This window comes from Idiotropiscis lumnitzeri, chromosome 5 (genome assembly GCF_059441095.1).
Source record: "Idiotropiscis lumnitzeri isolate Australia: NSW breed Sydney's pygmy pipehorse chromosome 5, RoL_Ilum_1.0, whole genome shotgun sequence".
NCBI classification, from domain to species: Eukaryota; Metazoa; Chordata; class Actinopteri; order Syngnathiformes; family Syngnathidae; genus Idiotropiscis; species Idiotropiscis lumnitzeri.
Window position 1 is genome coordinate 2,087,060 of NC_142395.1, and position 72,089 is coordinate 2,159,148.

A 72,089-nucleotide genomic window follows, 5' to 3' on the forward strand; every position below is an offset into this window, starting at 1 on the left:
GCTCTCGGAATGGCATGCCCGCGACCGGTTGCCCGGTCGGGGCCGCCACGGGGGTCGGGGCGACAGGGGCTGCCAAGGTGCCCAGATGGGCACCGAGGCTCGTGAGCTGGTGGGTCAGCTGGCCGACCGCATCGCGGAGCGTCGCGAGTTCGGACGCCTGCTGCCCTATCATGCGTCCTTGACTGGCTATAGCTGAAAATACCTTCGCTGAGTCAGCGGGATCCATGGTCGGATTATTCTGTCAGGACCGCTTCCCAGCCGAGGCTGGAAAGCGGTGGAAGGTGGATCCTTAATCGCAGACTCAGGAGGAATTGATTGACAGGATGTTTATTGGAAGCCGTCAAGCAATACACAATAATCACTATGATGCAGTATCTATAAATTTAGTAACCGCAAGGGTTCTATGAGTACAGCCGCCGGAGAGGCGAAACACAAAACGCTGGGAGACCGAGTCACTCCAGGAAAAAATAAGGAATCAACAGAAAACGCTTGCAACGCAAGAAACCGAAAAACAATGCTTACCACGAAAGGGTGAAGACAAAATCCAATTGAGTCGATAAACTTAAAGCGAGCCGAAAAGTAGCTGGTGAAATTCAAAACATGAAAACGCAAACAACAGGACAAGAGCAAATCGCGAGCAGAACAATCTGTGAACAAGAGCATGAGCAATAGCATGAGCAACGTGGGACAATAATCCGACGCGGGTATGTCCGCGTCGGCTGCTTAAGTAGTCCAATGATTAGTGTCTTAATGACATTCAGCTGTGGCGATCGGGAGCGCGTCTCGCTCGTGGCCGCTTCCCGGAGCGGAGCCGCCGGGCCACGCCCACTTGCTGGAGACGCCGCAGACGGATCGTGACAGGAAGAGCGTAGGCGGTTGTGAGCTAATTCAAATTTGGGGTTTTCCATTTTGTATGAGCTGTATGGTTACAATGTGAACTGACATATGTTTATGTGTTCTGTCGACATTGGGCAAACAGCGCTTTAAAAAATCACAGAAGATGAAAGAAAAATTGTGCATAAAGCACATCTAAATAAGTATTTGTAAATAAAAATAATTTCTGAACAGAAAATGACACGATTACGATTGAATAAAGGCTGGAGCCAAGCCATAACCCCAAAGTCAACATAGCACAAGAGGTAATGAACACACACACACACACAGTAAATCAACTTGACAAGTTGATCTCAGGCCAGGGAAAAAGGCATCACAGGAACAAAGGTGCAAACATTGAGTGAGACACGAGCAGACGTCGTGCCTCAACAGGGAGGAGATATGATATGAAATTGTTCCCAAATACAGACTTTTCAACAAAAAAAAAAAAATTTTTGGATACTGTTATTTGTTTGGGTTGCAATATTGTTTGACTATGATTGATATGTTTTCAAAATGGATCAAGTTGTTTCCAACAACACATGCTGATGCTAAAAACGATTGGGAAAAGTGTTGTGTAATCAAATTATCCTGACATTTGGAATTTCAAGAAGTGATTTGAAGTGAAAATGATGCATTTTGTGAATGATGTTGTAACAAGTGGGACAGTTGTTAAAAGATGGACTCAAAGCGTCACTGTGCATACAGTCTGCAGGACTTGTGGAACGCACTAATGGAGAAAAAAAAAAGAGACAATGGCCAGACTGTGTTTCAATCACAGCAATGAGGACAATGCCAGCCGAAGGAAGGACACTATCCCCTATAGACTCTCAGGTTCATCAGAACCACCAACAAAAAACATGTTTGACCGAAAAAGATGCAAAAGACGCAAATACTGGTCAAGTGTTTTTCTGATTCACAGAGAATTCACGTCCGTGTGGGAGACCAACTCTTCTTCAAGGTGTTGAAACGACTTCGTTGGGGGGAAGTGAATGCTGAGATGGCCCTCGCCAGATGATGGCGGTGACCCCGACGCTGCAAAGGTCGCGGGCGTGGCAGCTGGATCCACCAGTTGCAGTACAAGCTTCACCGGTTTCCAGCTAAAGGCCTAGCAACGCGAATCCCTCCCCAAGTCACAATCTCGGACCACACGCACATCAGAACCACACCACCAGCCACAGATACGAATGTTGAAGCCACAGAATAAAAAGATTAGATATGGTTTGGAAATTAATGACGTACATAAAGAAATTTGAGCCTTGATTGAAGAACATAATTGCATTTAAAGTTTTAAAAATGAAACAATTATTGATGTTATGACCACTATGAAGAATTTGAAAGACACAATATATATCGGGATAATTATGGCTTTCATTTTTTGTTATGTGTAGTCTGTTCATGTTGCATTATTTTTATGACAAAAATGATGATTAACTGCATGTTTGTTGCCCAAAAATAACATTACAATCTGATTGATGTTGAGTATGACAAACTCGAACTGGACAATGAAGAACTCGAACTGGACACTGAAACGTAAAAACACATGGACCCTTTTTGCCCCTGCCCACACATACACCACACACGAAGATCCGGGAGGTAAAGACGGCTGTCTCCTCCTACAGCGAGGCAAGGGGCCTGCATCGAGTCCCCCAGAGACAAGCTCTGCGTGGAGACAGTTTTGTTATTTTTCACTAGGCACATTGAAATGTATTTTTATATGTTTTATTCCCTGATGACTCATCTTAAAGCCGTATGGACATGATTTAAATCCGACAAACGGGGGAAATGTGAGAGTATGTAAATAGTTTGTGTATTTTTAATCATGTTTTTTATACACTATTTGTATCAATGATAATTACACACACACTCACAGACACGCACATCATTGCTTCAGCACACATGCGCACACCCACACGCTTGTTTGGGTTTCACTTTCCATAGGTTTCGTTTTTCTCTGAATAAAGTCCAGAGGGATGGGCGAAGAAGTCAGTGAGAGTGCGGGAGAGTGAACTGGCAAGACGTCTACTTCACTTCCTAGCTTCTCCTCCCATCCGCGATGGAGAAAAGACAACCCTTCCCTGGTTATTCCTCTGGTTCTCTGCATTTAATTCAGTCTAATGAAGGCGTCAGGACCTTTTAAACCTGACATTTATCCATCCAGAATCAGAATCAGAATCAGAAATCCCTTTATTGTCATTGTACTCAAGTGTGCAACGAGATTAGAGAGCTGAGAAAGTGTTTCTCAGTCTATTGGTCCTTGATTTGATGCACCTGTAGCGCCTGCCAGAGGGCATCAGGTCGAACAGGTGTGAGTTTGGGTGGGTATTGTCTTTCTCTACCGCTTCTCCTCACTAAGGTCGCGGGGGGTGCTGGACCCTATCCCAGCTATCGTTGGGCAGTAGGCGGTGTACATGAACATGCAAACTCCACACAGGATGGCTGGAGCCGGGATTGAACCCACGGCCGATGCTATCTCTCACTGTGAGACCATCGTGCTAACCAGTCGGGCCACCATGCCGCCCTCCTTGTTTATTTAATTTCCTTAAATAAGAAAATAGTTCGTGAGTAAACTCATAAAGATGCACTTTATTAACCTAAGTCAATGTATGGCATATCTTCCAAATTATGTCAGTAATTGGCAAAAACCTTTTCACTTGTTTTCAAAACAAAAATCTTTCACACATTGTATTACGCTGCTGATTAGATGTTTAGGTCAGAAAATGCTGTTGCCAGATTAGACACCTGATCTATAAATTTTTTCTTGCTAAATTATTTTACTGTGTTTAGAGTATATTTCTCACCTAGAATGTGAGCAAATGTGTCATGGTCTGTGTTTGTTGTTTTTGAATTAGTATTTAGTTTAATGTTTTTCCTTGTCTTGTACTCAATCTGATGGTGTTTACCTGTGCTTGTCGTCTCACTCCCTCCTGTGAACCACTCAGCCCCCTCAAACCTTTTGTGTCTTGTCCAGGTGTAGCGAACCCAGCCAGACAATGGTGACGCGTACTGATGTTCCACAAAGCTTTTTATTCCTTTTGTAGCCTTGATTCCATTGTGGAAACACCGTAAGAGCTTGTCCCCATTCCAGCCAGGTGCTTGCAGCCTTGAAAGGATTCCGTTAGTCAATTCCTTGATCAGCGATTGCAAAACGGTTAAACTTTTCCTTTCCTTTTCCTTTCACTGATTCCTCTGGAAACGCCCCCTTAAATAGCGTAATGTTAATCTATACTTCCTGAACATAGCGGAAGTGCACCAAATTAAAAGCATATAGCGTCCAAATTATAACTTCAAAATAAAGTATCACAAACAAATGCACTTGTGAGTTCGTTACACTCCCACCAAATCATTAGTAAATAATGGAAGGGTATTTGGTTTACATTAGGTACGAATGATTTCTGACTGTAAATAGAATTTCCCTAATGAGATAACTTGGGCAAGAGCAAAATACTTTCAGTTATCGAGTGAGTCTAATCAGCTTCTAAAAGCAGGACTAGCTTCTGAACTGAGCGCTCTACTTCGGACAACTTGTGGAGGCGCTCCCCTTCCTTTCCGAGCTCCTTGTCTCCAAGGCAGACCTTAACTCTCCTTCCAAGCCCATCTTTGTTAATAGTAGTTTCAGATACTTTGCTCAATCTCCACTGATTCCAGAGTGCATCTCCTTTTTTTCCTTCTTTGTCTCTCTTTCTTCTTCTTCTTCCTTTTTCTCATGTAGAACGACACTGCCCTGTCGATTCCCGGAGTCCAGAAACCGTTGAAGCTAATTTCCTTATTTGTAAGACCTTTGCCTTGATGGTTTGTCTTTTCGTGGAAATGACCAATAATCATCTTCGTAATGTGATGATCTCTTGGGATGATTGTCGGGTGCTTGATGTAGTTCAGAAGAGAAGAGTTACACCCCCTTCCTCCCACCCTGAGGACTCCATCCTTATCAGGGAATGGATCAAGAGAGTACAGTGGACTGTGAAATGGTAAGGAATTCACTCTAAGTAACAATTTAAACTCTGCTGGATAGACACCTTTTTGGAGTTTCTTAATTACGCGACATTCTGCCTCTTCGTCTGTTCCAGTGGTAAGGTTATCAAATGAGAGATCTATACTTTCCATATTGACTGCGAGTTCAGAAGGTGGCATGCCTTTTTTGGATGTCCCGGTCATTTCACACTTGTGGAGTCTGTGACCGCCTGTAGCGCAGAGTTCACAAGCTTCTCTTGCAATTTCAATGGCCTCTTTTTTGCTTCCAACACTTGTCAGGCTGTTGTCAACGTAGAGATCTCTCCTGATGAACTTCAAACCCTTTGAATCGATGTTGCTGTTCTCCTTGCCACCCTTAAAGTCAAATTCAGGACTACGAATAGCATCAGCCGGTGTTGCTGGAGGCAGCTCCTTTACCATTACCCTGTGACACAGGCGGCTTATGCTCTGTGACTCATAGCTTTGTGATGATCTCCCTACAATGCTCCATCCAAGATCCGTCCGTATAGCGTAGGGTTCCTCATCACCCCCCAAAATTACTTGCCTAGGCGCCATGGCTCGAGAGCAGTTGTAGCCTATCAGAAGTGCTACCTCACAGTCTTTCAGTGGTTGAAGCTCATCTACTATTCCCTTGAGATGACTCCATTGCTCAGCAGTCTCGCAAGTGGGAATGTGAGCGCGATTTACTGGTATGCAATCCTTTGTGTAGGTAACTGGAAGATCAACCTGAACAGCGGAGCTATATCCTCTCACACAAAGGCCAAAAACAGTTTGACTAGGGATGATTATGTTTGTGCCACTCATGGTAGTCAGTTTCAACTTAACTGGGTGTGTTTCAGTATTGAGGCTGTCACTCACTTCCTGGCTGATAAATGTAGTGTCACTTTGGGTGTCCAGCATGGCGTAAACAAGTTTCGCCACAGTTGGATCAGCTTTGGAAGACACCCACACTGGCACCACCATTGTTGTGCAGGACACGCCCTTGCTCGTGACACTGAGTAAAGTTGCATCATGACTGGACCTCATTTCTGTGGAAGACCTTTCCTTTTTATAGTTGTAGTCATGAAGAACTGTTGGATGCTTCCCTTTGCAGTTGTCACAGAAGAGGCGATGACGATACTCCTTTGCACCGTGACCATATTTCAAGCAACCATAGCAGAGTTTATTTTCTTTTATGTAGTTGCGTCGTTCGAACAGTGACATTTCTTTGAACTTGGAACATGAATGGAGCTGATGCTTCGCATCTTGACAAATTATGCATATGGACTTCAACTTTCTCTGCTCTGACTTTGGGATTTTGGACTTTGTCGGCTCCGCGCCCGTTTGTATTGTAAGTACCATTGTGCTAATAAACATTCTGTTAAGCACTGCATCTCCTGTGTCCGCGGTTAAAGGGTCCCTTCCACACTGCTTTTCCAGCCACGGGTGTAAAAGCAGCTCCTTACAGTTTCTTCCAAATAATTTCCCCCCTGTTAAAAGGGTTTATTGTGGGAGTTTTCAGTATCCGACTCACATGTGGCAATGGATGGTGCCTCTTGTACAGATTTTAAAGGCCTCTTTTGGGGTGTATAAATAAAATTCGGTTTGATTGATTGATCATCGAAGGAATCATTGAGGGTCTTAAAAGATCAAATGAATTGTTAATGTCATAAAGAACTGAGGGGATGGCCACACAGTTATCAGACTATTGTTTAAATGCCCAAGCAGTGAAAAAATTAAAAGAAAATCTTATTACAGTATCTCATGACCCTAAAAATATAAATGTTGCCCTCTGAATAACAACAGTGATAAGCCATCCAAATTTCAGCCGAACGAATGAATATTTCATCAGAGTAGTTTGAATCAGCCGTTGTAATTATTCTTACTTGTTAAGTCCAATTATGATATAAATATAATTTTACTTATTGTTTTACTCTTTATTACAGCCGCTTACTCCATAGTTATCTGCCTGTTCCAATTGCAGCAAGTGGGGTTCATTCTCAACATAGTAGATTTAAGAAAAACTAAAATGTGCAGTGTCTCCAACCGGAACATTGGATCAAACTGAGAGAACAAACCAAGATGGATCAAGATTTTACACCTTGAGGACCGCATTAAATTCCTAGAAGAGGCTAGTAGGGATATGAAAACTGACAAGGATTTCCTACTTACCCAAATGAGGAGAGCCCCCAGTATGCCTGCATCTCCGGGGAAGTCAGGTATAATGGCACTACAATTAACATGGAGTACTAGATTTGCAAGGAATTTGTGGAGCAGTAATTAAAATAGGGTGGGTTTTCAGGAGCAGAGTGTGAGGATAGATAATAATAAACAATAATAATCATTGCATCGTTGTAAGGGCTGTTAAGATTTTCTTAGTCGAACAATGGCTGTCACTTAGTTGACAAATGTCACACTGAATATTAATTTGACAGCGGATGCGGCATCCCTGCTGCAGAAGGAGGGCATGCTGCGCGATTTCCTAACAAATGCATACTGGAAACCCACCATCTATTATGCACTTTATAAAAATAAATGTATAAATTATTATTTTCATTGGCCGTAATTAATTAGGAGCTTTCCCGGAAAAAATAAATGATGTGAAGTAACTTGTGATTTTCATCAACAGGCAACTATGACAAACTGGTTAGTATGGTAGACTTGATGTTGCACCAGAAACGGCAGTTGGAGCATTTCTTAACTATAACTGTGGTGCATTCAAGCAAGCAAGCAAGCAAGCAATGTTCGACTATGTTAGACTACTGCAGTCCTTTCGTTCGCTCAGTTTGTGTGTGAGTGTGTGTGTGTGTGTACTACCCGGGTAGAATGTATGTTTGTATGTAAGGGTGTATAGCTGCGCAGTTCAGTCTTATCTGGTCCAGGTGTCGCGCTCCAGAAAGATAAAGATTTAAGGTGGTCTTCAATGCTGTCTTGCATCAGACAGGGACCTTTGGTGTGATCAATGCGGTTCCAGGATGTAGATTCAGTACTCCAAAAAAACAATCGTAGTAAATCATAACAAGCGAAAGAAATCCTCCGGTCAGAGCAATCCGAAACTCTCCCTCAACGGCGTCTCAATGAATGGACTCGAAAAATACAAAATATATCAGTATTCTTTGCCAAAAAGTCCTCAGCTCCTCTTAAGGCTGCAGCGTGCTTTGGTTAGAATAGGCTTTTTCTAACTGCATAACAATCCCTAATTGCAACGCCCATATCACCCTATTGGCTGGATAACGGGGACATAAATATATATCCAAGATGGCGGCGCGCATGGACGCAGCTGCTAACAGCTCTCCCTCCCAGTGCTCCTTATTACTTTTTATTAGTGTTTGCTTGCTCTTTTTGGCACCAACTGAGGCACAGCATCGATAGACCCGCCAGGACATCGTGGACATTGGATATCGATGCGAAATAACCATCACAGAGGAATTTTGCTATGATTGCAAAATTCCGGACGAACTGGCGAGGCCGCCCGGCTCACCGTGGCTTGTCATCGGGACCGGGAGGCGGCGCAGGCGACGCAGAGAGAGGAAGCAGAAGCGGGGCTGCAGGTCCGGTGTCTTGCTACGGCTGCGACGGCGGCCCCACAGGCAACCACTGCCGAGTCTCTACCTCACCAACGCCAGATCCGTGGTCCACAAAATCGACGAGCTGGGATTACAAATCCTGGGAAACCGCTATGTGCGAGACAGCAGTGTTATCGTCGTCACGGAATCCTGGCTGCACGCCGACATCCCCGACGCTAGCATCCAGCTGACTGGGCGCTCGCTACATCGCGCGGATCGGACGAGGGCCACCGGTAAGAGAAGGGGCGGGGGGCTCTGTGTTTACGTGCATGAGAACTGGTGCGGCGATAGAACGATCGTCGAGAAGCACTCTTCCCCCGACATCCAGTTCATGTCCGTTAAATGCCGGCCTTATTTTCTCCCGAGGGAGCTAACGGTAGTGATCGTCGCAGCTGTTTACATCCCTCCCGACGCTAGCACTAGCACGGCGCTCTCGCTGCTCGCGTGCGTCATCAATAAACATCAGCGGGCCCACCCTGATGGCGTTCACATAGTAGCGGGAGACTTTAATAAGGCCAATTTAAAGACTGTACTCCCAGAGTTTCACCAGTATGTCAAGTGCCCAACGAGGGGAGACAACACTCTCGACCATGTGTACTCCAACATCAAGCACGCATACAGGGCCCTCCCACTCGCCCCCCTCGGCCAGTCAGACCACCTGTCCTTGCAGCTCGCACCTGCGTACACCCCTCTCAGGCGCAGATTCAGGCCCACCACAAAGACTGTGAAAACCTGGCGTGATGACGCCATGAATGAATTACAGGACTGCTTTCAAGACACCAACTGGGACCTCTTTGATCATCAGGACCTTGATGTCTACACGCACTGTGTACTGGACTACATCAAGTTCTGCATGGAAACTGTGTCCCTACACAGGACCATACGGACCTTCCCAAATGCGAAGCCCTGGATGTCCAGCAGGGTCCGCTCTCTCCTCAAGGCCCGTGACGCTGCCTTCAGGTCGGGCGACAAAGCCCAGTACAGGGTGGCTCGTGCTGACCTGAGCAAAGGCATCAAGCTAGCCAAGGCAATCTACGAGGGGAGGCTGGAGGCCCACCTTGCCAGCAACAGACCACGGGAGGTGTGGCAGGGTCTACGGAGCATCAACAACTTCCGTGGCAGCAGCACGACCTCTGTAGACCCGAGTGCATCGCTGGCAGAGTAGCTTAACTGCTTCTTCGCTCGCTTTGACTCGCCCCCAACTGTCACACCCCTGCACTTCATGCTCCAACTCCCCCCCACTCACCGTAGAGGAACACGATGTGAGGCGCTGTTAACCCCAGGAAAGCTACTGGACCCGACGGAATACCAGGCAAGGTCCTCAGAGCATGTGCCCACAAACTGTCACATGTTTTCTGCAGGATCTTCAACCGGCTCCCTGACTCAAGCAGTCATCCCCTCCTGCTTGAAAACTTCAACCATTATTCCTGTCCCCAAAAAGTCCCCCACCGTCCACCTGAATGACTACCGTCCTGTTGCTCTCACACCAGTCATCATGAAGTGCTTCGAGAGGCTGGTTCTCCAGCACATCAGGGACTGCCTTCCTCCCACTCTGGACCCCTACCAGTTTGCATACCGGGCTAACAGATCCACTGAGGACGCCATCGACACTGCTCTGCATGTTGTGCTGGGCCACCTGGAACAACAGCAGAGCTATGCAAGGATGCTCTTTGTGGACTACAGCTCGGCATTCAACACGATCATCCCAGACATCCTCGTCGCCAAACTGGACATTCTCGGCTTCCTTGCCCTCACACGCATCTGGATTAAGGACTTTCTGACCAACAGACCCCAGACTGTGTTGCTCGGCCCCTACACGTCCTCCACCCGCATGCTGAGCACCGGTTCCCCTCAAAGATGCGTGCTGAGCCCTCTCCTATACGCCCTCTACACCTACGACTGCAGCCCGGCCCACGGTAACAACACCATCGTCAAGTTTGCTGACGACACGACAGTGGTCGGTCAGATCTCGGAAGGTGACGAGACAGCCTACAGAGAGGAGGTAAAGAGGCTGACGGCTTGGTGCGAGGACAACAGACTGCAACTCAACATTGCAAAAACAAAGGAGATCGTCGTCGACTTCAGGAGGAACAAGACGGTACCGCCCCCCCTCTGCATCGAAGGCGTGTGTGTGGAGAGGGTCCACACGTTCAAGTTCCTGGGTGTACCCATCTCCGATGACCTTTCTTGGACTCACAACACCACAGCAGTGGTAAAGAAGGTCCACCAGCGTCTGCACTTCCTGAGAGTCCTCAGGAAATTCAACCTGAACAGGAAGCTGCTGCTGGCCTTCTACCACTCGTCCATCGAGAGCCTGTTGACGTACTGTGTCTCCACCTGGTACAGCGGCTGCACTGAGGCGGACAGAGTGAGGCTCCAGAGGACAGTCAAAACAGCGCAAAGGATTATTGGCTGCCCTCTCCCCTCACTGTCGGACATCTACACCGCCCGGTGCCTCAGCAGGGCTCTCAACATCGTCAAAGACAATATCCACCCAAACTCCCACCTGTTCGACCTGATGCCCTCTGGCAGGCGCTACAGATGCATCAAATCGAGGACCAATAGACTGAGAAACAGTTTCTTTCCGAGAGCCATCTCTATTCTGAACTCTCACACACACACGAGACCACCCTTACCTTGCAGAAAAGCATTGTGATGTGTTTTTATATACCCTATTCAGTATTATTTTCCATTGCACTCTCTTATTTATCTAATTTATATATTTGTCTGTATTTGTTGTATTACACTGGAGAGGGGAGCTCTCTAATCTCGTTGCACTATTGAGTACAATGACAATAAAGGGATTTCTAATCTAAAGTGTCATCTAGTGACTACTTTAAAGCACTACAGTCAATCTCAAAACGGTTCTCATTAAACTCAAGGGATTCAATTGAAAATATTAATCATGAAACTAAAATAACAATAGTTAATCTACTGTACTTTTTATAAGGGTTACATCCACCCGCCCTAATTGGCATGCGTCTATGCATGTCAACTCACACTCAAACGTCAATAACTGGATCGGTGCAAGAGGAAGGTAGATGAGGAAAATCAAGGGCTTCTGTGAAAACTTGGTCAAGACTACGCATTATTGACTGCATGACGAGGATCAAAGGATTTCCAAGGGTTTTGTATGACAACCTATTAGGCTCTTTTCTAGTTCTGGTTGGTCATCTGGCCTCTGATTGTGCTTTATCCTGAGTAGAACCAGGATTTGTCAATACATTCTCCGCTGCAACAGTTTCACCTTCGTCTTCTCTCGTTACTTCCTGTGTCTGGCTGGTCAGTTCTGGTTTTTCAATTTCTGTTCTATCTGGTTCACTGGACACTGTCTGACCTTCATTCACAGGTACATGAGCAGGTAAGTTTGTTTCGGGAGGTGAGGTATCTAAAGGTTGGTAATTTCCATCCACAGGCAAGGGGTCAGCAGGGAAGGTAATATCCACATCCGCCTCCACGCTTGAGCCAGGAGAACTCAGCGAGTGTTCCTCTTCATTTACTTGTTGGGGACAAAACTCAGCGAGAGGGTTAAGATTTGACCCTTCAAGATCCACAGCCGACTGCGCGGGTGGCTTAGTCCCAGGCTTGGGCATGTCATACAAACAGTAAATCCACTTTGGCTTACTGATGGGAACTGGAATCCCATCTCCTCACCACTATCATGCAGATGATCTGCCTCCTCCTCAACTTGAGGAGCTGGGTTCTTCTGGGAGGGTTTGTCAGATGCCTGCCTTTGTACATTCGGAGAGACTTTGTTGACATAACAGACTTTGGAGGTTCAAGGAACCCGCAAGGTAGGTGCAAATCTCGGTGCAATGTCCTCTCTGGACCTTCGGAGCTGAGTGGAGCCACCACATATACTGGAGAGTCAATGATGTGTTCCACTTTGTAGACCATTTGACTCCACTTATCAGCGAGTTTGTGTTTTCCTCGAATGCCAACATTTTTTACCAGAACATGATCACCAACTTGTAAGGTGGATTCTCTGACCTTCAAGTCATACCTCTGTTTGTTACGTAGTGCTGTTTTGTCACTATGCTCGACAGCCAGTCTGTAACTCTCCTCCAGTGTTTCCCTAAGGTTTTTCACATATTCACTGTGTGAGACTTTCCTTCTTCCTTCCCGATGTAATCCAAAGGCTACATCAATTGGCAGATTTGGTTGTCTCCCTTACATTAACCGGTAAGGGGAAAATCCGGTAGTGTAATTTTTTGTGCAGTTATAAGCGTAAACCAATGGCTGAACATGGTCACGCCACCTTACTTTATCTTCTTCCTCAAGGTTCCCTAGCATTGCCAGCAGAGTCCGATTAAAACGTTCGACTGGATTTCCACGCGGATGGTAGGATGTTGTCCTTGATTTCTTTGTTCGCAGGAGGTCACACAGACTTTTGATGACTGCCGATATGAAGTTGCGACCTTGATCGATATGCAAGCGCTCAGGTATGCCAAAGTATACCAGGAAATTATTCCACAGTGCCTTGGAGACTGTCTTCTCTTTCTGGTCCTGGGTGGGTACTGCAACTGCATATTTTGTGAAGTGGTCAGTTATCACAAGTATGTTCTTTGTACCATGACCATCTGGCTCCAAAGAGAGGTAGTCCATGCAGGTCTGGTGATTCTTGTGTTGACAAGGGGAGCAGTCCTCTCTGCCCTTGCCTTGCGTCTGAGACACCTTTCACGTCTCCTGATTTTTTTCCTCAACATCGGAACACATTCTTGGCCAATAAAACCGTCCACGTACCAAATCCACAGTCCTCTCGTACCCCAAATGACCGACATCATCATGGAGACTCACCAGTGTGATGTGTCTGAGTATGTAGGGCTTTTTGGAGTCAGCATATCCCAACACAGGTGCAGATGTTAATCTCCAATGAGGATTTTAAATGCCTCCTCACAGGAGGGTGTCCATTTTTCATGGAAAGGAATATTCAATTCAGCACGAGAAAATGGCTTTTGACCTTTGGAGGTGCTCTGTTTCTCTTTCTTTGCAAAAACACATATATTATTGAAAGGTTCAACGCTTTCCACTTTATTTGCAATCAAGGAAAACAGTCACAACACTGTTATAAATGATATGCTGGTGTAATTCAATTTAATGACATCTTTTTGAAAGGTTCAACTCTTTCCACTTTATTTGAATTCAAGGAAAACGGTCATGACACTGTTATAATTTGATTTGGCATGTAATTACATTTAATGACACCTTAATGGAAAGTTCAAATTATATCACTGTAAGAGGGAAAATATGTTTCATACTCATTTGGCCATGTAGTTAAACTTAATGGAAAGGACTATATTCATGACACAATAGTCATGGTCCCATGACAGCCAACAGCAAAACCAACCATGTATGACAGTTTAATGTTGTGTTTAATTTTTAAAGATAAATAGTTTTTCTTAACATTTGACAATTAGATCTGCTATGTCTTAATATTTATGACAGGTTATGTTGTCTTGGTTTATGTCAAGTTGTCATGACAAAGACATCTTAAATAATGTCACCCAGCATTGAAAGTGACATAATTTACCGAATAACACTTAATAACATCCCTCATAAGGATTCATCCATGTTCACGATAGAAGTCATGTCATGACTATGACAGTCTTATGAACCCACATTCAAATAAAGTGTTACCAGTTCACCCACATTTTAATGGTCTCTAATCGTTTTTGTTCTGAAAAAGAAGATTTGAGCATAGTTCATATGGCCACGAGATATTTTTTAAATGTCTGGCAAATATCTTTGCAAGTGTTGGAGACACAGAACCAACCCTGACAAAAAAATAACATTTTCTACATGCGCACACGCTTGCAAACTGCTCCTCTCAGTGATTACGGTCTTTTGGTACATTTGTAAGCTGGATACCCTTCCTGACTCAACACACCCATTTTTATCTGGGCTTGGAACGTTATATCAACCTCTATGACAGGGGTCTCCACGTCCGGTCCTCGTGAGCCCCTAACTCTGCCAGTTTTTTTACTGCAGTCAGGCCAGCCTCCACTAGCAAAGACAAAGTCAAGCCAGCCGCCACTGTATTTTTTGAATACTGTGCTTCACGGTGAATTACGGTAATGCGCCGAACGCGCTTGCTGTTGGCCACCTACAAAATAAAAGCTCACAAAGTCATGTATGCACGTCAGTGATTTGGATTTAAAATAATGTTATTAAACTTCTCTTTTCACCCAGGGAGAATGCAAACTGTCTCAGAATTGCACCAAGAAATGTTCTGAATTGAGATAGAAAGATAAGTATAAATAGAAGAAAATGGTTGACATTACAACTGATTTGAAAATAAATATTAAAAATTAAGTTTTCGTTATCTCGCAACCAGACCACTGCTGGGGAACACTAGAACACCCCGGGTATCCAACCAAAGTACTTTCATTAAAATCTGAAGTGGCATTTAATAATAAAAGGCAAAAGAAAATCTCAAAATTTGACCCTTGGACTGGATTTTGGAAAATCATTAAAAATTCAGTTTTCGTAATCACGCCACCAGACCAACGCTGGGGCACACTAGGCCACCCCAGGTATTCAACCAAAGTACTTTAATCAAAATGTGATGTGGCATTTCAAAATAAAAGGCCAAAGAAATCTCAAAGTTTGACAAATGTGATTTTGAAATATCAATAAAAATTCAATGTTTGTTATACCGCAACCAGACTACTGCTGGGGCACTCTAGACCATCCCAGGTATCAGATTTTGATGAACGTACATTGGTTGGATACCTGGTGTGGCTTAGTGTGCCCCAGCACCGGTCTGGTTGCGGGATAACGAAAACTTAATTTTTAATGATTTTTCGCAATTGGGTGTAATGGTCAAAAGTTGCCATTTCTTTGGCCTTTTTGTTTTTTAAATGCCATATCAGATTATGATGAAAGTACTTTGCTTGGATACCTGGGGTGGTCTAGTGTGCCTCAGCAGTAGTCTGGTTGTGGGATAACGAAAACTGAATTTTTAATGATTTTTCAAAATCAGGTGTAAAGGTCAAATTTCTAGTTTTCTTTTGAATTTTATGCTGAAATGCCACATTAAAGTTTGATGAAAGTACTTTGGTTGGATACCTGGGGTGGCCTAGTGTGCCATAGCAATAGTCTGGATGCGGGAAAACAAAAACTGAATTTTTAATGATTTTTCGAAATCAGGTGTAAGGGTGAAATTTTTAAGATTCCTTTTAACTTTTATTTTGAAATGCCACATCAGATTTTGATTAAAGTACTTTGGTTGGATACCTGGGGTGGCCTAGTGTGCCCTAGCAGTAGTCTGGTTCTGGGATAACGAAAACTGAATGTTTAATGATTTTTTTTAAATCGGGTGCAAAGGTAATGTTTTGAGATTTCGTTGGCCTTTTATTTTGAAATACCACATCAGATTTTACTGAAAGTACTTGGGTTGGATACCTGGGGTCATCTAGTGTTCCCCAGCCCTTGTCTGGTTGCGGGATAACGAAAACTGAATTCTTAATATTTTTTTTAATATCAGTTGTAATGCCAGTCATTGATGAACAGTTAATATGGGCTGATATTTGTGCCACTAGAAACTGAATATTTGAATTGAAGACTGAATATTTGAATTGAAGACTGAATATTTAAATTAAAAACTGAATATTTGAATTGAAGACTGATTATTTGAATTGAAAACTGAATTATTGAATTACAAACTGAATTATTGAATAACAGCAATTGTATATGTATTGTTTATTTTAATCAGAATTTTCCATTTACAATTAATGTAATTCAATAATTCAGTTTTTAATTCAAATATTCAGTTTTTAATTCAAATATCCCGTCTTCAATTCAAATATTCAGTTTTCAATTAAAATATTCAGTTTCTATTGGCACAACTATCAGGCCACAGAGGTGCCTCCAGGATGAGCAATGGATTCCAGATACATCGATCTCCTCTTCGGCCAATCAGCACCTTCTTTTGGAAGGCCGTAAACTGCGTCATGAGTTCTGCCACCCGCCATTGCACGGATTTCGCAGAGCTGACGCAGAAACTAATTTGCATTACCATGGATGATGCTGGGATAAATACGGTAAGGCTCATTTTCCACATGTTTCAACAACGTCTTGCCTGTTTTTGTAGCATCGTTTCCTCTGCAAAAAGCACTGACCGAACAAGTCAGTTAGTCGTTACCCACTTAAAGTTTACATCTTAATATCTAACAGCATTAAAATCCATGCTTGTAAATATTTTAAAACAAACGCGAAATTATATATATATATATAAATATATGTAAATATATATATATATATATATATATATAAATATATATAAATATATATATAGAATATATATATATATATATATATATATATATATATATACATATTGCAACTAGCTTGTGGAGACATATTGGTGCATGTCAACAATTAATTTCATTGATTTTGCAGAACAATGTCATTCAGGACTGCCTGGCCAGGCTAAACGAACGACTTCGGTGTGCCCTCAAATACAAGCCACCTGATATTGACTATTTAGAATACATAGTGATCCAAGAAAGAACCTTTATGAATGCTATGGAGAATGTAGCCCTACCTAGTGGTATTCATGATGCCATCGAACATCTGAGCTACTTATTTGAGGAGCGGAATAGACTTCCCTCCTCAAATTTGGTGGTTAGGCGCATGGGTCTCAATGGACGATTTAAACTGCAGGTCACAAAGGCTCTTTCGTCTTGGCCTCCCTGCCACATATGTAGCAGACATTCTTGGTGTGTGAAGAAGAACCAGCTACAGGAGGATGTGGGAGTATAATATTTATGTTAGAGACCTGTATTCCACCATGACTGATGATGCCCTTGATACTGTGGTGAGAGCCATCAAATTGAGACTCCCTCATGCTGGTTATTAGATTGTCAAGGGGTGTCTTGAAGCAGAGGGTCACTGTATACAATGGACCAGACTAAAGGCCTCGACGCATTGGGTGGATACACAGGGCATCTTATCAAGACGAACAAGTATGGGCTGTGTTGTTCGTCGAAAATACAGTGTTCAAGGCCCACATTTTCTGCAGCACATCGACACCAATCATAAACTAATTAGGTGAGTTAATCTGATCCTCCGCTTTCATCCACCGGGCGAGTAAACGCAACTATGGTTTTGTGCACCACTACATCCAACACTTGCACCATTCTCATGGAAAGACTCTCCCTGCTAGAGGGACGTGTCCGCCAGCTAGAGCAGAGTAATGTGGTAAGCGTAAATGTGGCGGACACGACTGTTAGCACGGGTTGTAGCCAACCTGCTAGTCCGGTTAGCATTGGCCGTAAACGACTTGCTAATCGCGGTGAGCCTGTTAAGACACATAGCAGTTCCATTCCACCTCGGTCTCATGGCTCCCGCACTTTAGTGACAGGTGACACCATTACCCGCAACATTAACCTTGAAAATCCAGCCACAGTAATGTGTATTCCTGGGGCCAGAGCACCCGACATAGAAGCTAATCTTATGGAGCTAGCGCGCAAGACACCTAGACACCAGCGCAGTGCAAACAACGCCAGCTATTCAGATATAGTGATACACGTTGGCTCCAATGACACTAGGATGAAGCAATCAGAGATCACAAAGAAAAACATAGCAAGGACTTGTGATCTCGCCAGAAAGATGAGTCGGCATCGAGTAATTGTCTCTAAGATAAGATAAGATAAGATAAGATGTCCTTTATTAGTCCCACAATGGGGAAATTTGAGGTGTTACAGCAGCAAAGAAATAGATCACACAGAGTCGGCGGCGTAATGTAGCCGTTAATGTATAACATTAGCAGCAGACATTCATAAAAAGCATGCAAATATACACAGTATAAACGTATCTAAGTGTAAGGAAACACTCCTAATGCCTGTCCATTATACAGAGGGGAAAACGCTGTAATGATAAAAACTACTGAATGATTGAAAATACTGCAATGACAAAAATATTGCAATGATAAAAGTAATGTAATGGTAAGAGTACTGAAATGATAGAAAAGTACTGCAATGATAGAAAATACTGCAATGATAAAAGTACTGTAATGGTAAAAAGTACTGCAATGATAAAATATACTGCAATGGTAAAAGTACTGTAATAGTAAAAGTACTGCAACAATAGAAAAATACTGCAATGATAAAAGTACTGCAATGATAAAAGTACTGTAATAGTGAAGGTCCTGCAATGGTAGAAATGCTGCAGTGATAGAAGTACTGTTATAAGAATACTGTAATGGTAAACAAAATACATCATTGGTCAATATTTAAGTACACCATTGGCTGAAAGTACAGTAGTAGTGTATATTGCATCCTAGGACTGCACAATTGAACTAATGCCCTCCCGTTTGTAGGCCTGACCCAATGTTCTTGTTAAAAAGTCTGACAGCAGTCGGCAGGAAGGAGCGGCGAAATCTCTCTTTGGTACAGCGAGGGTGTAACAGTCTATCACTGAAGGAGCTGTGGAGTGTTCTCAGAAAGTCATTGGGTGGGTGGGCTTGGTTGTCCAGCATTGATGACAGTTTTGCCGTCATCCTCCTGCCCCCCACTGAGTCCACAGAGTCCAGGGAGCAGCCCAGGACAGAGGTGGCCCTCCTCACTAGTTTGTCCAGTCTCTTTTTGTCCCGGCCCGAGATGCCTCCTGCCCAGGAGACCACTCCATAGAAGATGACTGATGAAACCACCGAGTCATAGAAGTTCCTGAGGAGTGTTCCCCAAACGCCAAAGGACCTCAGCCTCCTGAGTAGGAAGAGTCTGCTCTGACCCTTCCTATAGAGAGCGTCTGTGTTGTCGCTCCAGTCCAGTTTATTGTTCAGATGAACACCCAGGTACTTGTAAGTTGAGACCCTCTCAACGTCTGTTCCTTGGATATTCACTGGTGCAGGTGGAGAGTGCCGACGCTTGCGGAAATCCACCACCAGCTCTTTGGATTTCCCAGCGTTGATTCTGTGGCGGTTCTGCTGACACCAGTCCACGAACCCCTGCGTAACCCCTCTGTACTCCCGATCGTCACCGTCAGTGATGAGGCCGACAATCGCAGAGTCATGAGAGAACCTCTGTAGGTGACAGGTTGTGGAATTGTATTTGTAGTCTGAGGTGTAGAGGGTGAACAGGAAGGGAGCCAGAACAGTTCCCTGCGGCGCTCCCGTGCTGCAGAGGAGCACGTCAGACACACAGTCCTGTGTCCTCACGTACTGTGGCCGGTTTGTGAGGTAGTCGTGGATCCATGTGATGAGGTGGTGGGCCACTCCCGCCTGCTCCAGCTTGTCTCCCAATAAGGCGGGCTGGATGGTGTTGAAAGCACTTGAGAAATCAAAGAACATGATCCTCACCGTACCCCCCGCCTTCTCCAGGTGGGAGAGTGAAGTGTGGAGCAGGTAGATGATGGCATCATCCACACTGATGCCAGGCTGGTATGCGAACTGGAGTGGGTCCATTGAGGAGCTGACCAGGGGGCGCAGATGGCCGAGGACCAGTCTCTCAAGGGTCTTCATCAGATGATACGTCAGCGCCACTGGTCTGAAGTTGTTGAGCTCCTTCGGATGGGGTGTCTTTGGAACCGGAACCAGGCAGGATGTTTTCCACAGCTGGGGGACTCTGCCCAGCTTCAGGCTCAGGTTGAACATGTGCTGGACGATTCCACACAGCTGGTCTGCGCAGGATTTGAGGAGCTGGGAGCTAATCCCATCTGGGCCTGCTGCCTTCCTCGCCTTCATCTTCCTCAGCTGGTTCTTCACCTGAGATGTTGTGAGGAACAAGGCTGAGCAGGAGGAAGTGGTGGCTGTGTGATGAGGCTGGGAAATGGAGCCTGTGAAGAGAGAGGGGAGAGAGTCTGTAATTGTGTCTGTTAGACCATCAATGTCCTCACCGTGAGCTTCGCTGAATACCTCCCACACAGTTGTGTTGAAACAGTCCTTTAAGGCCTCCTCGGCTTCTCCGGACCATCGCTGAACTGTGCGTGTCACAGCTGGCTGCCTGCGGACCAGAGGTTTGTACATAGGCAGGAGAGCAACCAAGTTGTGGTCAGCTTTGCCCAGCGGGGGGAGGGGCAGTGATGTGTACGCCTCCTTGGGGTTGGCATAGAAAAGGTCCAATATTTTATTGTCTCTGGTGTGGCAGGTTACATATTGTGTGAATGAAGGCAGAGAGGAGGAAGGAGAAGCATGATTGAAGTCACCAGAGATAAGGAGCAAGGCATTTGGGTGCTGTGTTTGTAGCCTGCTCATAGCTGCAGTCAGTACGTCACAGGCTGTCTCACTGTTTGCAGAGGGTGGCACGTACGCCGCCACCGCGATCACATGACTGAACTCACGCGGTAAATAGAACGGACGCATGCTAACAGCTATCAGCTCAATGTCCCGACTGCAAAGTTGTTCCTTAACAGTTATGTGCCCAGGGTTACACCATCTATCATTAACAAACACAGCCAGCCCTCCCCCTTTCCTCTTACCGCTCTCCAGTGTCCTGTCCGCGCGTAGTATTTGGAAGCCGTCCAATTCCACGACGGCGTCCGGCGTTAGCTCTGTTAGCCACGACTCCGTGAACACCAGCAAGCTAGCCTCCCGGACAATCCTCTCGTGCCGAGTTAGCACTGTTAGCTCGTCCATTTTATTGGGGAGGGATCTAACATTCCCCATAATAACGGACGGGAGGACGGGGTTGTATCGTCTCCTCCTTGCCTGGCGTTTTGCCCCCACACGACATCCCCGTCTCTTCCTCCTCAGCTCGCGGGGGATATCGGGTCTCGCTCCGGGAGCCGACGCGGGGTTAGCACGGAGTGCTAACAGCGGAGCTCTTGAGTACACGATCGATCCGTAGCTCCGAGTTTCGTCTCCGGACACGATCACTCAAAAAACAGCCCCCAACAGCAGTAAAACCACTGCAAGTTGTATGTCCATTGCTGAGATGAGGTAAAAATAAAATAAAACAGGGTAAAGGAAAAAACACACGAAAAAGGCTCACTCGTGAGCCACGCTGCTGTAAACAGGCAGCCACTCGCGCGGTGCCGGAACAGGCCCCTTGCCTGCGAGAGGCAATGATGAGAGGTTTAGTAGATTATTCTCGCTAAATCGGTGGCTGGCTAGTTTTTGTAGTGAGCAGGGACTGCAGTTTATAGATAACTGGCCTTCTTTCTGGGGCCGACCCGACCTGCTGAGGATGGACGGCCTTCACCCTAACTGGGAAGGCGCCATCACTCTTTCTAGAAACGTAGATTATTGTTTGAGCCTTCCATGACTATTCATATTAGAGCAGGTCGGGTTGCAGGCGAATAGTGAGCCTGTAAGGAAGGGTATGGAGTCTGTAAGGCTAGAGCTAACTAGCGCTATGCTAGACTTAGACAACACACATAGCTTTTCTTCTAGATGTGAGCGCTACACACCATATGCTGTTACATCTCATACTGATATAATTTCTACTGAGGTGGCAATACATGATGGGTTTAAGCATTCCTCCTCGGTCGGTTTTATCGACGACGAACTGTTCTCTCAAAATAATAGCACTCGAAAGCTGGTAAATAACTATCGGATTCCGACCGTCGGAAATTCTCGCCGCGTTTATAGTTGCTCGAGGTACAATCCGGGACCTAGGCAAGGCAATCTCCTTAATATTATGACCAGGAGTCCTGTTGCGCGGAATAACTTAGATAGACCTATTTTACTGAAACTCGTTTTTTTAAATATTAGATCGCTTTCATCGAAAGCCTTGTTAGTTAATGACCTTATTAGAGACCATAATCTTAACATGATTGGTCTTTGCGAGACCTGGTTAAAACCGAATCAGTTTTTACCGCGAAATGAGGCTTCGCCTCCAAACTTCGTGAGCTCGCATGTTGCGCGCCTCAAAAGAAAGGCGTTGGTGTAGCCCTCATTTCCGAATCTAATCTAAAACTTAGTGTTCGTCCTAGCAATTCCTTTAAAACGTTTGAAGTTCTCATTTTGCGATCCACAGCCGCGCTGCCGTTTTATCTTGCCGTTCTTTATCGTCCGCCTGGCTCTTACTCAGGCTTTTTAGATGAATTTTCTGAATTTGTAGCTGATTTAGTAACTCATGCGGATAATATACTTATCATGGGCGACTTCAACATTCATGTGAATCTCCCGTCGGAACCACTTACCGTGGCGTTTCGGACAATAATTGATATGTTTGGTTTCACGCAAATAATAAATGAAGCAACGCATATAAATGGTAACACGTTAGATTTGGTATTAACCCGAGGCTTAGCATCCTCAAAAATAATTGTATTACCATATACTAGTGCTATATCTGACCATTACTTTATCAAATTTGAAGTCTTGGCTCATTGTCATCGTTCTGACCATAATCAAAGCTATAGCAGCCGCAACATTAGCTCCTCAACCACCGCTGCGCTCTCTGAGCTACTCCCTTTAGCAACTGCTTCGTTTCCTAATTATATTGGTACGATTGATGATCTCACAAACAACTTTAATGTCGCTTTGTTAAATGCGCTTGACTCCGTCGCACCTTTAAAAACTAAAACTCGTCCAAAGAGGCTTACTCCGTGGTTTACAGAGGAAACACGCATACTGAAACGGTCTTGTAGGAAGCTTAAGCGCAAATGGTGTGCGACCAAACTTGAGGTCTTCCGTCAGGCATGGTGCGATAGTTTACTAATATACAAAGAAGCGCTTGATCTAGCCATAACTAATTATTGTTCTAGATTAATTGTCTTACATAAAAACAACTCTAAATATTTATTTGATACCGTAGCAATGCTAACGCAACAGCATCCAACCTCGGATAGCTCTTCCTATTCAGCTCACGATTTTATGCAATTCTTTCCTCAGAAGATTGAGTGTATTCGTGATGGGATTAAAGACAATGTTCTTAAAATTCCGTCGAATTCCGCGATAAATGGTGTTAATAGGTACATTAGGGCTGATAACTGTCCGATAACCTTATGTCAATTTAAAAAAATATCTCTTGAAAGCCTAACAAAATTGGTTAGTGCGGCAAAACCGACAACTTGTGTGCTCGATCCGCTTCCTGGCAAACTAATTAAAGAACTGTTTACGACCCTAGGACCGTCTGTTTTAAATATAATTAATCTATCGCTTACCACGGCTATAGTATAAAGGATAATGTAATCATGGCAGTCATGATCTAAACACAGAGCAAAGGGTAGACTGATAGGAGCCACCAGCATGACTTTTGTTGTTCCGGCATGAAAGTCCATTGTTTCAGAGGTGTCTCGTTCACACCTCCTTTGTTGCAGCCTTGATCCAATCTTCCTGCATTCATCTCCTGAGGGTCTTGTCATTAGCATGGTCCAAACTTTGGTTACACTTAAAGGATTTCATACATTTGACTATTGTTGGAGTTTTTAACTTTAAATGTACCAAAAGTTTACCAAAATAGTTCGAATTAATTATCTGACTCCATTAATGGTTAACCAAACACAACCTCCATTCATCCAACAATTATGCGCGCTCGTTTTGAGAGAAAGATGACCAGGATGCCGGCAACTTTACACGGGAGTGGATTTATTCCTAACAGGAGATCTAGTACAAAGTCTGAGAGGCCAGGTTACAGCAACCAACAGGAACCCCCCCCCCCCCCCCCCCCCTAAGTTGCCCAGGATCATTTATACATTTCAGCAAACAAAGCCAAGACTTCCTACTCTTCCCCTATTGGCTATGTGTCATCTGCAGTTAACTTTAGCTTTCTCTTAGTGGACGTCTTCTGCCCGCAAGGTGACGTGTCGGCTCTTCCCACGGTGCGCGCCATGGCAGTTGTTTGTGCGCTCCACTGCCGATGAACCACTGGATCTGTTATTCTGCTCTCACGGTCGACCGTGTGACCATCTCACACAACAACAGCCGGGTGGCCTTGATCGAAGTCCGGGACCCTTCGCGTCTGCACACTCAGTTCTCCGACGTGCGGCTCATCCTGCACAAAACATCTGCCACCCATGCATTTCACACAACCTGGCCTGACCTTTTCTCATGCATTGATTTAAAGCCCAATCAGTATATATCTTTCTTGTATTAAACTGAATACATGTCACTTGTAGTCAAGCTTATAAAATCCTTTAATCCCTCTCATGGCCTCAGCGAATTGAGGCCATCACCCCCGCCAAAATAATAATAGAAAAATAATAACAGTAAAAAATAAAAAATGTAGAATGATATCTAAAATTTATTCCCTATCATGGCCTCAAACAACTGAGGCCATTACCACTTACTCCGCTGGACCCCATGGACCTTCTGTTTGCCAGAGGAACCGGCTCTGGGTCCGACAGGGGGATCATGTACTTGCCACTCGGTGGCAGCGGGCCCAAGGTGCGCTCGAGGGTTTTAACTGTAAGAGATCTGATACAAGGTATACAACAACATCTGCAAAGCACCATAATTAGCCGTAAATACTGCCACTGAGATTAATATAGAGCTAATCAGACCTGTCCATTTAGCAAAGACATTCAACCATCCTGACCACATTTCCGAATCTACACCTGAATGTTCTTTCATCCTCTTGTTCAAAGTTTGCAAACCTTCCAATGCCTTGGTGAGACGCCCATCCGGTGCCGTGTTGTTTGGGATGAAACTATAACAATGATCCCGAAATATCCCGCACACTCCTTGTTTTTCAGCCAATAACCTATCTAAAGCAATCCTATTTTGAAACATTATCAATAAAGTTTTTGACAATTGTTTATGTACCGCCTCAAATTGATCCCAATTTAACTGGTCCAAATCTACAGGTGTCACACTCACCGGCATAATTAAAGTCACCAGGGCACACCTGCCAGAGGCATTGGTCGGCAGCCTGTCGGATAGAAATTTTCCACCATAACACAACCAGACGTCTGCACGGGAAAGCGGGGGTCCTGCTGGAAGAGACACATTCGTTTCACACCAATCCCGCGGTATTTGTCCAATTGTGTGTCCTGCTCCATTCAACTTCAAACACGTAAAATTTTGTGATTGAATAATTTCGCATATATACCAACCTCGGGCTCTTGGTCACAAATTTTATGAAACAATATCACCTGTGCGTCTGTCAACCTATCCGAGCTGTCCTCCCGTTCCTCGTACATGACCGTCTGGTTGCAGTGGTACTGTAACATCACAATTTTTGTCTCCCCTCCATCTGTCTAAAAAACAGTCTCATAGATTAGAAGCAAACATACTAAAAGCGTAGAAAGCAAGCCTATCATTCAGAAATAATAAGGAAAAGGACAGCCGTGTCCATTTTTATGTATGATTTGTATGTGTTTCAATTGGTCAGTATCTCCCCCTCTCTTGACCTGCCCATCCGGGCGGTCAACCTTCAGGCTCACCATATCGGGGAAAGAACTCCGGTGCGGGTTGAAGTTGTGTGTAATAGAACCACTGACAACCTTTTGTATCTAATTGCACCGTATTTTCATTTGATAAATGCTTTCTGTTTAATTAATGTTTAACATATTTAGTAAATATGAACCTGCTAAATGAAATATTTGACCTTCTGTCCCGTAAGTGTTTACAATAATGCCAGCAATCGTTATACAATCCTTCAAAAAAATGCATGCTAAATAATCGCAATAATACCATAATTAATTGTATTCAATCACCTTTTTCAATTTGTTTGTGAAGCTTGTGTCAGTCACTTGAATAATATATTTTAATTAACGTAAACCCACCAAATATTATATCTATTTCAATTCCCAGACTGTTGTAATAGCTTTCTTCGAATATAATCTAGACCGTGTCATCCTCACAGGCATTGACCCCAGAAACAATTCTCCAACGTATACATTTAGTTTTGCTGATAATCACCACAAGCAGTGTTGGTTCGCAATAATGTCCTAATGATATCCAGCTAATATGGCACAACACTAGAATCTGGCTTCGCAACATGGGCAAATCATTCCTGAATTAAATAAAATTTTGTTCACTGAGTTCAAATATCTAACTGTGTTTAGAGATTACAATTTAAGCCTCGAGCTAACGCTCTAATTTTGACTGTTTTTTGACAAATATTTAAAGCAACCCAAATGAAATAGTAACCATTTATGCTTAAAATAAAAAATCCCAAAACTATAATAACGCAGATACCAAATTAAACCTTTTTTTTTTTTTTAACGGGAAGAATGGGTGCTCTCCAAGACATAGACAGCTCCAAGACCGCTGCAGTCTTCACCTCCCATTGTCTCCCGAATGCTTCAATCCACCTCCAGGCCGTGCCCACACTGCTTCTGTCAACTGGGGAGGGTGTAGAGACAGTAAAAACAATACACACACACAGAATTACCTCTTCCGAGTGACCCGTCTTGTGAAATTTTGGATGTTGCCGAAACCGAAGAATTTGTAGTGGGTGTTAAAATATGATATTCTGATAGTGACGCGGAGTATTCAACAACTATGGGGCCTAGATCTTTTGTATGATGATGTGCATCAATATTCAATGTGATTTGTGGCTCGGCGAAAGTAAACAATTCATACCATTTCCGCTGCTCAGGGACAAGGCAGGCGTACGAGGCAACGCCGGTAGACATAACAAATATATAATCCTAATGGAAGATCTACTCCTGACTAAATTTAGATGAATGCATTTTGATAAACCAAACCATGTGTGACCACATGTACAATGTAATGTCAATTGGTGAATTGAATGGGTGGAGGTTGCTACACCACTCAGACCAGAGCAGGAACAGGGCATACCCACCGCGGGAGGATGGGAACCAGGTTTCAGAGCTGCCCTCAGATGTTTCAGTTTAGTTCAGCCACTGGGAAGGAAGAGAGCACGACATATGCTCCCTCCGAAGGATGTGCACAGTCAAGTTCAGTTCCATCCAGAAATGCCACTCAAATTCCAGTGTTCGTTCAGTCTAGGGCAGTGACTCAGGCAATCTCGAGAGTCCACAAGGCTCACTGGGAGATGCGGAAGGAGCTCATAGCTCGCCCTAATATCCAGCACCATCGAAAACTTGTCCATCCACCGTCCCCGGAATGCAGGGACCTGCCAGTCCTCGAACGCTGAAGCTCCGTGGCCCCCTGTCATGGAATGGGGTACCAGCGGGTTGGTGTCCATAGTGCGTTGGGAGTGGGTAACGGTGGCGCCCCCTGCGCTGGTGGAGCTCTTTGTGACAGACATGGCACCGGACCAGAGGATGAAAGATTCCAGAAAGTGTCTCGGTATGGACAGCTCATCACCCAGTGACCCCACACCCTGCAGCAAGAGCACACCCCACTCACAACCCCCGTCTATAACCACCCCTACCTCTGTTACCGCAATCCCGACCTCGTTGACCGCCCTGCTATGGACAGCCGGTCTGCTGTGGCGCCGCGTCACCCGAACCTTGCCTACGAGCAGCAGAAGTGGAAGGAACAGGTGCAATGGGACCTGTAGTCGTCAACGGCTGCATTAGATCCTCCCCTCCCTTTTTTTTTTCTTTTAATCTCTTTTGGCCTCCTAAACCTGCAAGTACAACAATTTTTAGTAACGCTCCTTAATCCAATCCCATATTTTCCTTTTCTGATGTTGTGCAAAATTATGTACAAAATGTGCTCTACTTAGACCGATTAGCATTTTTTCATTGATGGACTGTTTCGCATGATGTCTGCACCCGGAAGGGGCACGCCCATGAGGACGGCCCACTGGAACAGCTGTGTAATGACGACATTATTGGACGGGTCACTTCCGGAAGGCTCACTCCATTCACGTCTCGTCCTGGCCACATAGACCAGGCCTGTCTCCTCCCCTCCCCATCTGAAAGACACAGCAACATCGGCCCCAACGGGGCCAGAAATACTCTGATGCACGGCACGGCCAATCTCACCTGAGGTGTCCCCATTCAGCCGATGACCATCATGCTGGTCTGTAAGTCTGGCCTCGGCCTCAAGTGAGGACAGTTCCTGACAAGTAAATTTTGTCCCGAATGTAACTCTCGCATCCCCCTACGGAGGACCTACCCTTGAATTAAGTGAGTAATTTTTCATGAAAACAGCGCAACTGCCCCACTTAACTGACATTAACTTCAAGTATCACTGCTGTGGTGCCATATTACATGGAAACGTCTAAACAATCCAACAAAATTTTGCCCTATCCTGGACTGGGTGTGTGTTATCTAGTCGTGCACCCAATGTGAATCATAAAACCTGCTGGGCACAAAAGCAGGCTAAATCAACAACTATATCTTATTCTCCCTCTTTGTTGAGGAGAACCTCCGGGATGGGCGTGATGAGGCGCTATTTGAAGCGTTCTCCGCGTCTTCTGGACACACAGGTCACATGTCCCTTCAAACCTGTGGAGAGAGCTGGAGGAGTAGCAATTGCCAGTGAGAAGGGCCAAATTACCTCCATTCTGAAACTTTCAGTTTTGCATACATTTTGTGTAATAACGTCAATGAACCATTCACTTGATGCTTGAATTTAATTACTCCAATCTGTCACCAATAATAATTTGGAAATCAATACTCGGGAGTGCAATAGGGATTCAGGTTGATCAGGCCTGTCCGCCCATTGCACCCTACGTACTGTAAGGGCTTGTCGGTGCACTTAATCAGGTTTCTTTCCTGAGGCCGCCCGTCCCATAAACACTCACTCAAACCACATAGACAAACAAACACTTTTTCTTTCACACTTTCATTCACCTCTAGGTATCTAATTCCTTACCCAAAAAGATAATTTCCACTTTCCAATTCCACGCCGAGACCCCTCCCTTGGCGCGTCCGCCTTGATTACACTAAGATTTGTGCTGGCAGATCCTTAATTTTGCCTCAATTCAGCCAGCGTATGCCGAAGTTTACAACTGTGGTTCTCTTGATTTTACCATTCAGTCCCCGTGATGTTGTTTCTCCTGGACGTGGCTGACGATCCTGCACCTGTGACGTCAAACACCTCATAGTTGTGGATGTTAGCAGTCTGGCATTTATGGAAATGCTGTCATGTCCCTTAAAAGTTGTCATGTCAGAGTTCGCGTCGTACAGTCATAAAACATCTGTCTTCCACCTTTGTCACATTTAATTCACATCAGTTAATAAATCATCTACAGAACTTTTTAATCCAACTTTATATTTGGTAAACCAATCTCCTATCAAGGCTCATATTTTCTTATGGGGAACACAAATTCCTCTTTATTTATGCCAATGGATCCTTAAAAATTTTTCTTCATGCCACATCACAAGGAGAATCAAATTAACAATAACCTACAGAGAGTAGGCAGCAAAGAAAGTAAACAAAACTATCGTAGACCAAACAACCAGCTATGTTTATCAGCCAAAGGGAACACAGACACACACACACACACACACAGTGAGGAGATGAGTGTCATGAAAAGAGACAAACTGGGCTGTGAAGGGATGGGTTGTATGGAAACAAACATAGGGGCCGCGGGCCACTCAGGGCCTCAGTGTTTTCCCCTCCTATTTGTCTGGAATTCATAAGGGAAAAAATATTAACTCGGAAAAATCAAAAGTAAAATAAATAATATTATCTGCCAATAGAACAGGAACATTTTACGTGACCAGATTTAGAAAACTACTAAAATAATAGTAGGCCCATATCAATGACAATAGTCTCAAAATAAGTAGTCCTAACTAAACTTGTCAATTTTCAAACTGTAATATTCAGAACAGTATTCTTAAAACGACTCCACTCTGGATGGCCGCAGCCACGTGCTAACCAGCCGAGCCGAGCACCAACAAGCAAAGTGAGCTCAATCAATAATATAACAAAACTGGAATAACTTTTGCCATTTTCTTTTTGCCTGGAAACCCCTGACATACATGATTGACTACAAATATACGCCAAAGGTTCAACGACCAGTACAATATCACCCTTTACCAATCTTGTCACTTGCACAACCCTCCACAACATTCAACATCTCCTTTTTCTCACGTGCCTCTCCTTCTTATCCACTTTCACAACCTTCTCAACCTTTTCTTCCAATTTTATGTTTGCCAATGCTGTCGCCACTGTCGCCAATTGATGCACACTACGTCTGTCCTCCTCCACCATTGCCAATTCTTTTTCCATTTTACCTTTCCGAATCCATTTAGCTTTATCTTTTGCCCCTATTCAATTGTTTGATGTCATTCAAAATTTTCCTCTCTTTCTATTGCACCTGCTTAGCCAATTTAATCATATCCCATGTGGTCATCCATTTGTAATTTCAACAACACCTTCCGATACCTCTCTTTTGCTCTTTCTTTTTGTTTGTTTATCTTTTTTCTCCTCAATTCCACTCGTTAATTGCGTCTCCAACTTCACATAATGTCCATCAATTTCTTGCCTCACACCATCACTTTCATACAGTCCATAGGAACCGAGCCCCATATCACACTTATCTCCACTCCTCCTGAACAATCCACTCCCGTGCGTCCCAGCCAAATATCAAACAAAACAGTCCAAATTATATCACACCAATCACACTGCTTACACTTGCACACAAATTGCGATACATAAATCCCAGATTTTACACCGTATCAATACCACATATAGTCTCAGACTATTTTTGTAATAAGTAAATCCCAGATTTTACACCTTATTATGACTTCGCGATACGTAAATCCCAGATTTTACACCGTATCAATACCACATATAGTCTCAGACTATTTTTGTATTAAGTAAATCCCAGATTTTACACTTTATTACGACTTCGCGATACGTAAATCCCAGATTTTACACCGTATCAGAACCACAAATTTAGTAATAAGTAAATCCCAGATTTTACACCTTATTACCGTGATACGTAAATCCCAGATTTTACACCGTATCACCGTGACACGTAAATCCCAGATTTTACACCGTGTCACAATCCACACTTTTAATATTTAATTTCCCAATTATCCCCGTTTTCATCTGTTACATTTATTTTTCCCCAATTGTGCAGAATTCAGACATGTAGTAACAGGTATTCTGCTTACCTTTTAGATGTGGTACCACCAGAGGAAAAAAGGTCTAAGTCGGGATTTCCTTTCCGTTCAACAAGTCGTCACTTGGTGTGGATACGGGTCCCTGACCCTGGGTCCCAGAACCTGTGGTTCTCTTATTCGAAGTCTGTGGATTTCTTTTGTAGTCCTCTCTACTATTAAAGGAATATAAGAGTTTGAGCTGAACATAGTTCATTAGATGTTGCTGCATCCAGTGTATGGAAGTGTGAGATTGTAAAGTGCTGAGCGTGTGACTGGTGGAGCGGAACGGTGTGTGGGGTGCAGGAATGTGCAAGAATGGAATGTTTTAGAAGCAGACGGTGCTGAGCGAGACGAGATGACTCGGGGGGCAGTGGATGAAGGAGCAGCCATCAAAAGATCACACGCAGGAGGAGCCACGGGATTCGGCGGGGGAGAAAGACCAATGAGAGCAAGCTAAAGTTAACTGCAGGATACACATAGCCAATAGAATCATGCCAGGATGCCTTTGTTGCTGTGCCATTTGCATATTGTATAGTATGAATCATTACTGGGCAACTCGGAGGTAGAGTACGTCTGCTGGTGGCAAGAGAGGCGTACAGAGTTGTATTGAGAGGGACCCGAGACCCAGGTGCACATGTAATCAATAATAATCTGTGTATTAGGAATAAACCCACTCGTGCGTGAAAATCCCGGCTTCCTGATACCTTTCTATTGCAGAACGAGCGCGCATATTGTTGGATGAGTGAGAGTTGGGTAAAGTCACAAATTGGAGTCAGATTACTAATTTGAGTTTACATTGGTTTAAAATTAAATTCTAACATTGATTTAAAGCTAAATTCCAACAAGTACCAGCAGCTTTTAGGACCGCCGTTATCCGACCGTTACTTAAGCAACCAAACCTTGACCCAGAGAGTCTCAACAACTATAGGCCGGTTTCAAATCTTCCGTTTATTGCAAAAATTCTTGAAAAAGTCATAGCGCAACAACTTAATGAATATATGAGTGCTAATAATCAATTTGAAACTTTCCAATCGGGTTTTACAGCCGACCACTCTACTGAGATGGCCCTTGCCAAAGTTACTAATGATCTTCTTATAGCTGTGGACCTCATCAATATTACTCTTACTCGATCTTAGTGCCGCTTTTGACACCGTTGATCATAACATATTATTAAAACGCCTTGAAACGTGAGTTGTGTTGGAATTTATCTTTAAATCAATGTTAGAATTTAATTTTAAACCAATGTAAACTCAAATTAATAATCTGACTCCAATTTGTGACTTTACCCAACTCTCACTCATCCAACAATATGCGCGCTCGTTCTGCAATAGAAAGGTATCAGGAAGCCGGCATTTTCACACACGAGTGGATTTATTCCTAACACACAAATCTACAACTTGAGTTTGGGTCCCTCTCAATACAGCTCTCTCTGTCTTCGCTGTTCAGCATTAATTTATAGACACAATATGCAAATGACACAGAGACAAAGGCATCCTGGCATGATTCTATTGGCTATGTGTATGCTGCAGTTAACTTTAGCTTGCTTCTCTTGGTCTTTCTTCAAGTGGTGGCCCCTCCTGCTTGTGGCTGAAGGGTCCAGTTTCTTGTGCATCCCTTCCCCCTCGAGGTATCTGTCTGCGCCAGGCACCGACCTAAAACCTCCCAAACCTCACATTCTTTCACTTTCTTTTTCCAACTTCACCAGCCACACACACAGCATTCCACAGAATAACAGTGACACAAGATGCAGGACATCGAATAAAACTAGCCAGGTTTAAACTCTTCCACTCCTTTAGTTGGCATTTCAGGTTTAGCGCTTTCTTGGTTTAATTCGTATCTGTCGGAGAGGACGCACCGTGTAATTCATGGCAATGCGACTTCGGATCTTTGTAAGATCACATGTGGAGTTCCGCAGGGAACGGTACTTGGACCTCTATTGTTTAGCATCGACATGCTACCGCTTGGTGATATTATACGGAAATATAACATTAGTTTTCACTGTTATGCTGATGATACGCAGTAATACATGCCGTTGGTTATAACCATACCGCGCGACTGCTATAAATTAGAGGCATGCCTTGCCGAAATTAAACAATGGATGTCTTTCAATTTTTTGCGTCTTAACTCAGATAAAACCGAGATGCTCATCATTGGACCAGCGCGTCATCTGTACCTTTTCAAAGACACCACTCTGAGTATCGATAAATGTAATATTACCCAAAAGGATTCAACAAAAAATCTTGGTGTTATATTTGACGCAACTATGTCATTTCAAATGCACATTAAAAATATTACTCGAACTGCGTTTTTTCATCTGCGTAACATTGCTAAAATTCGCCCAATTCTATCAACGTGTTACGCGGTAATCTTAATCCATGCGTTTGTTACGTCTCGCCTCGACTATTGTAACGTTTTGCTCTCGGGTCTCCCCATGTCTAGTATTAGAAGTCTGCAGTTAGTTCAAAATGCAGCAGCTAGACTCTTAACTAAGACGAGAAAGTTTGATCATATTACTGTCAGGTTTGCTCGCCGGTGGGCGAGGAGGTGGGTGGACCCAAAGAGCGAGGAAGCAGGGAAAAGGGTAAACTAAAGGGAATTTATTAAATTAATCAATGAGGACAAATAACATGGCGTGGACAAACAACCGTGGCAGGGTGCAAAATGACTATGACGAACTAAACTTGACTAAACAGAACAAAAACCGAGGAACGAAGACAGTGACAAAAACTAGGGACAAGAGCGGGAGCAAGAGCGGGAGCGAAGCGAGAACATGAGCGTGAACGAGATCAGGGAGCGGTCGTGACAGTCCAAATGAAGCAGCAGGAGAAATGTTCCGACCATGGGTTGTCGGAGTGAGGTGTTTAAATAGTCCAGTCAATAGGGGAGCAGATGGGAATCAGGTGTGTTGATGATAACGGGGAACAGGTGCGTGGCTGGTGAGACAGAGTGCTGAGGGGAAACGCCCTGACAAACATAAACAAAAGTGCACATGGTAGGAAGGTGACAAAAACAATAACAAAAGCACATGCAGACGAAAACAATGACAAAAACCCCTGTCATGCCCGACGCGGATCATGACAGTACCCCCCCCTTAAGGGACGGATTCCAGACGTCCCACAAAAAGAAAACCATGTCCAAAAACGAGGGTGGGCGGCAGGGGTCGGGCGGTGGGTCAACGACCCGTGATCGAAACCGGTCTGGCGGATGTCCGGGAGGCCAGACCAGCGAGTCCTTTCGTGGCCATTCAGGCGGCCGTCCGGGTGGCCGAACCCGCAAGTCCAGTCGTGGCCATTCGGGCGGGCGTCCGGGAGGCCAAACCAGGGAGTCCGACTGTGGCCATTCAGGCGGGCGTCCGGGAGGCCCAGATCGCCACATCGAGTGCGCCGCCGAGGCTGAGACGAGAAGCGGCGGTGGGTCGAGGGGCTCAGCCGAGGCAGAGGCTTGGAGCGGCGGCGGACCGGACGCAGCCGAGACAGGAACTTGGAGCGACGGCTGGTCGTCCAGCCCCGCCGAGTCAGGAACGTGGAGCGGCGGCGGGTCGTCGAATCCCGCCGAGTCAGGAACGTGGAGCGGCGGCGGGTCGTCGAATCCCGCCGAGGCAGGAACGTGGAGCGGCGGCTGGTCCTCGAGCCCCGCCGAGACAGGAACGTGGAGCGGCGGCTGGTCCTCGAGCCCCGCCGAGACAGGAACGTGGAGCGGCGGCTGGTCCTCGAGCCCCGCCGAGACAGGAACGTGGAGCGGCGGCTGGTCCTCGAGCCCCGCCGAGACAGGAACGTGGAGCGGCGGCTGGTCCTCGAGCCCCGCCGAGACAGGAACGTGGAGCGGCGGCTGGTCCTCGAGCCCCGCCGAGACAGGAACGTGGAGCGGCGGTGGACCGTCGGACGCCGCCGAGGCCGTGACGAGAAGCGGCGGCGCATCGTCGGACGCCGCCGAGGCCGTGACGAGAAGCGGCGGCGCATCGTCGAAGGCCGCCGAGGCAGAGTCGAGAGGCGGCGGCGTGTCGTCGTCCACCACCGAGGCAGGAGCCAGGAGCGACCGTGGGTCGTCGAGCGCTGCCGGGTCAGGCCCTTGCAACGGGCGCAGGACAGGCGCCGTCGGATCCTTGACCGGAAGCGGACGCGGGACAGGCTCCGCCGGAACGTGAGCTTGGGGCGGACGCACAATGTGCTCCGCCGGAACGTGAGCTTGGGGCGGACGCACAATGTGCTCCGCCGGAACGTGAGCTTGGGGCGGACGCACAATGTGCTCCGCCGGAACGTGAGCTTGGGGCGGACGCACAACGTGCTCCGCCGGAACGTGAACCTGGGGCGGACGCACAACTTGCTCCGCCTGAACGTGAACCTGGGACGGACGCACAACGTGCTCCGCCGGGACATGGACTGGGGACGGACGCACAACGCGCTCCGCCGCGACCTGGACTTGGGGCGGACGCGGAACGTGCTCCGCCGCCACATGGACTTGGGCCATCGGCAGGGCGCCGGAACGGGGCTCAGCAGCTGACGAGGAGCCGAGACGGGGCTCAGCAGCTGACGAGGAGCCGAGACGGGGCTCAGCAGCTGACGAGGAGCCGAGACGGGGCTCAGCAGCTGACGAGGAGCCGAGACGGGGCTCAGCAGCTGACGAGGAGCCGAGACGGGGCTCAGCAGCTGACGAGGAGCCGAGACGGGGCTCAGCAGCTGACGAGGAGCCGGGACGGGGCTCAGCAGCTGACGAGGAGCCGGGACGGGGCTCAGCAGCTGGCGGGGAGCCTGAACGGGGCTCAGCAGCTGGCGGGGAGCCTGAACGGGGCTCAGCAGCTGGCGGGGAGCCTGGACGGGGCTCAGCAGCTGGCGGGGAGCCTGAACGGGGCTCAGCAGCTGGCGGGGAGCCTGAACGGGGCTCAGCAGCTGGCGGGGAGCCTGAACGGGGCTCAGCAGCTGGCGGGGAGCCTGAACGGGGCTCAGCAGCTGGCGGGGAGCCTGAACGGGGCTCAGCAGCTGAAGGGGAGCCTGAGTGGGACTCTGGAGGCTGCAGCGGACGAGGAACCGGCACGGGGGGCTGCCGCTGACGAGGAGCCGGCACAGGAGGCTGCCGCGAACGGGGAGCCGGCACTGGAGGCTGCAGCTGATGAGGAGCCGGCGCTGGAGGCTGCAGCTGACGAGGAGCCGGCGCTGGAGGCTGCAGCTGACGAGGAGCCGGCACTGGAGGCTGCAGCTGACGAGGAGCCGGCACTGGAGGCTGCATCTGACGAGGAGCCGGCACTGGAGGCTGCAGCTGACGAGGAGGCGGCGTGGGTTGCTGCAGCTGACGTGGAGGCGGCGTGGGTTGCTGCAGCTGACGTGGAGGCGGCGTGGGTTGCTGCAGCTGACGTGGAGGCGGCGTGGGTTGCTGCGGCTGACGTGGAGGCGGCGTGGGTTGCGCAGCTGACGTGGAGGCTGCAGCGGGCCGGGCGCAGCAGCCGGGCCGGGCGCAGCCGAAACGGGGGAACTGATCCCTATCAGCCTGCCGCCATAGGGAGTCAGGGGAACGGGAAACATGAGGGACTGTGACTACTGGTGCTGGTGAACGTGAGCTATGAAACGCGAGGGGAACGTGACTAGGAGCGGAAACAGACTGTGGACGTGGTGAACGACGTGGCCGTGATCTACGTGATTTGGGACGAGGTGAATGACGTGAGGTAACGTGGGAGGTGGTCTCAAAACGGTCAAAAGAAAAAGGTGACGGAAATTGTTCGGGGGGAGGAAAGTGACAGATCCTAACGGAATCTGTGTCATGCTGGGCATACAACTGGTCATAAATGTATTCAAAGTCATCCTCGTGATCTGAGTCTACTATAATGTGAGGTGGTGTAATTGCATTGCGCTCAAAATCTTCTTGGTAATCTGAATCTATAATAAAATGGGGAGGTATGACAGGTGGGTAATCCTTAACATTATCATGAAACGCAGGGGAGAAAACCGGTGGGGAACGAAAAATAGAACCTACGTGAAGGACGCGGGATTGGTCGGCAGGCTGAGGGGGGTAGTCCGAGCAGCGACGACGATGACGTCGCCGAGAGCTTCCCGCTGGGTCCGTGGTTGGTCGGAACATTCTGTCAGGTTTGCTCGCCGGTGGGCGAGGAGGTGGGTGGACCCAAAGAGCGAGGAAGCAGGGAAAAGGGTAAACTAAAGGGAATTTATTAAATTAATCAATGAGGACAAATAACATGGCGTGGACAAACAACCGTGGCAGGGTGCAAAATGACTATGACGAACTAAACTTGACTAAACAGAACAAAAACCGAGGAACGAAGACAGTGACAAAAACTAGGGACAAGAGCGGGAGCAAGAGCGGGAGCGAAGCGAGAACATGAGCGTGAACGAGATCAGGGAGCGGTCGTGACAGTCCAAATGAAGCAGCAGGAGAAATGTTCCGACCATGGGTTGTCGGAGTGAGGTGTTTAAATAGTCCAGTCAATAGGGGAGCAGATGGGAATCAGGTGTGTTGATGATAACGGGGAACAGGTGCGTGGCTGGTGAGACAGAGTGCTGAGGGGAAACGCCCTGACAAACATAAACAAAAGTGCACATGGTAGGAAGGTGACAAAAACAATAACAAAAGCACATGCAGACGAAAACAATGACAAAAACCCCTGTCATGCCCGACGCGGATCATGACAATTACCCTGATATTAGCCAATTTGCATTGGCTTCCGGTCCACTTGAGATGTGATTTTAACTGGTGAGGAGGGCCAGCTCTGTCCTGGGCTGCTCCCTGGACTCTGTGGACTCAGTGGGGGGCAGGAGGATGACGGCAAAACTGTCATCAATGCTGGACAAACCAGCCCACCCACTCAATGACACCCTGAGAACACTTTACAGCTCCTTCAGTGACAGACTTTTACACCCTCGCTGTACCAAAGAGAGATTTCGCCGCTCCTTCCTGCCGACTGCTGTCAGACTTTTTAACAAGAACATTGGGTCAGGCCTACAAACAGGAGGGCATTAGTGCAATTGTGCAGTCCTAGAATGCAATATACACTACTACTGTACTTTCAGCCAAGGGTGTACTTAAACATCGACCAATGATGTATTTTGTTTACCATTACAGTATTCTTATTACAATACTTCTATCACTGTAGTATTTCTACCACTGCAGGATGTTCACTATTACAGTACTTTTATAATTACGGTATTTCCTATCATTGCGGTACTTTTACTATTACAATACTTCATCATTGCAGTATTTTTCCATCGTTGCAGTACTTCTACCATTATAGTACTTTTATCATTGCAGTATATTTTATCATTGCAGTACTTTTACCATTACAGTACTTTTATCATTGCAGTATTTTCCATCATTGCAGTACTTTCCTGTCATTTCAGTACTCTCACCATTACAGTACTTTTATCAGTGTAATATCTTTATCATTGCAGTATTTTCAATCATTCAGTAGTTTTTATCATTACAGTGTTTCCCCCTCTGTATAATGGACAGGCATTAGGAGTGTTTCCTTACACTTAGATACGTTTATACTGTGTATATTTGCATGCTTTTTATGAATGTCTGCTGCTAATGTTATACATTAACGGCTACATTACGCCGCCGACTCTGTGTGATCTATATCTTTGCTGCTGTAACACTTCAAATTTCCCTATTGTGGGACTAATAAAGGACATCTTTATCTTTATCTTTACAAACACTGACATGCCCGACGCGGGTCATGACAGTCTCAAACTAAATTTACCTGGGGGCCACTAGAGGCAGACTCTGGGTGAGGCTGGGCCGCATCAGGTTTTCCGCAAGAAAAAAATAAAAAAAATCTAATCTTCTCAAACGTCTTTATTTTTATTTTTTAACACAAAATAAGATTTAAAAATAAATAAGGAATTAATAAGAAAATAAATAAGGAATTAATAAGAAAATTAATCAGTAATAAATAATAATAATAATGAGTCAAATGTCTGTATTAACAGTTCTTTAATCTTCTTCTGAACATGAATTGTCCTGAACATGAGTGGAACATTCATCAATCAAACCCCTACTAAAACATCGAAAAAAAATTACAATCCTACCCTCGTTTTAAAGCTGAAGATGTGCCCAACAATAATCCGCGGTTCAATTTTATCCACTGTGACCAGGTAATCCTGCATTTTATAATTAGTCCCGTCTGTGGTAGTGCTGACGCAAAGCTCCGTCAGACTGCACATCCTGTTCGCGCATGGGTCTCCTGTCAATCAAATCAAAATCTTGTCAAATAGCAGAGATCCTAAGCATAAACCAGAGTTCTGGGATGAGTAGGCCTACTTCTGTAGTTATAAAGCTTTAATTACAGTGTAATTAAAGCTTTATTGTCATGACCCGTGTCGGGCATGTCAGTGTTTTTGTTGTTATTTTCTTCCCTCCTTCCTGCCATGTGCTTTTTCTGTTTATTTTGTCAGCTGAGTGGGGGCGTTTTCCTCAGCACCCGCCCTCGCCAGCCACACACCTGCTTCCCGTCAATCATCACGCACCTGATTCCCATCTGCTCCCCTGATCACTCTGACTATTTAAGCCTCCCAGACCGACAACGCAGTGTCGGGTCATTGCCGCACTTCGCGTTTGTTTCCTGCCAGGTTCATGCTCTCAGCCCTGGTCTCCTGTCCCTGTCCGCTTAGTTTGTTCCCGTCTCGTTTTCTTCCTTGTCCTTCTGCCAGTTTAGTCACGTTTAGTTGGCCTTTGTTATTTTTCACCCTGCCACGTTGTTTGTCCCTGTTGAGCCATTCAATAAATCCCCTTTAAGTTACACGTTCCCCTGCTTCCTCGCTTTTTGGGTCCTCCCCCCTCCTCGTTGCAAGGCGATTCTGACAGCACAACTGGCCCAGATAGCGGAGCAGGTGGCCTCGATAGCGGAGAAGAGCGCCGCCGAGGCACCACCGCGGGAGGCCAAGCTGGTGGAGAGCGTGAGGCAGGTTTCCTCGCTGCAGGTCCAGCTGGCCGACAGAAAGCAGGCTGAAAGGGGTCACGCCTCCACGTCAGCTGCCGCAACCCACGTCGCCTCCACGTCAGCTGCAACAACTCACGTCGCCTCCACGTCAGCTGCAGCAACCCACGTCGCCTCCACGTCAGCTGCAGCAACCCACGTCGCCTCCACGTCAGCTGCAGCAACCCACGTCGCCTCCACGCCAGCTGCAGCAACCCATGCAGCCTCCACGTCAGCTGCACAGACCATGCAGCCTCCAGTGCCGGCCCATCATCAGACGCAGCCTCCAGAGCCCCACTCCGGCTCCCCGCCAGCTGCTGAGCCCTGTCCCGGCTCCCCGCCAGCTGTTGAGTCCCGTCCCGACTCCCCGCCAGCCGATGAGTCCCATCCCGGCTCCCCGCCAGCTGCTGAGTCCCGTCCCGGCTCCCTGCCAGCTGCTGAGTCCCGTCCCGGCTCCCCGCAAGCTGCTGAGCCCCGTCCCGGCTCCCCGCCAGCTGCTGAGCCCAGTTCCGGCTCCTCCCCAGCTGTTGAGTCCCGTCCCTGTTCCGGCGGAGCACGTTCTGCGTCCGCCACCAGTCCCTGTTCCGGCGGAGCACGCCCTGCGTCCGCCACCAGTCCCTGTTCCGGCGGAGCACGCCCTGCGTCTGCCACAAGTCCCTGTTCCGGCGGAGCACGTTCTGCGTCCACCACAAGTCCCTGTTCCGGCGGAGCACGTCCTGCGTCCGCCACCAGTCCCTGTTCCGGCGGAGCACGTTCTGCGTCCCCCACCAGTCCCTGTTCCGGCGGAGCACGCCCTGCGTCCGCCACAAGTCCCTGTTCTGGCGGAGCACGCCCTGCGTCCGCCACAAGTCCCTGTTCCGGCGGAGCACGCCCTGCGTCCGCCACAAGTCCCTGTTCCGGCGGAGCACGTCCTGCGTCCGCCACAAGTCCCTGTTCCGGCGGAGCACGTCCTACGTCCGCCACAAGTCCCTGTTCCGGCGGAGCATGTCCTGCGTCCGCCACCAGTCCCTGTCCCGGCGGAGCATGTCCTGTGTCCGCCACCAGTCCCTGTCCCGGCGGAGCACGTCCTGCGTCCGACACCAGTCCCTGTCCCCGCTGCGCCCGGCCCGCCGCTGCTCCGAGTCCCGGCCTCTGGTGCGCCCGGCCCTCCGCCACCCCAATTCCCTGTCCCGGCGGCGCCCGAGGACACGCCGTCGCTTCCCGTCGCTGCCTCGGCGGTGCTCGACGATCGGCCGTCGCTCCAAGTCACGTTCTCGGCGGCGTCCGATGAACCGTCGCCGCTCCAAGTTCCTGTCCCGCCGGCACTCGACGATCATCCGTCGCTCCAAGTCACGTTCTCGGCGGCGTCCGATGAACCACCGCCGCTTCTCGTCTCTGCTTCGGCGGCGCCGGACGACCAGCCGACGCTCCAAGTTCCTGTTTCGGCGGGGCTCGACGATCCGTCGCCGCTCCACGTTCCTGTCTCGGCGGGGTTCAACGACCAGCCTCCGCTCCACGTTCCTGTCTCGGCGGGGTTCGACGACCAGCCGCCGCTCCACGTTCCTGTCTCGGTGGGGTTCGACGACCAGCCGCCGCTCCACGTTCCTGTCTCGGCGGGGTTCGACGACCAGCCGCCGTTCCACGTCCCTGTCTCTGCGGGGTTCGACGACCAGCCACCGCTCCACGTTCCGGTCTCGGCGGGGTTCGACGACCAGCCGCCGCTCCACGTTCCAGTCTCGGCGGCGCTCGACGACCGGCCGCCGCTCCACGTTCCTGTCTCGGCGGGGTTCGACGACCGGCCGCCGCTCCACGTTCCTGTCTCGGCGGGGCTCGACGACCGGCCGCCGCTCCACGTTCCTGTCTCGGCGGGGTTTGACGACCAGCCGCCGCTCCAAGTGCCTGACTCGACGGTGGCCGACGACCCACCGCCGCGTCTCGTCCCTGCTCCGGCGGCGTCCGGCGATCCACCGTGTCTCGTCGTTGTCTCGGCGGCGTCCTACGTCCTGCCGTCGCTCCAAGTTCCTGCCTCGGCTGCGCCCACCTCAACGCCGGCCCAAGCTCCGTCCTCTGCTGCACCCAGCGTCCCGCCGCCGCCTCTCGTCTCAGCCCCGTCAGCGGACTTCGTGTGGCGATCTGGACCTCCCGGACGTCCGCCCGAATGGCCAAGGCGGGACTTGCAGGTCTGGCCACCCGGACGGCCGCCTGAAAGTCCACGAATGTCACGATCCGTGCTTCCTGTTGCAGCAGTGTGGGCGTGGTCGACGGCGCGTTGCCCGGAGACGCGGCCACGAGCGGGACGAGCTCACGAGACGCTCAGCTGTAACTCATCATCCCGTGATTACTGACTATATAAGCCTCCGACACGCACTTCCGCGTGTCGGATTATTGCTGACCCAACTTGCTCTCGCCATTGTGCCATTGCTATAGTTTTGCCAACCTTGTTCCGTGTGTTTGTCGTGATTGCTTGTTTGCTTGTTTGTTCTACAGCTACGTTTCGGCTCGCTTTCTGTTTTCGATGTTTGGACTTAACCTTACCCTTTTGAGGAAGGACATTTTCGTTTTCGGTTTCCTTGCGTTGCAAGCTCCTTTTGTTAGTCGTTGTGGTTCCCCTGGGGGAAGATCTTTCCCCCGGCGTTTTTCGTTCGCGTCTACCGACGCCAGTAAATATAGATCCTCTATTTTCCCCGACAGCCCCCCATTGTGCCTGTCGCCTGTTCATTGCCTACTGTCGGTCACAATAAACTTTGTTACCAACTCATTTTCCCTTGTCCGCTATTCAAGAATCCACCAATACCGCTTTCCAGCCCCGGCCGGTCATCACAACGAAGGGTCTCGCTGGTCTGGCCTCCCGGACACCCGCCAGACCGGCCTCGAACACGGGTGGTGGTCCCACCTCCCGACCCCCTCAGCCCACCCTCGTTTTTGGACTTTGTTTTCTCGGTTGTTGTCTTTTTCTTTTGGCCTTATTTGGGACGTCTGGAACTGTCATGACCCGTGTCGGGCATGTCAGAGTTTTTGTTGTTATTTTCTTCCCTCCTTCCTGCCATGTGCTTTTTCTGTTTATTTTGTCAGCTGAGTGGGGGCGTTTTCCTCAGCACCCGCCCTCGTCAGCCACACACCTGCTTCCCGTCAATCATCACGCACCTGATTCCCATCTGCTCCCCTGATCACTCTGACTATTTAAGCCTCCCAGACCGACAACGCAGTGTCGGGTCATTGCCGCACTTCACGGACTTCCACGACCGCGTTTGTTTCCTGCCAGGTTCATGCTCTCAGCCCTGGTCTCCTGTCCCTGTCCGCTTAGTTTGTTCCCGTCTCGTTTTGTTCCTTGTCCTTCTGCCAGTTTAGTCACGTTTAGTTGGCCTTTGTTATTTTTCACCCTGCCACGTTGTTTGTCCCTGTTGAGCCATTCATTAAATCCCCTTTAAGTTACACGTTCCCCTGCTTCCTCGCTTTTTGGGTCCTCCCCCCTCCTCGTCGCAAGGCGATTCTGACATTTATAACTACAGTGTAAAGTGCCAGTCATATCAAATTCGCGGGCCGCACGAACATTAAACTTTCATAATAAGGCGGGGGCCTCAAACTATCATCCCGCGGGTCGCAAATGGCCCGCGGGCCGCGAGTTTGAGACCCCTGTTCTAGAGCGTTCTCTATTCGGGCACCAATGCTTTGGAATGCACTTCCCTCAGATATTAGAGGTGCCACCTCAGTACAAATGTTCAAAACACTATTAAAGACGCATTTATACTCTTGTGCATTCAGCTGAAATATTTGTTGGCCTGTTTACTGACGCTTTTTTTTTCTCTTTTCTTTTCTTTTCTGCCCCCTTTTCCCCCGGCTGGGGGATAAGGTGACGGTGACCCACTAGGAAGTTTAAGGCATTGACCAACTGGGCATGCACCTGTTCCAGTGATGTCGTCTTCCTGCAGCGCGACATTTGAAAAATGTATTTATATACTTTAGCATCTAATTTAATTATTTGTTGGCCTGTTTACTGCCGCTTCTTCTCTTTTCTGCCCCCTCTTCTCCTACTTGGGAATTAGGTGATGGGGACATGCTTTGAAGATTACGGCACTGACGAACCGGGAAGGGACTTGCTCTGCCGAAGTCGTCTTCATGCAGCGCCTCTTCTGATTTCCTTATATTTCAGCACTTCGTTGAACTACTTGTTGGCCTGTTTACTATTTCTGTTCTTTCTTTTCTGTTCCCAAGTCCCCGACTTGGGAATTAGGCGATGGTGATTCACTTGGAAGTGGCTGTTCTGAATTTACACCAACTGACCGGTACAAGATCGAAGGCTCATCCTCGGATATGCTGTCATGGATATTACGGCCCTGGATGAGGACCCACTCCACTGAAGTCATCTTCCTGCAGCACTTCATTCAATTAACTTTCACATTATCTCATCTATTATTGCATAGCATCATTGTATGTGTCAAATGTTGCCCAGTTGGCCTCCATTGCAGCCTGGTCATCCTGGAAGGGGGATTCCCCCATCTGTGGTCCCTTCTCAAGGTTTCTCACTTTTCCCTAATGAGGTTTTTTGAGTTTTTCCTTGCCCTCCTGGGGGTTAAGATCGGGGATGTCGATTGTGGTTATGTAAAGTAGGGTTGGGCGATAAACCGAAAATTTACCGTTACCGAAATTTATTACAATGACCGAAATCATTTTGCCCATGTCGGTTAATTCGGTGTTGAAAAAAAAAGAAAAGCCTTTTCTGTCTGTGGCAATGTTCATGCCCCTTTAAGACCGCTACAGCGCCTCTAGTCACGTGACTCCACCGGTCTGATCGAGAAAGAAAACAGACGTCTCTGTCGTAGCTGGCGATTCAAATCCAGAAGCTTTTTCACCACCCACAACACAACTATGCTGTGCTGAAAGTTCAAAGTGAGAAGCAAGGTTCGACAAGTGACAACAGCCCATTATCGGAGGCGACACCATACGAGAGAACGTCTCAGAGGTGGACGCGATAGCCTAGCACAGAGCTAAAGATACAGCTCCTCTAGTTACAGCGGCGCGCACAGGATTTAAACGCTTCATGAAAGCTGTATTTCCCGAGATGGACTACATCGGGCCGGGAGCTTAGACATGTTAAGCATTTTGCATCTACATCCGACTTGTGGTCGGGTCGCAACATGGATTCCTGATTGAGCCTGACTGTGCACTACATAGACGACAAGTGGCGACCGCGCACCAGAGTACTCAAGAGGGCACATGCACACTTGTTTATTTGTCTTGCATTGACATTTTCTTTAGCATTTTTTTTATTTGCCATTATTTACAACATGAGAGAATCTTGGCGCAATCTATTTGCAGAAAAAGATTTTGCAAGAGGTACCCTTTTTCTTTGTGACATTGTTCAAGTCATGCAAAGCAAGCTATTTGGAATGTTTATACAAATGATTTGTGTACTTTTATTTTTCATTGAAAGTAATGTGTACCAGTTGGTCAATAAAAAAAACAGTCAATATGCATTTCCTGCATTTATTTAGATTTTAGTCCATGGGGAGAATTTATCGTGCATTTATCGTTATCGAGGTAAAATTGCTCAATTTCTCGCGATATTGATTTGAGGTCATATCGCCCAGCCCTAATATAAAGCCCTTTGAGACTGTCTGTGATTAAGGGCTATACAAATAAAATTGACTTGACTTGACTAATTACATTTCAATATAGCATGATCAAAACAGCTATTGTTAGTTTCATTTTAATGTTTGGTTAATAATCTCATGCCCCTTTATTTTTGACTAAACCATGTTTTTTTTCGTTTTTGTTTTTTTTACCCATCAGATATAATCTGATATTTGCTGGAATTGATGGCTTCTCTCGAAAGATGAATTTACTGCTGTAACAAAATACAGTGAAAATACAGTTATCGCGGTTAATGGGGACCGAGACCACCCGCGAAAACTGAAAATCCGCAAATTAGCGGCGCACCTTCAAAAATGCTTAAAAAAAAAAAAAATATATATATATAAATGGGTAGAGAGAGAGTGAAATTCATGTTATAACAAAAAAAAAATATTATTATTAAAACTTATTTTTTTATTCCCCAGCCATTATTTTTGTATTTATTCAATTACTTCTTTTTGTATTTATTTAATTACTTCGACTTTTACCTGCTGGTACGCCGTCCGGTGTGCCCTGTGAATGTTATGATCCTCCAGCAGAGCTGGAGGATTGAACAGGACTCTGTTCGCTTGACACCGCCCGTGCCCGGGGAAGGTGCTCCTCTACGGCTTAACTGCCACGCACGCCGGCCGGAACTCTGGTACGGTCCGAACCGCGCGAAACGTCGCCACCAATCGTGTCCGAGGGAACGTGCTCTTCTTCGTCTACTCTCTTCTTCGTCCACTCTCCTCTTCGGCGCACGCCGGCCGTCTAACCGCTCCAGCGCCCCCCGTGCCGCTCGGCGAAACTACAATGCCCCCGAATATTTTTTAGACCCGCGAAGCACTGAAGCCGCGAAACGTGAAGCGCGAAGTAGCGAGGGTTCACTGTAGTATTGTAGTAATTCTATTTGGAATTACACTTATCAAAGTATTTTTAAGCATGACAAATGGTCACCTTTTAATTCTACTTGAAATTTGCTCGATTAATCCAGGGATGCATTTAGTTTTCATGAACCGGTGTGAGTAAATGAATCCAGAATTTCAATAAAGGCTATTCTGTGGATTAATTTGTATGAATTGTAATTTTCATATTTGATGTGTCATAGGGTAAGAGGTGACCAAGGTGTTGAAAATGTCAGCATTGCCCAAGCTATGTTCATTGTAAGAGGCATAGGACGTGGAAGCTTCATAAGTGGAAAAAGTGTGAACAACCAGAGGTGAATAACTAAAATTGAACTTTTGTTTGGATATCCCTTTGCATAGTTTGATTGACTTGTGGGGATTTGTTCTTTGTATGAATGATAGAGTTGAACGTCTGTGGAGTGATGTTTGGACAGGAGTCACGCACATTTACTATGATGTATCGCACAGCCTGGAGGAAGACGGATCCCTGGACATTTCTGACAATCTGCACCTCTTCTGCGCTCAGTATACATTTCTCCCCAGACTCAAAACCGATTTAGCCAGGTTTTCTGCTGGCTGGAATGACCATCCTTTAAGGACAGAAAGCTACCGTTCTCCAAACCAGCTGTGGGAGCTTGGGATCCTGCAGCACCCCATTCGAGAGCCAGATATGTCTGAGGCAAATGTTGCAGTTCAGTAACCCATGTCCTGTGTCTAAATATGATTTTCTCCATTTACAAATTAAGAAAACTGTTTTCTTTTAATTTTAGGGAATTCTATTTGAGGATATTGACTGGGAGAGCTCTGTGCTTTCTAATATTAACTCAGAGACCCAAGGTGTTACAGTGCCAGAAGTGGAAAGTCCATTGACTGATGTTCAGTTCAGTAACCCATGTCCTGCCTCTTCAAGGAATGTAAAAGTTGGAGCTTGGCGTAGTTCATGGTATGTTGCTGCATCCTGTGTGTGGGGGTGTGAGACTGTGGAATGCTGGGCGTGTGACTGGTGGAGCGGAACAGAGTAGGGGGTGCGAGAATGTGCAAGAATGGAAGGTTTCAGGACAGACGGTGATAGCCGCAAGGAGGGGGCGAAGACAAGATAACTCAAGCCACAACCAGAAAGAGCCACCACGGGATTCGGCGGGGGAGAAAGACCAATGAGAGCAAGCTAAAGTTAACTGCAGGATACACATAGCCAATAGAATCATGCCAGGATGCCTTTATCTCTGTGTCATTTGCATATTGTGTAGTATGAATTATTGCTGAGAAACAGAGGAGACCAGAGCTGTATTGAGAGGGACCCAAGCCCAAAGTGTAGACTTGTGTGTTGGGAATAAATCCACTGGTGCGTGAAAATGCCGGCTTCCTGATACCTTTCTATTGCAGAACGAGCGCGCATATTGTTGGATGAGTGAGAGTTGGGTAAGGTCACAAATTGGAGTCAGATTGCTAATTTGAGTTTACATTGATTTAAAATTAAATTCTAACATTGATTTAAAACTAAATTCCAACACTCTAAATATGATTTTCTCCATTTACAAATTAAGAAAACTGTTTTCTTTTAATTTTAGGGAATTCTATTTGAGGATATTGACTGGGAGAGCTCTGTGCTTTCTAATATTAACTCAGATACCCAAGGTGTGACAGTGCCAGAAGTGGAAAGTCCATTGACACACGATGATATTCAGAGTTTATGCAATGCCATTGATCCCCCGTGTCATTCTACGGAGCCCCTTAGGGGACACGGAAGAGAAAAAAAAACAACTTTGCGTTCCCTCGCAAAATCTTTGCGTTCCCTTGCAAAGATTGCATTCCCTCGCAAAGTTTGCAAATGCAAAGTTTTTTGTTTTTTTTTCGAGTGAATGTTTATTTTTTTTAATGCGCGTTTATGTACTTTCGGGTCATCTTCCGTGTAAACAAACGCAGCAAAGATGGAGTGTGTTCACCCGTGGGCGAGTTTAATTGAATTTTACTTTGAAATTGTCTTGAAATAAAAAGAAATAAAATCAGTTCTGGATATTAAGCACGGTTTTCAAATAAGTGAAAGACAGTTCCAAGCCCTCCACCATGATTAGTGCCGCCTCCAACGTACTGTCGTCTCTTGAACAGCAGCGCATTCGAGGCAAGGGTCGTCAAACTGACCCGGAAGTACATAAACGCGCATTAAAAAATAAATAAATAAACATTCACTCGAAAAAAAAACAACTTTGCGTTCCCTCGCAAACTTTGCGACAGAACGCAAACTTTGCAAGGGAACGCAAAGATTTTGCGAGGGAACGCAAATCTTTTTTTTTCTCTTCCATGTTCCCTAAAGGGCTCCGTATCATTCTATTGATTTTGGAAGAAACATTTATTTGGCTACACCCTCACATGCTCAACACTTAATTCACCATCATGGATAGTAGAAATGAAAAGATTAATCGAACCCCAATTATTTATCAAATTAATCAGTAATGATTTTTGATGATTGTTAACACTTTAATCTCAAATGGCCCAAATCCACAGAATTTCAGAAGGTCAACAGTATATATTCTCCGCTGTCATCCTCCAAGAAAGCAGACTGTTTTTATGTGTCTAAATAAAATAATTGCTTTTTCATCAGCCTTTTAAAATGGACTGGCACTTTCTTGCTGTGGTTATAGGCATATTTTTTTTCTGAGACATCTAAGAAACAATTTTGTTTTCAAATCTTGAATTGGTCTTGCACCACCGTGACTCTGAGAGTAACATCAATGTAATAGCTTCCAATAAAAGCAAAGGAATATGTCCCTGTCCAGTAATCCACTGCTGGAATGTGCTTGGGGAGAGGTGACTTGTCGGCTCGCCCACCTCTGGATGTTCACCTTTTCAGAGACAGATGAATAAAATAAATGTCAATAAAATAGACAATTTGGAACTCTAATATCTGACAAAAGTGGCATCACAATGTTAACAATCTACATGGCCAATTAACGATGTGTTCGAGAAAGTAAGTACATGTAAAGTTTCTGAGAACAAACCTATAGAAGAAAGGAAATTACCTTCTTCCAGCTCCTGTAAAAAGTCCTGAAGATGGTTCATAATTGTCATATCTACCTGCTCTTTGTTTGATCCCTTTTCACTAAATTCTGGGTGGCATGCCCCAAAAACAAAGTCAGAATCAGCCTGAAACAAAGAATTTTGAGAGTTAATCCTAGAAGTGAAAGTGTTTCACAAGTGAGTTAGTTAATTAAAAGCGCAAGTGGCACTGATGACAATAGCCAGTGAATGAGGACAATAAATTGTCAAACAAATCAAAAACTGTCAACAGATAGTAGTGGAGATGGGAAAGGAGAGAGCAGCAAAGCAATTCAATTTTTTTTAAAAAAAAGTTATGTTTTCTTGTTGGTATACACAGATTGCCCAAAAGCGGACACAAGTAAATGTCCCTGATAATGAAAATTAAAATCAGAAAATATAGGCTGGTGGCAGTACAAACATCGATAGATATATTCATAACCTCACACTTTTAGTGAATTGGTCACAGTGATAATTGAGGTGGATTACCGTTACTTTTATATGACAATACAATTATTGTGATTTTTTAATTTATATTTTTCAATGTCAATATTAATTTCCAATTGGTACTTGATAGAAACATTTTCAAGAAACAACTTTCTGATAATTGGCTGGCAACCAGTTGAGGGTGTCCCCCGCCGACTGTTTCTATTGTGCTAATCACTTTTGGATTATTTTGTGTGTGTGTGTGGGGGGGGGGGGGGGGTGCGTGTGTGTGTGCGCCCAGCAAATGACTGGTGGGCAATTCTTCTTTTCAAAAATGTTATGACAAATATTGTCCATTAGTGACAGAAAAATTTAACTTTAAATTTGCCTCAGTGAACCGTTTTTATATTTTTTTTGTCCTCAAGATGACACTCTTGGTTTAAATAAAGGTGTTTAACATATAGTGCACAGAAGTTAAACACTTAAGACCTCTTACCAGGGAGATAAGTGATGTATACTGTGAATCGGAAATATCCTCTTTACAAATGCTCTGTATCTGGACCTCCCTGTCACACAAGTACTTAGAGCACCAGAGTTTGAGGCAGCAGGGTGGTGGTCCACTTTGGGCCAAACTTACAGCCCATACTTCACCAGCACTCCTTCTGTTATGATCCACCAGCAGTGCTGGTGGATTGAGCAGGACTCTCCAAGCGCGGACACGGGAAAATGGGTTATACAAAGATATTTATTAATAATCAAATAGACAATCTCCAATATGATTTTTCATCAGCCTTTTAAAATGGACTGGCACTTTCTTGCTGTGGTTATAGGCATATTTTTTTCTGAGACATCTAAGAAACAATTTTGTTTTCAAATCTTGAATTGGTCTTGCACCACCGTGACTCTGAGAGTAACATCAATGTAATAGCTTCCAATAAAAGCAAATAATTATTTAACAGATTTAGAAATTGTTTAGAAAACAATGAGAATTATAAAACTTCTCTAACTCGTTTTTTTATTTTTTATTTTATTAGGGATATAACGATTAATTGCAGATCAATTTTAAATCTATTTTTTTTGCTTCAACTATGCATCAATGCAAAATAAATTAATCAATTCTCAACGCAATGTAAAATAAAATTCTAGTAAAAAATCAAATCAAATTAGGGGACTGATAATCAAATTGAATCTGGATCAAAGTAATCATTACATCCCTAATTTATAGACATTTTCCTAAACTTGGTGAAATTCCTACCCAAGAAAGAAGGCTTCTGTCATCACCTGTTTGAAATCAGGATATGACAGCAGGTGTTTGACAGGAAGGCGAATTGTGTTGGTGCAAGCGCTAACACGAGGATAGCAAACCCTGTGCTGCCCAAACTGAATATCACGTGTGCAGGAATTCAACAGATATTTTGAAGTTCCTCTTCCCTTCAGGTCAAAGAGGAATATGTCCCTGTCCAGTAATCCACTGCTGGAATGTGCTTGGGGAGAGGTGACTTGTCGGCTCGCCCACCTCTGGATGTTCACCTTTTCAGAGACAGATGAATAAAATAAATGTCAATAAAATAGACAATTTGGAACTCTAATATCTGACAAAAGTGGCATCACAATGTTAACAATCTACATGGCCAATTAACGATGTGTTCGAGAAAGTAAGTACATGTAAAGTTTCTGAGAACAAACCTATAGAAGAAAGGAAATTACCTTCTTCCAGCTCCTGTAAAAAGTCCTGAAGATGGTTCATAATTGTCATATCTACCTGCTCTTTGTTTGATCCCTTTTCACTAAATTCTGGGTGGCATGCCCCAAAAACAAAGTCAGAATCAGCCTGAAACAAAGAATTTTGAGAGTTAATCCTAGAAGTGAAAGTGTTTCACAAGTGAGTTAGTTAATTAAAAGAGCAAGTGGCACTGATGACAATAGCCAGTGAATGAGGACAATAAATTGTCAAACAAATCAAAAACTGTCAACAGATAGTAGTGGAGATGGGAAAGGAGAGAGCAGCAAAGCAATTAAATTTTTTTTTAAAAAAAGTTATGTTTTCTTGTTGGTATACACAGATTGCCCAAAAGCGGACACAAGTAAATGTCCCTGATAATGAAAATTAAAATCAGAAAATATAGGCTGGTGGCAGTACAAACATCGATAGATATATTCATAACCTCACACTTTTAGTGAATTGGTCACAGTGATAATTGAGGTGGATTACCGTTACTTTTATATGACAATACAATTATTGTGATTTTTTAATTTATATTTTTCAATGTCAATATTAATTTCCAATTGGTACTTGATAGAAACATTTTCAAGAAACAACTTTCTGATAATTGGCTGGCAACCAGTTCAGGGTGTCCCCCGCCGACTGTTTCTATTGTGTTAATCACTTTTGGATTATTTTGTGTGTGTGTGTGTGGGGGGGGGTGTGCGTGTGTGTGTGCGCCCAGCAAATGACTGGTGGGCAATTCTTCTTTTCAAAAATGTTATGACAAATATTGTCCATTAGTGACAGAAAAATTTAACTTTAAATTTGCCTCAGTGAACCGTTTTTATATTTTTTTTGTCCTCAAGATGACACTCTTGGTTTAAATAAAGGTGTTTAACATATAGTGCACAGAAGTTAAACACTTAAGACCTCTTACCAGGGAGATAAGTGATGTATACTGTGAATCGGAAATATCCTCTTTACAAATGCTCTGTATCTGGACCTCCCTGTCGCACAAGTACTTATAGCACCAGAGTTTGAGGCAGCAGGGTGGTGGTCCACTTTGGGCCAAACTTACAGCCCATACTTCACCAGCACTCCTTCTGTTATGATCCACCAGCAGTGCTGGTGGATTGAGCAGGACTCTCCAAGCGCGGACACGGGAAAATGGGTTATACAAAGATATTTATTAATAATCAAATAGACAATCTCCAATATGCAATCGTGAATCAACCGGGGTTATCGGCTATAGCGACTATGGAACTTAACTATCGAACGAGGGATAAACAAGGGCGCTGGCGGAAAATCACACCAGGGAGCAAAGGCAGTAAGGATGAACGAAAAGCGCTTGCAAAAGGCAAGGGAAAGAAACCAAAACGCAAATAGCTTACCGCACAAGGGTAAGAGGATTGCAATCGGGAAGCAAAGAACAGAAAACGCACCGAGCAGTAGCTGGCGGGAAAAACAACTCAAAACACGCAGTAGCAAGAGAATTATTAACAAGAGTGCGATCAAGAGCATGGGACATGAACGTGAGCGATGTGGGATAACGATCCGACGCTGGAGAGTCAGTGTAAGTGTCTTAAATAGTGTGTGCAATCAGTGAATGAATAGGAGTCCGGTGTGGAGCTGGTGGGCGCGTCCCGCAGCTGCTGACGGCCTGGCCCGAGACGATCGCTGGGGGGACGCCCCCACAGCTGTCAAAACAAAAGCACATGGCATGACAGACACGGATCGTGACAGTACCCCCCCCTCAACGGACGCCTCTTGGCGGACCGCCTGGTTTCTCCGGATGAGCGGCGTGGTAATCGCGGACGAGAGATGGACACACGATCCAGGAGCGGGGGATCCGCTGGCGCTCCTCCGGACCGTAGCCCTCCCAGTCGACCAGGTACTGTACTCCTCGCCCCCTGCGCCTGGAGTCCAGGATCTCTCGAACCGTGTAGACAGGGTCACCGTCGACGATCCTAGGTGGTGGTGGCGGGGCGGTGTTTGGGGCCAGAGGACTGGAGAGGGCCGGCTTGATGAGGGAGACGTGGAACACGGGATGAATCCTCATTGTGGGGGGAAGCTTGAGCCTGACTGAGACGGGGTTTAGGATGGACTCGACCTCGAATGGACCCACGAAGCGCGGGCCCAGCTTTCGTGACGAGCCCGCCAGGTTGAGGTCGCGAGTGGACAGCCACACCCTGTCCCCCACTTGGTATGATGGGGCTGGACGCCGACGGCGGTCCGCTATGCGCCGGTTGCGCTCGGCCGTGCGGGTAAGGGCTGCCCTGGCCTCCTTCCAGACGCGGTGTGCCCTCTTGAGGTGGCGCTGGACGGAGGGAACTTCTTCCGCCCCCGCCTGAGTAGGGAAGAGCGGGGGCTGGTAGCCGTAGGCTGTCATGAAGGGGGAACGATCGGTGGCAGATGAGATCAGGGTGTTGTGTGCGTACTCCACCCATGGGAGATGGTCGGCCCAAGAGAATGGTCGATCAAGGCAGACACAACGGTGGGCTGCTTCCAGGTCTTGGTTGGTGCATTCTGATTGTCCGTTTGACTGGGGGTGGTAGCCGGATGACAGGCTCGAGGTGGCACCCAGGGACTGGCAAAAGCGTTTCCACACCTTGGAGATGTTCGAACTGGGGGCCTCGGTCCGACACTATGTCCTCGGGGATGCCATGAAGCCTGAACACGTGCGAGACTAGCAGGTCGGCAGTCTCCAAGGCGGAGGGCAGCTTCGGCAAGGCGATGAAGTGGGCGGACTTTGAGAAGCGGTCAACGACAGTCAGGACGACGGTGTTGCCCCTGGAAGCCGGGAGGCCCCTGACGAAGTCCATCGCGATGTGCGACCACGGCCGGGAAGGGATGGGCAATGGCCGCAGCTGCCCCGCCGGGGGCTGATGCGACGCCTTGCTGGATGCACACGCGGGACAGGCCTGGACGTATTCCGTGACGTATTCCGTGACGTCTTTCCCCAGGGCCGGCCACCAAAAACGTTGGGCGATGAGACCATGCGTTCGGCGCACCCCTGGGTGGCAAGCCACCTTCGATGCGTGTCCCCATTTCAATACCTCCGCGCGGTGCACAACCGGCACGTACAACCGTCCCTTTGGGCAACCGGGGGGTTGGTCGCCCTCTTCCTGGGCCCCCCAAATCTGCTGTTCCACTTCCCACTGCAGGGAAGCCACCAGGCGGTCTCTGGGCACCACGCTATCCGGCCCCCCTTCCTCGGCTACCGGGTCGTGGATGCGTGATAGGGCGTCGAGCTTGGTGTTCTTTGACCCCGGTCGATACGTCAGCGTGTAGTTGTAGCGGCTCAAGATGAGGGACCAGCGCGCCAGGCGGGGGTTAAGTCTCTTTCTGGTGCTTATGTAGGAAAGGTTCTTGAAATCGCCAACAGTTCTCGGTTTCCCACGTCGTAGTTAGCCTCGGCGGCGCTGAGTCGGCGGAAGAAGAAGGCGCAGGGGTGGAGTCTCTGGTCGACTGGAGAGCGCTGGGAAAGGACCGCCCCCACTCCTGAGTCGGACGCGTCCACCTCTACAACAAAAGGAAATTCCGTATTAGGATGACGCAGTACTGGGGGGTTCGTGAATGCTTGTTTTAGTCTCTGGAACGCGGTCTCTGCCTGGTTGTCCCAAGCGAACTTGGTCTTGCTGGAAGTAAGGCGAGTGAGGGGAAGCGCCTGGCGGCTGTAGTTCTTAATGAATCTCCGATAAAAGTTTGCGAAACCCAAAAATCTTTGTAGTTGTTTGCGGTTTGCCGGCGGCGGCCAGTCCACTACGGCGCGCGTCTTGGACGGGTCAGCCTTGATCTGCCCGTCCTCTATGATGAACCCCAAAAACTGTATTGAATTCCGGTGGAACTCGCACTTCTCGGCTTTCACATACAACCGGTTCTCTAGAAGGCGCTGCAAGACGGCCCGAACGTGTAACTGGTGCTCTTTCGCGGTGCGCGAGAAGATCAAGATGTCATCTAAGTATACGAAACAGGTTACATTAAGCAAGTCCCGCAGGACATCGTTAATAAAGGCCTGGAATACGGCGGAGCATTGGACAACCCGAACGGCATGACCAGGTATTCGAAATGCCCCAGCGGGGTCTTAAACGCCGTTTTCCACTCGTCCCCCGCGCGGATTCGCACGAGGTGGTACGCGCTGCGAAGATCCAACTTGGTGAATATTACGGCTTGCTGCAAAGGGGCGAAAGCGGAGTTTAGCAGGGGGAGCGGGTAGCGATTCTTGACCGTGATCTTGTTTAAGGCCTTGTAATCTACGCAGGGCCGTAGGGTTTTATCTTTTTTCTCAACGAAGAAAAGTCCTGCCCCTACCGGGGACGTGGAAGGTCTGATTAGCCCGGCGGCCAGAGACTCGGTGATGTACTCTTTCATGGTGGCTTGCTCTGGCTGGGAGACCTTATACAGACCGTTCGGAACGAGGTCTATGGCGCAATCGTACGGGCGGTGCGGCGGCAACGACTTCGCCCTCTCCTTGCTGAATTCAGCTCGGAGGTCGTGGTAAATCACGGGAACGTTAGTCAAGTTGTGTTTTCGGCCGGCGCGGGCGGAATCCGGAGACCCTCCTCCGCCGAACGGAGGCACTGGGCATGGCAGAACGGGCTCCAGTTTTGAATGGCCATCCGTCCCCAGTCGATCAGGGGATTGTGTGCCTGCAACCAGGGGATACCGAGGACGATGGGCGCCGTCCTGGACGGCATAACAAAAAACGAGCGTGTCTCGATATGATTTCCTGATAGCTTAAGGGTTAGTGGCTGCGTTACCCGTCTGATATCGGCCAGGAGACGCCCGTCGAGATCGCAAACCCGCTCGGACTTGCCGAGCTCCGAGACCGTGCAACCTAGTTTTTCCACTAAGCCGGAGTCGAAAAAGCAGTCGTCGGCCCCAGAGTCGATCAATGCCCGGACGCGGATGCTGGCCGTCAGGCTCATTACCTCCCCCTCGACCACCAGTCTCGTGACGCTCTTAGAGTCTCGGCGAAGTAATCCATGCGTCTCTGAGCTGGGGGTCGCCCCCCCGGAATGAGGGGGATCGCCGGAGGCAGCAGCTGCCGACTCACATTTGTCCCCGCGGAGCAGGGTGGAAGTCCGGCGTGACCGTCGTCCCGGGCAGGCGGCCACTCGATGACCTTGTAATCCACAGTAGAAGCACGCTCCCGATCGGCGCCGTCGCTGGCGTTTGTCGTCGTCCAAGCGATTGGCTCCTAGCTGCATGGGTTCGTCGACCGGCGGGGGCTCCCAGCGCCGGGGGGGCGCTGGCTCGAAAACTCGCTGCTCGGCCGCTCTCTCTCGACGTCGCTCCCGCAGGCGGTTGTCGAGTCGTATGGCCAGGCTGATGAGCTCTTCCAGTGACGCGGCGTCCTCGCGGACGGCCAGCTCGTCCTTCAGGGAGGAGCTCAGCCCCCTGCGGAACACGGTCCGTAGAGCGCAGTCGTCGAAGCCGCTCTCTGCCGCGCGAATGCGGAAGGCGATGGAGTAATCGGCCACCGACCGATTCCCCTGGGTGCAGTCCAGTAATTCCATTCCAGCCTCCTTTCCCCGAATGGGGTGGTGAAACACGCGTTTGAATTCGGCCAAAAACGCGGGGAACGAGGACCGGATTTCCGGACGGGTATTGCTCACGGCCATGGCCCATGCACTCGCTGGGCCAGTCAAGAGACTCATCATGAATGCTATCCTTGTACTCTCGTGCGCGTACGTCTGCGGCTGTTGGTCAAAAATTAACCGGCAGTGGTGAATAAACGGGCCGCAGAGACCCGGCCCCCCCCCCATACCGGCTGGGGTGAGGCAGACTGGGCTCCCGTGCTGAGAACCCCGGGGGTAGCATTCCGATCGCAGCTGCGGTCGGATCGACCGCCGGCGCGCCATGCGAGTAGAGGCTATTTACGCGGGCGTCGAAGGTTTCGCAACGGTGGGCCAGCATGCCGACCGCGTCGCGAAGGTTTGCGAGGTCGGTGCCTTGTTGCCCCACCAGACGTCCTTGGCTGGCCAGCGCTTCGAGAATTTTCTCCGTGTCCGCAGTGTCCATGGTCGGATCGTTCTGTTATGATCCACCAGCAGTGCTGGTGGATTGAGCAGGACTCTCCAAGCGCGGACACGGGAAAATGGGTTATACAAAGATATTTATTAATAATCAAATAGACAATCTCCAATATGCAATTGTAAATCAACCAGGGTTATCGGCTATAGCGACTATGGAACTTAACTATCGAACGAGGGATAAACAAGGGCGCTGGCGGAAAATCACACCAGGGAGCAAAGGCAGTAAGGATGAACGAAAAGCGCTTGCAAAAGGCAAGGGAAAGAAACCAAAACGCAAATAGCTTACCGCACAAGGGTAAGAGGATTCCAATCGGGAAGCAAAGAACAGAAAACGCACCGAGCAGTAGCTGGCGGGAAAAACAACTCAAAACACGCAGTAGCAAGAGAATTATTAACAAGAGTGCGATCAAGAGCATGGGACATGAACGTGAGCGATGTGGGATAACGATCCGACGCTGGGGAGTCAGTGTAAGTGTCTTAAATAGTGTGTGCAATCAGTGAATGAATAGGAGTCCGGTGTGGAGCTGGTGGGCGCGTCCCGCAGCTGCTGATGGCCTGGCCCGAGACGATCGCTGGGGGAACGCCCCCACAGTTGTCAAAACAAAAGCACATGGCATGACAGACACGGATCGTGACACCTTCAAAGAAACAGTATGATTTAATAGTAAAAACACGACTTCAAAATAGGACTGAGTTTACTACAAATGCTTTTGCTAGATATTTAAAACCAATTAATGCTTTCTTTTTTCATCATGCTATGCTAAACGTGAACTGAGAAGGAAATGTAAATCGTTTTAAAAAGACCACGTGGACCGATTGGAGTTCGCACTTGGCTGGTGATGTCAGTGTAATACATATCATGTAAAATTGTATTAAGACTTTTGTTTCAACCTACTGACCTAAAAATAACAACATTGATATGATAACATGTTATACAAATGTACAGTGTGCATTGCATACCTAAAATGATTTTGATCAAGATCTAACATGGAGTATTTGGGAAATTTTTCCGGTCTTGTCAACCTCAAACAGCTTCTGCTCAAGTCCTTCAACCATCTCTTTAAACACAAAGAATTTCAATGTACTGTATTTATCTAACCTCTGTCACTTATATTGCAAATTAAAAAATAGTAATAAAAATTTCAGTTATTTTTCAAAATATGTGCCAGTGAGGAACTCCTTCCGTCGTGCCCCTTTATCAATGCCCGCCTCCCCAATGAACTTGATCTTTAACTGACAAGAAGGCGAACCCTTCTTTTGTCGCTTCCATTGTGAAAGGCCCCGTTCCACCATCTGGGATCTTGACGCTGTGAGAAAAAATTCTTCCTCCTTGTTAACAGCGGCCAAAATGGCCTGCAGAATGTCCTCAAGGCTAAAGAAGAAGTACATTTTAGAAGAGACAATATGGCTTCACACTGTTGGAAAAACATGATATGACTGATATTTGATATACAGACCTCCAGACTGACTGTTTTTATTAGGAGCATAGTACCCCCAACCTGAAATGTTCAGGGCGCAAGCAGAAGATTTAGGGGCACACTGTGAATTGACTGGCAAAGTATCTATTCATCACACTAATTTTCACTGTAATACTGATAAATGGACTGAACCATGGAGCAGAACTTTGTCAGCTATCAACAATATTACTTATGTGTATATATATATATATGTATATATATATATATCCATCCATCCATCCATCATCTGTACCGCCTCACTAGGGTCGCGGGGGATGCTGGAGCCTATCCCAGCTATCTTCGGGCAGTAGGCGGGGGACACCCTGAACTGGTTGCCAGCCAATTGCAGGGCACACATAGACGAACAACCATCCGCGCTCACACTCATACCTAGGGGCAATTTAGAGTGTTCAATCGGCCTGCCATGCATGTTTTTGGAATGTGGACGGAAACCGGAGTACCCGGAGGAAACCCACGCAAGCACGGGGACGTGAGGCCATCGTGCTAACCATTCGGCCACCGTGCCGCCCATATATATATATATATATATATATATATATATATATATATATATATATATATATATATATATATATATATATACAGTGAACCCCCGCTACTTCGCGGTTCACCTTTCGCGGGTTCAGTGCTTCGCGGGTCTAAAAAATATTCGGGGGCATTGTAGTTTCGCCGAGCGGCACAAAGGGGCGGAAGCGGTTAGACGGCCGGCGTGCGCCGAAGAGGAGAGTGGACGAAGAAGAGCAGTTTCCCCCGGACACGATTGGTGGCGACGGACACGATCGGGGGCGACGTTTCGCGCGGTTCGGACCGTACCCGAGCTGCGGCCGGCGTGCGTGGCAGTTAAGCCGAAGAGAAACAACTTCCGCCCGGGCACTCGCGCGGCGACATTTTGCTTCGTTCGGGACCGTGCGTGAGCTCAGAAGGAGACCGGCCGGCGTGTGTGGCTGTCAAGCCGAAGAGAAACAACTTCCGCCCGGGCACTCGCGCGGCGACATTTTGCTTCGTTCGGGACCGTGCGTGAGCTCCGAAGGAGACCGGCCGGCGTGTGTGGCTGTCAAGCCGAAGAGAAACAACTTCCGCCCGGGCACTCGCGCGGCGACATTTTGCTTCGTTCGGGACCGTGCGTGAGCTCCGAAGGAGACCGGCCGGCGTGTGTGGCTGTCAAGCCGAAGAGAAACAACTTCCGCCCGGGCACCGGCGGAGCGCGAGGCTGTCAGTTATGAATGAATAAATGAATAAAGAAATAAATGAAGAATGCCACCTTTCATTTCACTGTCATGACCCGTGCCTGTCATGCCGCGTGTGTTTTTGTTTTTTCAGCTGTGTGGGCGTTCCTCCAGCGATCGTCTCGGGCCATGCCGTCAGCTGCTGCGCAACGCGCTGATTACACTGACTATATTGTGATTATAATAAATATCTTTGTATCACCACCTTTTTTCCCGGGTCTGCGTTTGGAGAGTCCTGTTCAATCCTCCAGTTCTGCTGGAGGATCATAACATTCACAGGGCACACCGGACGGCGTACCAGCAGGTAAAAGTCGAAGTAATTAAATAAATACAAAAAGAAGTAATAGAATAAATACAAAAATAATGGCTGGGGAATAAAAAAATAATAAGTTTTAATAATAATTTGTTTTTTGTTATAACATGAATTTCACTCTCTCTCTCTCTACCAGTATATATATATATATATATATATATATATATATATTTTTTTTTTTTTTTTAAGCATTTTTGAAGGTGTGCCGCTACTTTGCACCTATATATATATATATACATATATATATATATATATATATATATATATATATATATATATATATATATATATATATAGGTGCGAAGTATATATATTGTTGGAATTTACCTTTAAATCAATGCTAGATGTTAATTATAACCCAATGTAAACTCAAGTTAGTAATCTGACTCCAATTCGCAACCTTACCCAACTCACACTCATCCAACAATATGCGCGCTCGTTCTGCAATAGAAAGGTATCAGGAAGCCGGCATTTTCACGCACGAATGGATTTATTCCCAATCACAGATTTACTACATATGCAACTAGATCTCAGATCCCTCTCAATACAAGTCTACACCTCTCGTGCCACCAACAGAACAGAACTTTTAGTTTTTCCAGTAGTCATTCATACTGTACAATATGTAAATGTAACAGAGACAAAGGCCTTCTGGCATGATTCTATTGGCTATGTGATTTTGCAGTTAACTTTAGCTTGCTCTCATTGGTCTTTCTCCTCCCGCCGAATCCCGTGGTGGCTCCTCCTGGTTGTGATCTTTCGATGGCTGCTCCTTCATCTCGTCTCGCTCCCTCCTTGATGCTATCACCCTTTGTCCTGAAACATTCCACTCGTGCACGCTCTTGCAACCCCCATTCTGTTGTGCTCCACCAGTCACACCCCCACATACAGTTTCACACCCCCACATACAGGATGTCGCGACATACCATGAACTACGCCACGCTCCAACTCCTACATTCCTTTATTCCCTCTCATGACCTCAGACACCTGAGGTCATTACTTAAACACCTTATTTCATTGCTGCACACGAGCTCGACATCACTTGCCATAAAACTAAAACACATCAAACAATTAGTAAGAGAATAAAAATCAGTAGAAAATTTCATTCCAGTAGAAAATTAGTGAAGATTAGTACAAAAATGTCATTCCAATAGAAAATTAGTAGAAAAGTTCATTCCAGTAGAAAATTAGTAGAAAATGTCATTCCCTCCTTATGGCCTCAGGTCCCTGAGGCCATCTTTCCATACTCACATCCTGGACTCCCGGAGGGCCACGGCTACCCCCGCCTCCTGGGGGTCCTTTTGAGGGATCATCATGTACTGACCACCCGGAGGGGGTGGCCCCAACGTGCGTTCTATTGTCTTAACAGTCAATGATCTGATACATGGAATACAGCAACATCCGCATAACACCATAATAGCGGCAAACACAGCGATAGAAATCAGTACTGATGCAATCAGGCTTTTATATTTACCAAAGATGTTTAACCAGTCAGAATACCAACTGGTGTTCACACCTGAGTGCTCCTTCATTTTGTTACTTAGCGTGCGCAGGCCCTCCAATGCCTTGGTAAGGCGACCGTCAGGAGATGTATTGTTGGGAATCAGAGTACAACACTGATCCCCAAAAATACCACACACTCCTCCTCTTTCGGCCAACACCATATCTAAGCTTATTCTGTTCTGGAATGCCATAAGTGACGTGGCAGCCAATTGCTCATGCACTGCCTGGAGTGCTGAGGTGGTAAAATTCGCCAATCGTTGGACATTATAGTGGACATAATTAATCCGATCCACATTTTTGTTTACTGTAACAAACAGGAAAAGGCTCTCCCATCCTGCCGCAACTTGATCCACCAATTTATACTCATCAGGGACCCCTCTTGGGACTCCAATTGCATCTATATATGTGGGATCCCCTGCATTCAACCATTCTTGCATGTCCCTTCTCTTCCTGTTAAGGAAGGGGATTCTCCCCCATTGTCCAACACCTTCCCACTCCATTCTGGCCAGATCTAAGGCTGTCACACTAACTGGCATGATCAGCGTTACCAGTGCGCACTTACCTGAGGCATTGGTGGGCAGTCTATCGTACAGTACTTTCGCTCCACACCACAGCCAAACATCAGCACGCGCGAGAGGGATTCCTGCTGGCACAGACACATTTTCACTACACCATGACTCCCGTATATTTCCAATCCCAGAGCCAGTCCCATTTAACTTTAGACAGGTGAAATTTTGTTTTGCAACTTGGGTATCAAAAATAGGCTTTTTCTTTTCCGTTCCTGTCAGTGGAAAAGTCAAGTCCAATTGGCTGCACTCTCCTTGAAGAGTCTTATTATACAGGAAACCCATGAGGCAAGTTTTCGATATGGCAGTTGCTGCCACAATTTTCAGAACTGGTCTTGCACCTAGGCACACCAGACAGTTCTCGTAAGTATTATTCGCTGCCTGCTCAGCCATCAGGAGCCAATTATTAGTGACCATCGAAATACCTGTGTGGATCATAAACCAGTCATCTATCGTCACCATAGTCTTTGCAGTCGCTCCCCCTGTAACAGTATACTTACTCATTAACGGTGCATCTCCTCTTTTCATAGTAGTATCTTCACAAATTATGATCGGAAAATATGGATCCTTTCCTGATGTGTACGCCCATAACAAGAATCCCCAGCATGACTTATTTACAATCATTATCTCCTGCTGTGGGTATGCAATAGATGTATTCCCCATTGCCACCTCTAGTTTCAACACTTCCCCCTCTTTGCTCAAAGTCACTTTATGCCTATAGTACTTACTTATCTCACTCTGAGGGGAACTCCAGTAATCACCTACCTGTGTTGTTATTAGCGCATCCCAACCGAATTTTGTCACATGCCCTGTCAAATACCACCAATATCGTGGAAACATATCCCCTGTTACTTCAGACTTTGCTATCCATGCTGAGGAGTACCATGCTTCTTGGAACCCTCTCAATGCTTTTATTGGCACCTTAATTTGGGTGGTTGTTTTCGGAGCCACTGTAAACCGCAACGAGTTATTATATGCCCACTTGACTATCCATGGCTGAAATCCCTTTTCAAATTGGTCCCAGTAATCTTGTCCTGTCTGTCTTTTCACTTTTCGGGTTAATGGAGATTTCACAGGCCACTCTTGATGCTGATGCTGATAATTTCCTAACTTATAGACTACATCATTCCACGGGTGTGTCCAATTAAAAAGTGTCACCCAAGTGTTCACCTGTGTCGGTTGTTTACATTTCAGATTTAGCAGTAGTTGTTGTGTCTGTGTCAGCATCTTACCACCATCTCGCTCTGCTTCATACCATACCGTTCCATTACAGGAATAGTACACCATCACTCGTTCTTCTCTCGCTCCATCACTCCTGTCATCCTGCATCATATGTTCAAACACATTCCATACAAGGCACACGCCGGCAAGCATAATAGTCAATACGGTTAAACGTTTGCATCGTTGTCGTCTTTGTTCCGTCACTTTTGGTTCCGACTTCGGTCCAATTCTCACCATAGTCACAGTCCCTCTCTTGACCTGCCCATCCGGGCGGTCAACCTTCAAGCTCACCATTGGCAGGCACAAAGTCTGGGGCCGGACGCAATTGTGAGCGATGGTACCACTTCTGTCCTTTAGTTTCCAATTGGACGGCGTGTGAGGTCCGAGCCCGAACCCTAAACGGTCCTTTCCAGCGAGGTTCAGTCCACTTTCGGGAAAGCACCCGGAGGTAGACGTATGGTGTGATGTCCGACTTCAGTGATGCTGATGGCGAATCTGCAACCGCCTTGTTTGTAACCTGCGCAGACACACTAGATACAAGTGAATGAAGGTACTTCCAGTAAGCAGCGTGTGACAAATCAGGTGTCAGTACGTCAGCTTGCGGGACCAAGGTGGATGCAGGCCCTGGCATGAGGCGCCCGGTTAACAGTTCGAAAGGCGCAAAACCTGTCATTTTGTGAACTGTTTGGCGGACGACCAACAGGGCCAGGGGCAAGGCTTGCAACCACGTCATCTTTGTCTGTGCCATGATCTTGGCCAATTTTTCTTTCAAATTCCTGTTAAACCGTTCTACTATGCCTTGACTTTGGGGGTGGTACACACACCCAAAGCGATGCTTCAGCCCCAACAGCGCCTCCACTTTAGCCATTGCTTTGTTGGTAAAATGTGTCCCATTATCAGATCTGATTAACGCAGGGAAACCATGTGTAGGAATATAATGGTTTACCAAAGCTTTAATGACCGATGCGGTGTCCTCCTTTGCACATGGATACGCCTCCGGCCAGCGTGAATAAGAATCCACAATGACCAGAAGGTACCGCTTCCCGTTGACCCTGTCAATCATGTCCGTGAAATCAATTACAATTTCTGCCCCAGGCCAGGCCACAGGGGAGAATGCCCCTGGCTTGGGTTTCAATGTCGGTCGTGCATTAAATGTTTGACATAATTCGCAAGCCGCCACAAACTGCCAGACCACTTCCTGTAACCTTGGATGCCACCACTGACGGAGTTTTGGAAGCATTGCCTGAGGCCCCACATGCGCCACTGTATGGGCCTCAGCCAACACTGAAGTCATGAGTCGTCCTTCAGGGAGGACTGGCTGGCCTCTGCGACCCACCCAGAGACCATCTGAACGCCTGACCGCCTTTGATGCGATCCACATAGATTTTTGTTCCGGCGATGACTTACCTTGTGCGTCCATAATGTCCTCCAGTGCGACCTCGGGCGCCTCTGGAGGATCCGGGGGTTCTCCATCCCAGACCATAGCCGGGGTTATTAACACCATTTCGCACTGCGGAGTGTACCCAGCCACTTCTTTCGCGAGGGCATCCGCCCTCTCATTACCTTTCGCCACCACGGTGTTGGCCTTTGAGTGTCCCGGGACCTTTACAATTGCCAATTCTCGGGGACCCTTAATTGCTTCATACAGTCGCTCCATCAATAGTCTATGGGCAATTTCTTTGCCTTTCGCTGTTAGCCAGCCATTGTGCAACCACCCCTTTAGGTCAATGTGAGCAGCCGACGCTGCATATGCCGAATCAGTGTATACAGTTAATTGTTGTCCTGGACACTGTTCCAAGGCCAACACCAGAGCCAACACCTCGGCCGCCTGGGCGGAGGGCTTAGTTGTCAATTTCTGAGCTGTCACCGGGAGGAATAAAGAACCTTTCCACTCCACCACAGCCGCAGCCGCGTGGAGTGTCCCCTCCTTGGCACGCCAACAGCACCCGTCCGTGAACATAACCCGTCCACCTTCCAATGGTTTTGCATACAAGTCCTCACGGACTTTTTGATCTTTTTGTACTTTTAGAGCGCACTCATGCGCCCCTTCTAGGAGGTGATTAGCCATGTTCACGCCCTCATGGACATATGTAACGTTCGGTGCGGTCAATGTTTTCATCATCCGTGTTTGTCTTAACGGTGTCAGTGTAAACGCCGCCGATGCTACGAAGGCAGACACCGCGTGGTCCGTCAGCACCTGGACGGGGTATCCCATGACCACATGTGCCGTTTTCTGGAGGACCTTTGCCAGACCCGCTGCATACCTAACGCAGTCTGCTTGTTTCTGTTCCATTCCGTCTAACGGCACACTACAATACAATAACACCGCCCTGTTTGTCCCGTGTCTTTGATACAATGCCGCATTCACTGTTTTCCCACTACTTGCTACATCTAAGTGAAACACCTTAGTGTAATCTGGGGTCGCCAAAGCCGCTGCTGATGCCAATTCCTGAATTAGTTGCACAAACAATGCATCATCCTCTGGGGTCCACTGCAACGTGGCCTTCAAATTTCGGACCCCTTGTTGTTTGACCAGGGCCCGCAAGCCTCTTGTTTTATCCACATAACATGGGATGTAGGCTCGGCTATAGCCACACAATCCCAAGAAAGACAACATGTCCTGCACTGTTTCTGGACGTGGATGTCGCAAGATGGAGCTGCGGTGACTCGGGGACATGGCCAACCCTGCTGGTGTGATGACCCGCCCCAGGAAAACCACAGACTTACGACAGCACTGTAACTTCTTCCTCGACACTTTGAAGCCCATATCAGCAAGCTTCAACAGCACTGCTCGTGTGGCTTCCACACACTGGTTGGATGTTTTGGCCGCAATGAGGAGATCATCCACATACTGCAGGAGCACTGAGCCTTTGGGTAGTTCACACGAAAATAACAGGTCCTTCAGGACTTGATTAAAAATTCCTGGCGAATTCTTGAAGCCCTGTGGGAGTCGTTTATACTGCAATTTCACCCCTTTATAAGAAAATGCAAACACGTGGCGTATTGACTCGGCCAGTGGTAAACAAAAATATGCATTTGCCAAATCAATTACTGTATACCATTGTTTCTGAGGATCCAGGGAGGACAGAATGCGATGGGGGTCAGGAACTGGCAACACTGGAGTTAGAGTGATGTCATTCACTGGCCGCAAATCGTGGGCCATCCTCCATGTCACCCCGTCAGCCTTCTGGACCGGCCTCAGAGGTGTGTTCCAAGAGGACGCCGATGTTTCCAACACCCCCGCATCCCATAATCCTGCCACTGTGTCCTCCATACCTTTGTCTGCTTCCTTCGGCCAACGATATTGAGGACGGCGGACTGGAATGGAGCAAACAACTTCCAATTGGATTGGTTCTACCGTATGGCAAAAACCCACATCAAATGGACCCTGTGACCACAAGGTCTGTGGCATTTGATCCAACATTGCCTGTGCAGACTCATGGTCTGTCTGTTCCCGCCCATGATGGCGGTCCAGGAAGACCAATTCAAGGTCTGACTCATCTACCATTTTTGCCATTATCCTGTAACTTTTGGTTGCAGCCGAGTGCCACACATCTGGAATCTCAGTCATCACCCAATCACATTGTCGTGTTAATCGTTTCACCATGGGCCCCAATCTGCGGGGCTCGTTGCCTGGCGACACAGCCAGCGACACGTGAGGCCAACCCTCCTCACTCATTCGATACCAATGCTCCTGCTCCAGCGACAACTGTACATATGCTGCCACCCCTTCGGGGCCCACAAAGATGCATGGTGAGTATAATGTCCAATCATCTCCCTCAATTTCTTCAAACGCATCTCTATATATGTCATCCGATTCTCTATCATAATATAGAGTGCAATGCAATGGATCCAGTGGGGGGTGGTACGGCGCCAATGTCTGGATCCACGGTTTCCACAAGAGGTATGTGGAGTAGACACCTCCCCCAAGTGGGGTCCCAGGATTCAATCTAGCCCAGTAGATCCGTGCTGTTTCAGGTACTGTGGGGAGTGGTGCCATCAACCACTGACCCCTAGGTGTCACAGGCTGGAAGCATTCCAGTACCTGTCCGTCAGGAAATGTCACTGTAAGTCCTTTTGTGCCGCACAATATCTGGGCTCTCAATGCTGACAACATGTCTCTGCCCATCAAATTGATGGGTGTATCCATTGCATGAACATATGAATGATACAGTTTCTGTCCAGTGTTTGTGATCTCCGTTTTCAGTGGCCGGGTAAAGGGCAGAGTTTGAGGACGTCCCGAGAAGCCGACCAACGTTGTAACTCGCTTCGACAACGCTGTACTTGGCAGTGGCATGTTGATTGATGAATGCGTTGCTCCTGTGTCCACCAACATCTGGACCGGAGTGTCCGCCACTGTCACCTGAAGCATTGGCTCTGCCTGGCCAGTGCTTCCCGAGCTTCCCAGGCCCCCCTATTCGTCCGGGCCGTCCCACGAGTCGACTTGGGAATATTGACCCCGTGGATTCGGCTGAGGCCATGGGCGGGGCTGCTGCGGTCCCCTGCGGTGTGGTGGCCCTGCTAGCTGGTTCTGCTGCTCCACCCCTGGTGGTGGTTGGTTGCTGTTACAATCTCGTGCCCAATGACCAGGGGACCCACAGTTGAAGCAAGTTTCTTGAGCAAACGCATTGCCCCCCCGGCCTGGGGGGGCGCCACGACCACGCCCTCTGTGTCTACCACGGAACCCTTGGCCTCGGTGCCACCCAGCCCCCACTGGAGTCTGATACATCTGTTTTTGTTTCTCCTTTTCTTGTTTTGCCTCACCATGCAACTTTGCCAACTGTAGTTTTACCAAACTGGTTGCCAGAGCATCAGTTTCCTTTCGGTCTTTATTTGTTTTTTCCATGTAGATGCGGCAATGGTGTATCAAGTGCCTTTTAAATCTTGGTTCCGGACAGATCAGAATGTCCGGGTCAAGTCTCAGAACCTCTTGCACCTCCTTTGGGAGGCCGTTCAACATCGCCGTCCTGAACATCATCTCAGCTTCAGGATTGCTGCCGGGGTGTTTACCTGTGGTTTCAATCCACTGCTCCAATGCCTGAGCATAATATTGCTCGGGAGCCACATCTATTCTGTAGATAAAATTTGTAGGCACCACATCCACTGGGGAGGGAAAGGCCGCCCTCAGCTCTCGGAACAATGCCTCTGAGATCTCAGCCAGGGGCGTTTCTCTTCCCAGCTGACGGGTGCCAGCTGCCCCCTCAATATTCTGTAACTGAATCAGGGAACAGGATCCCAAAATGGCTTGTCTAAAATCCCCCAATGCTACTCCCTGTCCTGACATGGCAGCTAAGAATTTAGTAATCCAGGCTCGTGCCCCTTTATGCAGAGGAGGCAATTTTTCCACCACTGCAGCCACATCCCGAAGCACTAAAGGCTCATAGTGGCGGCCAGCATGAGTCACCACTAAGGGTGCCATTGTGTGCGGCTGCTCCTGCTGTATCATCATTTTATTTTTACTTCGCGTATTATAGCCTCCACACTCCGCCCTATTTATGCTCGCCTCACTATCGCCCAGCCTCTCTCCTTCACTCAATGCTCTGAGCATCTGCCGCTGTTCACGTAACACCTCCTCGTCTTCCTCCTCACTCTGCCCTTCCTCCTCACGGGGGTCAGCGTCGTTAGGCATTGCCTGCCCCCGCTTCCGTGCCCCCGTCATCACCTCCAACATCTCTCTTTCCTCACTCTGCACCCTTTGTCCTTCCAACAACTTACGCGCTGCCTCCTTCCTCATCAGCTTTGAAGTTCTCCCACTCCCCGCACTCGGGGTGCCCCCTCCTTCTGCTCGTGCCGCCCCCGGGGCCAGCACTGGTGACTCCACACTCCCCTGCTGTTCCCCGCGCATCCTCCTCCTCTCATTGTTCACAGCCTGTTCGATCAATTGTATGGTCGCCGGCGCCATTCGTGTATCATTATCGTCCACATCTAGAACCATTCTGCCTCCCAATGTGACTACAGGGGCCATCACTGGCGCCGTCGCATACGGCGGCGGTTCAAACACATATTTTCGCGACTCTGCCAACTGTGGATAAATGCCTCTCAAGCATTCCGCCTTCTTCTCCATTGTCTCAATCACAACACCCTCTCTCTCCACCACATTCTCACTCTCTTCCTCATTTATCGCCGCCAGCGCAGTTGCAATAATTGCCAATTGGTGAATGCCTCGTCTCTCTTTCTCCAATTCCTTCACTTCCTTCTCAAGTTTATGACGCTGTAGCCATCCGGCTTGGCTCTGATCCTCCTTCATATCTCGAATATCTGCCAACATTCTGCTTTCCTTGTTCTGTAACTGCCGCGCTAACTTCAACATGTTCCATGTTCCGGGCTCTCCGCGAAACAATTCATCCTTTTTTAATTTCAAAAACAACTTCTGACTCCGTTCTTTTTCTTTCTTAATTTTCTTATTTTCTATTCCACTAATCAACTGTGATTCCAGTTTAGCATAATGACCCTTTATCTCCGACCAGACTTCATTCCGTTCATCTGACGTGCCACACCCGAGATCACTATCACACATCCACTCCTTCGCCATCTTGAAATCCACTCGTGCGTGTCCCAACCACTCTTATGCAGAACAAAATTAGGCTTCACATTCACACCGCTTCCACACTGATGCTTTACTCGTATCGTAACCACGAATAGTTCCAAACTATTCTAGTAGGTAAATCCCAGATTATACTCTACTATCCGTCCACACTGTTACACTTATTTATATATTTATTTAATTATTTAACCATATATTTTAACGCCGTTCCGCTCCTCCTTCCTCCTATAATTTAGCGTTGCCAATATGCAGAATTTGAAATGGATCTGCTTACCTTATGTCACTGTGGGCCCAAGAGGAAGGACGGTCAGAAGTGTGGCTCCTTTATCCTTTAATCTTTATCAGGTCGTCACCTGGTGTGGACGTGGGCCCCAGGCCCGAGTCTCAGACTCTTGTGGTTTTTCCTGAAGCCCCAGGCTTCCTTTGAGCCCCAGGCTCTTGAAGCCCCAGGCTTCTTTTCTTTTCTTAGAGCCCCAGACTCTCTTTGAAGTCCCAGACTTCTATTACCTCTCATGCATCCCGTCGGCGTCACCATAAATTGTTGGAATTTACCTTTAAATCAATGCTAGATGTTAATTATAACCCAATGTAAACTCAAGTTAGTAATCTGACTCCAATTCGCAACCTTACCCAACTCACACTCATCCAACAATATGCGCGCTCGTTCTGCAATAGAAAGGTATCAGGAAGCCGGCATTTTCACGCACGAATGGATTTATTCCCAATCACAGATTTACTACATATGCAACTAGATCTCAGATCCCTCTCAATACAAGTCTACACCTCTCGTGCCACCAACAGAACAGAACTTTTAGTTTTTCCAGTAGTCATTCATACTGTACAATATGTAAATGTAACAGAGACAAAGGCCTTCTGGCATGATTCTATTGGCTATGTGATGTTGCAGTTAACTTTAGCTTGCTCTCATTGGTCTTTCTCCTCCCGCCGAATCCCGTGGTGGCTCCTCCTGGTTGTGATCTTTCGATGGCTGCTCCTTCATCTCGTCTCGCTCCCTCCTTGATGCTATCACCCTTTGTCCTGAAACATTCCACTCGTGCACGCTCTTGCAACCCCCATTCTGTTGTGCTCCACCAGTCACACCCCCACATACAGTTTCACACCCCCACATACAGGATGTCGCGACATACCATGAACTACGCCACGCTCCAACTCCTACATTCCTTTAATATACACGGTGTTTTTTTTTTTTGAAGGTGCGACGCTACCTCGCGGATTTTCAGTTTTCGCGGGTGGTCTCGGTCCCCATTAACCGCGATAACCGGGGGTTCACTGTATATATATATATATACTCACATATATATATATATATATATATACACACACACACATAAACATATCAAAAATGTTGGCTCACTTCAACATGGGTGTAGTTCTCCTGTATCCTTGTGCACCT

At 47.2% G+C, this 72,089-nt stretch overlaps 1 pseudogene; it reads left to right on the top strand.

The window, feature by feature from the left end:
* Positions 1–17,139: 17,139 nt before the first annotated feature.
* Positions 17,140–47,325, top strand: LOC148335963 (uncharacterized; annotated as a pseudogene).
* Positions 47,326–72,089: the final 24,764 nt, after the last annotated feature.